The sequence below is a fragment of the Dipteris shenzhenensis genome, chromosome 16 (assembly GCF_047967505.1).
Source record: "Dipteris shenzhenensis isolate YYH24624 ecotype China chromosome 16, Dip_SZ_1.0, whole genome shotgun sequence".
Lineage (NCBI taxonomy): Eukaryota > Viridiplantae > Streptophyta > Polypodiopsida > Gleicheniales > Dipteridaceae > Dipteris > Dipteris shenzhenensis.
In genome coordinates this window covers 26910220-26982308 of record NC_141611.1, presented here as the reverse complement: position 1 = coordinate 26982308, position 72089 = coordinate 26910220, and the positions used below count along the sequence as shown (strand labels likewise).

Here is a 72089-nt window from a genome sequence, read left to right as displayed (position 1 = left end):
GATCTATGTTAAGGGTATTCTCTACTCCCCTGGGCGACCTCAATTTGCCATGTATCTGGGAAGCTACTTCTCTGTGCTGAAGGAGATCGTTGCCCTTTCCATAACTATAGTTGGGTATGGATAGTTTTGATAGTCTTTCGTAAAATGGTCATAACTTTCTACTTCGAGCTCCGTTTTGAATGAAACTTATATCAAAATCTTTGTCTTTTCAAGATCTATCTACTGATGTATTCAGATATTTGTTCCATTTAGTAGAATAAAAGTTATTGTTGTCTGAGTGGTTGGGTCTATTGTTTGGAGCAGTTTTGAGAACCTTTCATAAAACCATCATAACTTTCTATTCCAAGCTTCATTTTGAATGAAACTGATATCAGAGTCTTTGTCTTTTTGAGATCTATGCTTTATCCCAACCATCCCATTCAGCCAAATCAGCCCTATCAATTCACGCCTTTCACATCAGTTCACATTGTGTTGAGTCAAAAGATGTTCTTCCAACAACGGCTCGCCCTTACTTTTGGGGCTGACCGATTAGCTCAAATCAACGCTTGCCTTTCTTATTTTCAATGCTAGAGTACAACCTCACCTTTGATGTCTATATCTTTGTTTTGATCTGAGAAGATAGAGAGTGAGTGTCTCCTTAAGCTTCATCTAATGCCCAAATCTCTTCTCTCTTCTTCAATTTGTGGGTTGAGACGTGACCAAAACCAAACCCCCAGTTTTGTGTCACATCTTTTGGTGGAGACGCCGGGTAGGTTTTGCCTAGGATTTTCCTATCATAACCTCACGATCTCATCTTATTTACAAGCAAAAATTTTCTTCTTTGTGCTCATTTTTTGTGCAAGATGTACAACATTCCAGTGTTTCGTGGATCAGAAGGAGAAGACCCGAGGAGTTACCTTCGGGAATTCAATCAAGCATGTCGCTTGATTGGTTGGTCTATGAAGGAATGTGCTGAGATACTTCCAGATTTCTTGGAAGGTGTGGCCTTAACTTGGTACGAGGCCTTGCCAAAAGATACCAAGGATGATTAGGAAAGCTTAATCGAGGCAATGAAGGAGAGATTTGGGACATTGGAATCACTAGATTCCTTGTTATTACAGCTAGAGAAGATTTCCCAAAAGGAAGGAGAGTCAGTTTCAACCTTCGCTATGAGGTATGAGGATTTATTCATCAAGTACCAACAAGCTGCTTTGCATATGGTTGAGTCTTCTTCATCTTCTATGGGAGATTCTAAAGGTTTATGGGCAATGCAACATCTCAAGATGAGAAAATCTGTTTATGGTTTGGATTCTACCTTGCGTGGAAAGGTTCTAAGCAAAAATCCCAGTAATTTCAAAGAAGCTCTTTGCATTGCTTTGAAGAAGGAGGCAGCCCATGAAATTGAGTCCGCATTTTAGCCATCTACAAGTGTCATGACTCCGGCACATCAGGTAGAGGTAGCCTCAAAATCCCAGGTATTCGCTCCCACATTGGATCATAATATTGCACAATTGATGGCAGAATTTGCTTATTTGAAGTTGCCCTTAGTGAATGCCAAGCCACCTAGGGCTCCATGAACTGAGGATAAGCCTAGGGATAAAAGCAATGTTACCTGTTATGAATGTCAAGGGAAGGGACACTATCGTCACGAATGTCCAAAATTGAAAAAAAGAGAAGACAAGAGTGTAATACTCTTAGAAAGAACATGTTCAGAGGAGGAAGATAAGGAAGAAACTTTGATGCCATTGATGACAAGAAGTCGTAAAACTAGGAGTGACGAGGAAGAGGAGGAGGAGAAAGAACGTAAACATAAGAAGAAAAAATCATCCCGAAGAAAGATTGGACAATCTAATTTTCCTCTTGGACAAGGGACTCTTAGTTATGATCTATTGACAAACCTTAGAGAGAAGACTGCACAAATCATATTTGGGTAGCTTTTGGCACTCTCTTCAAAACCTAGGAAGGAATGGAGTAAATTGCCCAGCATTAGGGAGTCTAAGAAAAAGAAGAAAAAGGATAATGGGACACCTATGGCACAAAAGATAGACATAGATGTGGGAGATGATGTACTTATTGTTGATGTCATCATAGATGGCCAAACTATTTCTAATGCATGCATTGATGGGGGTGCATCGATAAATGTCATGAGTGAAAAGACAATGAAAGATGCTGATTTGAAGTTATCTTCTCTTAACTCTCCTTATCGCATTAAGTTGGCTGATAATACTTGAGTGAAAACTATAGGAGTTGTGAAGAATTTGGTAGTGGATGGGTGTGGAATTTCTATACCTAGAACATTTTAGGTTATTCCTACAAAACCAATGCTAGGGCTTACCCATTGATCTTGGGAAGGCCTTGGCTCTGCCGTCAAGTGAAGGCAGTACAAAAGTGGGAGACAAGTGATCTTATTCTCCAAGGAGGGAATAGGAAGGTCCGTTACAACATCAAGAGTCGCCACAAGAAGGTGGTAAAGGAAGGAACTTCAACTTTCGAGAGCTCGAGCTCAAAGTCCGAGTCATCCGATCATGAGACAAGTGGCACCTCCGAGGAGTCCATCTCAGAAAGAGAGGTGGAAGGAGTGGTGTTTGGTCTTTGCCTTGGTGTTGATTGGGGGGACAATCAAGGAAATGGAGCTTCAGAAGGAGAATTATCTTCAACCATGTATGAGGAGTTGTGGATCACACTAGTCTTCGCGAACGAAATGAGATTCTTCTTGATGAGACTATAGCAGGTACTAAAAGAGATGAATACCTAGAAATGCTTGATGGGTTTCCTAATCTGTTTGCAAATAGTTACTCACAGGTGCCCCAAGTTACCTTAGTGGAGCACAAAATTGACTTGAAGCCTCAAAGCAAGCTAGTGGTGCAACGGCTTAGATGGTTGGGAGTGGTACAAGCAAAAGTGCTTAAGAAGGAGGTAACTAACTTGCTCCAAGCTGGGTTTATTTTTCTAGTTGAGAATTGAGAGTGGGTTTCTCTAGTGGTGGTTACTCCCAAGAAAGGAAAGAAATGGTGTGTTTGTGTGGACTTTCGCCCTCTTAATGCATGTACAAAGAGGGATTATTTTCCTCTACCATTTTAGGATGAGATATTGGATCAAGTTGTAGGCCATGAAATATATTCATCAGTATGTGATGGGTACTCCGGATACTTCCAAATTCAGATTTGTGAGGAATATCAAAGGAAGACTCCATTTGTTACACCATGGGGGGTGTATGCATATAGGGTGATGCCATTTGGTTTAACTAATGGACCAGCAACTTTCCAATGTTTCATGAGCTAGGTATTTGTACCTTACTTGGGAAAGTTCATAAGAGTGTTTTTGGATGATTTTTGCATTTATTCAAGCCGTGTGGATCACTTGGAAAAGTTGAGGATTGCATTGAAAAGTATTGATGACATTAAAGGTTGCCTTAATCCTACAAAATGCCATTTGTCCAGGAAGAAGCTGGCTCTGTTAGGACATGTTATCACAGAGGAAGGTATAGAAATGGATCCTGAGAAGGTACAAGCAATCATGGCTCTTCCACCACCTAGTAATGTCAAAGAGGTGAGGGGCATTTTGGGTAAAACAAAGTATTACCAATGCTTTGTGATATGTTTTCTGAAAAGATGTATCCTATAAATTTATTGACAAAGAAAAATGTATCTTTCCAATGGGGACTAGAGCAAGATGAGGCATTTTGTTTGCTTAAGGAATGCATGAGCCAAAGGCCAATTATGCAGCCTCCTAGGTGAGAGGATGATTTCTATGTGAATCCAAGTGTGTCAACTCATTCAATGGGAGTTATACTACTTTAGAAGGGTGAGAAAGGATGCATGCAACCAGTGTATTATGCAAGTCGGCAACTCACGGAGGCTGAGGAGAGGTACAATGAAATGGAGAAAGAAGGTTTATCTTTGGTCTTCACAGCAATGAAGAAGTTTAGGTCATACTTGCTGCCTCGCCCTTTTTTCTTCCTTATGTCTCAACCTGCTTTACAATTTTTAGTTCGCAAACCCAATCCTGCTGGAAAGTTTGCTAAGTGGATTTGTGAGCTTTAAGAGTTCTCTTTCACTTTTATTATAGAAAGCACCACTAGAGCTTCTTTGGGAGATTTGCTTATAGCAGTAAGGAGGAAGAAGAAGTAACAAAGGCAAAGGAAGACTTAGATGAAGAGTTGGAGTCCCCACCAATAGGTTTCAAGCTGCATTTTGCTGGAGCCTTTAGCCCTTCTAGGAAATGTGGGGTTGGGGGGATAATTCTACTTGATCCAGAAGGGAAGGAGGTATGGATAGGCAATTTCCTGAAGCAATATCAAATAATGTGGCTGAGTACAATGCATTGATCTGTGGATTAGAAGATTGCCTAAAGGAAGGAGTGAAAGAGGTAGAGGTTAAAGGAGACTCTCAACTGGTCATTAGGCAAATGAAAGGTCTTTATAAGGCATGGAGTCCTAATCTACAAGATCTTTATAAAAGAGCGATGGAGTTAAAGGAAGCTTTTGCGTTTTGCAAGTTTGTGCATATTCAAAGAAAAGATAATCATCAAGTTGATGAGATGGCTACTAAATCTCTCGGGGGGGTCACTCATCATATGTAACCCTATCACGTGAGTTCAACAGAAGGATTTTTTTTATTTCTAAAATTTACATAAATAAATATACATAAGGGACTATTTAAAATAGTTTTGGAAAAAATTTACAGATTTGTATAGAAAAGGGGTACATTGTATTAATGAAATTTTTTACAGATAAGGGACTTTAAATATAGGCCTTGAATGTACGTGATATAGAGGGTTTATACATAGTGACCCCCCCAAGCTAAATCTATGGCTTCTTTCACTGAAGCTACTCTTGCATTGATAGATACAGGTTGGCCAGAGCTCCAAGATGTTCAATATTACTTGGATGAAGGACATTTTCCTCATGGATTGACCCCTCAACAAAAGCAGAGGCTCACAAGGAAGGCTTGTCCTTATACAATCCATAGGGATGTTCTATACAAGCAAGGTAAAGATAAGGTTCTTAGGAGGGTAGTGAGCTTGGAAGAATCTAAAAGGATTATGGAGTTGTGTCATGAATGTTGAGGTATGCCAAGCATATGGATGCAAGCAATTGGTTCCTAGGCCCTTGAATCCCATTCTAGCATATGGTCCATTTGAGAGGTGGGGTTTGGATTTTGTTGGCCCCCTTCCTCATTCTTCACAAGGGAAGTGTTATATATTAGTTGCAACTGATTAGGCAACTAGATGGATAGAAGCAAAAGCTACTATCAACAACAAAGCAACAACGGTGGCATCATTTCTCAAGGAGTTTATATGTGCCTGTTTTGGTTGCCCTTTGGAAATCCTTACAGATGGAGGGAGATCTTTTAGGAATGACTTGATTGAATCTTTGGTGCACAAATTGAAAATAAATCATGTCATATCAATTCCATATTATCCCCAATGCAATGGTCTTGTGGAAAAAACTAATGGTTTGCTTTGTGGGTCCTTGTCTAAGCTAGTAGACACCATGAAAAGGAAGTGGGATGTGCATATACTAGACGTATTGTCCAATAAAATTGGAAATCTCAAGCCTTCGCACATCTTTTTCTCGATTGTGCAATGAAGAAGAAACACATGCCCAACGTCTAGTACAACTGGAGACCTTGGATGAAAAGCAGCTTCAAGCACTTCAACATTTGGAGATAGCACAACAACGTCGCAAAGCAAGGTATGATGCTCTTACCAAGAAGAAGAAGAAGCCAGAACTCAAAGAAGGAAGCTTGGTCATGAAGTTTGATGGTCGTGTGGAGAAGCGGCTAGACAAGAAACTCCTTCGGTGCTTATCTTTTGGAAGATGAAAATGGTCAAGAGGTCCCTAGATGTGCCAATGAGTACCAGTTAAAAGTGTTTTATCCACTAATACCATGGCCAACAGGCCCCCATGCCAAACACGGGGATTTGCTAGGTGGGGGGGGGAAGATGTGACAACAAAAAATGATATTTTGTTTTGAAACCTATGGGACGATTTGTGGGGCCCGCAAGGTGACAAAAGCTAGCCATGGAGGCAAAGAACCAAGAAGCATGACAGAACATGGCTCTTTGTGGCTACTCTCGTTGTGGCTTGTAAATCTTTTGATGTCGACTACTTTATTTCATGTAATCATTAATGTGGATTTGACACTAATTAGAATAATTAGTGAAAGTGATTGCAAATGTGATTATGAGTGGAGTGCATCATTGTAAATACCACGGGTATGAATTATCAATACCTTGGTATAGGAATAGAATGGTTTGAGGGATATATTATTTGCTTTGTAATTGGGAAAATAGAAATGAGTCATGTATTTTGAGTGGGCCAGATGACTGCATGGCCTCCATAATGTACTAAAATAATATGGAGAGCACATGCTAAGCACATGGAGGGCATGTGGAGGAGTGTGGAAGAGTGTAAAGTAAAGAGGAATCCTTTTATAATTCCAAGGTGGTATACGGAGGATGTTGACATATGAAAAAGAGAGGGTCCCTATGGGCTCCAAGGGGAAAGTCTCTTGACTTTCTCAAATTTTAAAGATTCATGAGGAACTTGTGATAGGATACTTGTCAAAATGTGCCCAAAAGGACATTTGATGGTGACCCATGTCCTTATGTCACCAGGGGGTGAAGGAATCTACTGGCTGAAAATGTAACAAGGTGAAGAAGGGTGAGAATTGCTCTATAAAAGAGACCTCTCTCCTCCCTCTCCACCATCTGGTTCTTCCCTTTGTAGTTATGTCATCACTTGTATCTAGCTTTGCCTATCTTTTCCCTTCTCCCTAGAGCATTAGGCTCTCACTTGTACCCCTCTTCTTGCTTTTGATGTTTTGAATAAAGTTCATGCTTCCTTTTTCTCATCCTTCTTCCATCTCCTCTTTCCTTGCTCTATAGCTTAGTGTACCCACATGAGTGAGTCATTTCTAGATCTGTGTTAAGGGTATTCTCTACTCCCCTAGCAACCTCAATTTGCCATGTATCTGGGGAGCTACTTCTCTATGCTGAAGGAGATCATTGCCCTTTCTATAACTGTAGTCGGATATGGACAGTTTTGACAGTCTTTCGTAAAATGGTCATAACTTTCTATTCCAAGCTCTGTTTTGAATGAAACTTATATCAGAATCTTCATCTTTTCAAAATCTATCTACTGATTATTTAGATATTTGTTACATTTAGTAGAATAAAAGTTATTGTTGTCTGAGTGGTCGGGTCTATTGTTTGGAGCAGTTTTGAGAACCTTTCGTAAAACCGTCATAGCTTTCTGTTCCAAGCTCCGCTTTGAATGAAACTGATATCAAAATCTTTGCCTTTTTGAGATCTATGTTTCGTTCCAACCATCACATTCAACCAAATCAGCCCTATCAATTCATGCCTTTCACATCAGTTCACATTGTGTTGAGTCAAAAGATGTTCTTCCAACAACGGCTCGCCCTTACTTTTGGGGCTGACCGATTAGCTCAAATCAATGCTTCCCCTTAGCCTTTCTTATTTCCAATGCTAGAGTACAACCTCACCTTTGACGTCTATATCTTTGTTTTGATATGAGAAGATAGAGAGTGAGTGTCTCTTTAAGCTTCATTTAATGCCCAAATCTCTTCTCTCTTCTTCAATTGTGGGTTGAGACGTGATTAAAACCAAACCCCTAGTTTTGTGTCACAGTAGTGATGACTTCCCCACTTAGGTTGTCTCTCCTTTTCTTGAGTTCTATTGAAGCCCATAGACTTCTCACATCAGAATGATCATGTGTTGCTTCTGCTCTACATTCAACCGTCGACTGGAGCCATGTTGGTCCTTCTTATTGACAACATCTCCAACATTGTATGCCCAAGCCGTTTCTCTTTTGTTTCAGGGGACTCCAACATAGGTAATGTCACCCTCTTTGCAACTACTTGATCTAAGCTATGCACCCCTTTCACTTTTTGTAGGCCATTTCTCAGGTTAGAGAGCATCGCCTCTTGGGCATGCATCTCCTGAGGTGTTGGTAGGGTTGTTACTCTACGAACTTTAGGGTGCAAGCTAAAGCTTATAAAGACTCGAGACTAGCAATCACCTGAATGGCTTGATGTTGTTGTCTCAAATGCTCACACCAATCGTGACACCATAGCTCCTGTTTTTTGCTCCAATGGCAATGATTGAATGCGTGCATCTACAACTGCTTCTTGCTACTGCTTTGCAAGGAGTCTTCTTTCTTCTTGTTGTTTCTCCCTTCGCAGATGTTGCAAAAGTGTCTTTTGTTGCCGATTTGATACCGTGCCAGCACTTTTCTCTCGACCCGCACTCTGTTCCTTGTGCCTTGACTTGGCTTTTCAGCTTTCATGTCTCACAGCCTCGGTCTGCTTCTCTTGCAAGCCATAGCGAGTTGCATGTTGCCATTGATGCCATGGCCACGATGAGTCCTGAATAGACCCAGAGAACCCAACTGGTGAGGTAAGCAAAGAATAGAAGACAACTTACCCAAAAGAAGACAATGGCAAACCAAAGTCTATGCAAGGTCACATCGCGGCATGTGCGGGTTGCAAGGCATTTGCATGGTGGGGAAAGGTTGTAGGTACTTAATCTTCCAAGATTTGATGGGCAGGACGCGTGAAAATTCAAAATTCGTTGCCTCTCCGTTATCTCCTATTGAAGTCAAAGAAGAACTAGTCTAACTCAAGATGTTTGCGTAGACTATTGAGTGGAGTTTCCATTTAAAAAAGAAGTCCAAACAAAGAGAGAAGATACAAAATATCGAATACTGTGTTTCCAAGAGTTGTCAGCTTCTTAAAGCTCCCTTGTATGCTTTGAAATAAAAAACTAAATATTAATTAAATAAAAAAAGAAAAAAGAAAATTGTTACTTGACTCTCTTTTAATATTAATTAAAAATTCTTGCTAGTTGTTAGTTTTCTTTCCCAACAAGGGTGAGGACTACCCCCCTTGGAATTTTTTCACATAAAGAGCTAGATTCTCTTGTTATGATTTTCACTAATGGGTATGGTCAATTTAAGACATTTTTTGGTTTTCACCTTGGTCAGCTTTAAACCATTTAATTATTTGGCCCTTAATTACCACTCAGCGTCAAGGATTACCTCCCTTAGGACTTTTTTCACTATCTCATTTTTCTTTAGATTGTAAAGCCTTGCCATTTTCTTACAAAGCTCCTTCCTTTCTTAGAATTCCGAAAGGTGTGTTCTTGTTCTTTGGTAAAGCAATAACAAGCTAGGGGATACACATAGTACCTCTCTACCCAAATTCAACTTCATCGTTCTAACAATTGGTTGGTTTGGATGGTGGTAGGTAAGTAGACCCTAACCTTGGAACTTGGACTACCTGATGGATTTGATGCCCTTTTCCAATCTTGTGTTCCTATTTCAAACTGTTATAAATTCTCAATTTTGTTAGAATTTTTGCAAACTTTTAAAATTTTGCATGTCCCAACTTAGATCTCCTAATTATTTTTGTACTTGTCTCATATATAACTTTTTATCCAAATGGTGGAATTAATTGTATGGTCATTTATTGATGGGACTATTTAATCTAAACACACACACACACACACACATACACACATTTTCACTTACCTCACCTCCTCTCCCCAACCCAACCTCCCCCCCCCCCTTTCCTTTTTCCTCACCCCAACCCAACCTCCCCTCCTTCCCCCCCCTCCCCTTCCCCCTTTCCCCCTTAAAACATTTTATTACATTTTTTGTTTCAAAAACTTTTAAATATAATGTTTTCACTTTTAATTATAACGTTTCCACTTCTCAAGAAGAAAAATTTTAAAAACATTGTCCTCATAAATTTAATTGGTAAGTTAATAATTTTACATTTTAATTTTCCCTTTAGTAAATTGATCATGGATGGCCTTTGATTATAAATATGTAGCTCATTTTCTTGGTAATTGATTACTCAACCCTATTTGAATAGGAGATTTCCCTTGTCCTCAACCCTTTCTAAAAATATTTTAAAGCTAATGCCTTACCTTAATTATATTTTTCTAAGTAAAGCTATTAACCCCCAAACCCCCTTTTTTAAATTATAATTTTAGTAATCTTAATCTCTCACTCCAATGGTTTTGTTCCCCCTTCCCTTGGGTTTTTTAAAAAAAATTAAGGGGATTTTTTCTTATACCCTTGTGTCCCCTTCCTTTATTTTTTAATGTCTTATTTTGTCTAATTTGTTGATGCTAAAAATGTCTCCCCTTAATCATTACCCTTTGGAAAGCTTTGTATACCTAGGACTTACCCCCAACTAATTCCTCTTGCCCACCTATGTAATTCCCCTCAACCCACTCTTTTATTTCCTCACCCTCCACACCCCGACCCAACTGCAAGTCAACCTAACCTAGTTGGGCTTAGCCCACACATGTGAATAACTGCCCTTACAAAGCTTCCCTTTCTTGATTCTTATTTTAAATTACTTTTTTTTAATTTAGAATCCAAACTAGCGGGACTACTGCATGTTGGCCTTAAAACAATGATAGTTGTTGGTATTGGTATCCGGATTCACCCTAAAATGGAAGAAGTTGAAAAAGTGCAATTTGTGCATGTGAAAAGATATTTTAATAAATCCAATACTATTTACAATTTTGAATTGTTTATTTTTTCGTGCACTTGCGTGCTATATGGCTCATAAGCATGCCAAAGGTCATTATATTTAATAATACACAGCATCAAACCCGATAGCGTGCCCTTTGGCCTATTTGTGTTTTGAAGCATTTTAGGCCACATTGCACTTGTTTGGGATATCCAATTCTACTGACGTGTATCATCGACAGCGGAGGGGGAAAAAATGACGGATGAAATTTTGCTACTCCTAGAAACTGGCGGAGAGTAGTAGAAGCTAATGGAGAGGCAATAGGGTTATGCATTCTTTCCATGAATTATGGCAAACCTTATAAGAGACGTTGGATGGGTCCGCACCTAAAATTGGCCTCTTGAAGGGACGGGCAAGGGGAGAAGTGGCCAGGTGTGAGTTGGTTCATGCCCTCCATTATATTTATTTACTGCTTCAAATTAGTCTTCCTCTATAAAACAAAGACCATGTGGCTATGTAGAGACCTAGCAAAGGAATTTCTTGATAATCTTCTATACCCAATGTGGGATGTTAGGGAAGGTTTGTAGAAGGGAGACCATTTTCAATGTGTAGTTAGTAGGGAGTTAGTAAACAAAGTTTAGTAATAAGATATCAAGTTGTGCATAGATGTTGGGAAAATAATCATGACACATGGACCATTGGATTGTGATGTAGTGGACACTACAGAGGTAGAGATACATATGCCAAATGGGGAAATCCAATATCTTGAGGTCACATATAGTTGGAGCTTGAAGCACATTCAAGAAGACATTGCTATCACCTTTGATGATAGTGATTTTTTCTTTACATAGAATGGGAAGATAGTAAGAAGGCATCTTGAAGCAAGATCACTGCTTGACAAATGGATGCCTCCTTGTATCTTGGCCATTCATACTGGTAGTCAATAAATTTAATAGTTTTGAAGTTTGATGTCATTGTATTGGCAAGGACTCTTACACTTAGTAAAATTAATAGTTTCAAAGTTCACAATTTTTTAATTCCATGCTTTTGTTTTTAGAATTTTTGCTAAACGTCATGTTAAATTATTGTTGGCTAATGTGTTATTACCTATATTATATTAGATGTCACCTTTGACTTTTAAGTGTATTTTAAAGAATCTGGAGTCAACCATAGGGTCAACGTTTGCTTGGGTGTAGCCATCACGGAACTATTTTCGGGAACATTTTGGGGCCATGATGCGATGCGCTTCTGGGTGAATATTTGAATTTTGCATGGACCCACACTCTCGTCGAAAATTTTCATGATGTCATGAAGGCACAATAGCATAATAATGAGATGCAATCTATTTGTTCTGAACACCACATAGCTCGACACATGACATCTCTGCACTGCTTCGCATAGCAAAGCCTCTGGCCTAAGCCGCCTGACTACTTATTATTGCGTAGCTTTTTGCTATAGATTTTCCACCTGTCATTGGGCATTGCACCCATTCAAATAATTAAAAGTGAAGGTTGTCTTGGAGAGACCACCGCACTACTTCTTGGCGTAATAACCTTAGGCACCAACTCAATATGTATTATGTTACTACCCTTGTCCAAAATCTAGGGTATGGGGGGATAAGGTCCATATAGAATATGCATAGATTTCCTTTAAATTTTTCAAATATGCAAGGCAAAAATATGAAAATATCATGTCCCCCTCCTCCACAAAATATGCAAGCATATACCTTGAAAAATATGTAAGATTTTAAGATTGGTATATATTTGTCATAATATGTGAGGCCCAAGGGAGGCGGTCTTTTGGATGAGGGGGGGGAAAACAAAAAATATGCTAAAATATGAAAACCCATCTCCTTTCAAATTAATGTAACTTTTTCATGTGTTACCTAAATTTTAAGACGTAAAGACATATTTAAAGCAATTTAATGTATAACACAACCATGTTAATTTGAGTAATTTCTACTCATGGCATATTTTTAAATTCATCTCATACTCAAGATTTTGATAGGTTTTTGTTATTAAAGGGAGTTGGCACCTCAGGTGTAATAATTAGACGCAATCTATCATTATGAACACCACTGCAACACAGGGCCTGACCACCTATCATCGTGTAGCCTTTTGCCGCATCTTTGCCTGCAACCCATGTAAATCATAGGTTGTCTTTGAGAGACCACCGTGCTAGTTTCTGGTATAATAATGAGACCCAATCTATCATTATGAGCATCTGCCTCAGCACAGTCTTTGGCCTGCAGTCTTTGACCTGACGACTTGTCATCGCCCAGAATTCCAGGTTGTCCTGGAGAGACCATTGAGTTGGTTCTTGGAGTTATAGCTCTATTACCTATTTTTACGTATTATAGGAGGAGGTCTATGATGGCCAGCATGCTAGCAAACAGAAGGAGATCTATGACAGCCACCATGCTGGTTCTTGGGGTTATATATTTGTGTACCAAGGAAAATGTATTCTATTGTGCAACCAAGCAAAATGCAATTGACGATATGGCCCTTGAGGGGTCCCCTCTAGGGGCAAGGGCCATATCGACATGCCATTTCTATCTAGTGGCATCTAGGATGCCACTAGATAGAAATGGCATGTCGATATGGCCCTTGCCCCTAGAGGGGACCCCTCAAGGGCCATATCGTCAATTGCATTTTCTAAAAGTTTAATTGTCTTTTTCTAAATGTATCTCCATGCAACCACAACGGTGGCTCGTTAGAGATATTTTAGTGCTATTTTGGTCATAAACCAAGGAAATTGTAGTCCTTCTTTCCTGGTATTTTAGTACGAAAATGGAATACATATATGTAAGAGATAGAACGTTGAAGAACACTGTATTCCAGAGCAATAGCTCACACAACATCTGTGTACACAATGTTCTCGGAATGCTAGCAATAACATGCATACAGAACCGCCTGACGCGGTTAGAGAAGCAGCCGTTGAAGACTACAACTGCTTGGAGATCTAAACCGTCAACCCTTGCGGTGGCTAACCTACCCTTGCACACCCCTCTAGGTCACTGCTACTACTAACCCGCATGGTTATGCAATAACATATATTTACTACTGTTATGTGTATCATTTGTCTATTGTTTCTCGTAGCATCTATGCATATTTATGACACTACGCATTGGCGATCACGATGCGCATTCTTACCATCACGCAAGGAATTAGCAATTGGGCAATTGAGCGCTCATGTCATTCGCTCCTTGCTATCTTTGCAGAGGCACTTCACATGGAGGTTTGCACACAATTGCACACACTCTAGAGGAGATTCGGGAGGAGATTGTTGCAGTGAGGAGACACATCCATGGATTTCAAGATGAACTCCATCGGATGCGATTTGACCCCTAGCATCCTGCTTATGGTCGAGCGAGTGAAAAAATTCCAGTGAAGAACCTCATCCGATGGTTGTGGCAACACTCAGTACCATGGCATCGACTTTGAGGAGACTTTTGTTCCCACTTCCAGGATCACTACCATTCACATTGTTATTACCTTTGCTGCCCACTTTCATTGGCAGATGCATCAGCTTGATATTAAGACAGCTTTCCTTCATGGTCATTTGCAAGAAGAGGTCTATGTTTCCCAACCTCCTGGCTTTGAGGTTGAAGGTTTTGAAGGCAAGGTACGCCGCTTGAAAAAGGCCCTCTATGGTTGGCAGAGTACGCAGTGAACCATTTCACCACATATGATGCGGTCAGATGTCAGATGACAGTGAGGAAGATTCGGATGCGACCAGTTTGGATGGAAGGTCTGAAGGTACCAATTCAGAGGATTTTGACTCAAAAGTAGAGACAAAGACCCGGAGAGCCTCCCAAGAACAATCACAAGATACTAGATTGGTCAGCTCAGGAACACGTGCGAGTCTGTGAGTTGGTGATGAAGGAGCCACCATTGATGTCTCTGCCAAAGTCTGCAACGACTCCCAGTGAGGTACGCAAGGTGTAGTTTGCAGAACCAATTGTTCAAATAGAGGCGAAGACTCAAGCCAAGTTCAAATTTTACTTACCAAGAAATGGTCCGAAGCAACTCCGTTGTTGGTCACTAACCAAGCCAAGAGGAGGGAAAATTCTCCTCAAAGGGAGCCAGGGTTGAAGTGCATTTTGGAGGCTCCTATCCAAATTTCATTGGGTTGATTGCTTAATCTGGTTTCGGGATTCCATCGGCAATTTTTGCATTCCCTGCACACGGAGTCTGAACCAGAAGAGGTGGAGCTATGTCAAGCTGATTCGTGCCCAGTTCTGGCAGTTCCTTTGACCGAGATGATAATTCCGGTGATTTCTGAAAAGGCACAAGCTGGTTGGACTTTTGCTCAAGTGCTAGTAGATGGCGGACAATACTATCACTTTGAAGACTTGCCAAGACTTTGGGCTGGATGTCTTGGGAGCCGATGCCATCCTTAGTCCACATGGTTGATCAACGCAAGGTTTGACCACTTAGAATCTTGCGACCCATTGTTCTAGAGGTGCCGAGCATATCATTTGTGGTGTCCTTTGTGGTGCTCAAGACAGAAGCCACAACACCAGAGTATAGCATCCTTTTGGGTGGGCCTTGGTTGCGGCAAGTGAAAGTCAAGCAAAATTGGGAGCAAAACGTCATGTCAGTGCGGAGAGGAAAGAAGAAAGTGCGGGTACACACAATGGGAGTGGTGGCACCATTGGTGGATGCAATCCGACTTGTGTTGGCCGAGACGGTGAACATGGCAGACGGATTGGAGGATGATGAGGAGGAAGCCTTTCTCAAGGCAAATCTGGAGTTGGTTCCTATCTTCACCATTGATGTGGAAGGCATTACAGACAGCTACATGCATCAAAGTTGTCTAGCGAACCCAGTCAGCCCTATTCCGGGAGGAGGAGTCTGAGCCCCAGCAAGTAGCAGCAGAATTGGATATACGGGATCTCCTGCAGTAGGAGAGGGAATTCGAAGAATGAATGAGCAGAGTCACGTGCATTTAGGAGGATGCTCTGGATACAGTTTATCTCGGAGCAGATGGCACATCTAAACTAGTCAAAGTCAGCACTTTATTGTCAACTGAATTTCACGCAAATTGATTGCCCTATTGCGGAAATTTTTCGATGCAAAAGTATTCAAAAAATTAAAAAGATACAAGAAGGTAGATGGGAAAATGCAACAGAAAGTAGGACATTCATGAGGAAATCATTAAGAGCTCTAAGCTAATGCAAAATAAGAAGTATCTTCTCGCTGTATCCTACCATCTTCGCCAAATAATTGCATTAACGTTTCGGTCTTTCAAAGTGGTTTCTTGTTCCTGTTCTTCGTTTATTATCTTGTAGACATGTCCTACTATCTTCGCCATTCAATTTTCCCAAGAGTTTTCACCTTCTCCTTCTCCTCGCCATATTGCTTTACTTTTTCCTTTTTCCCTCAACTAGATTACTCCAGCTTTCAAACAGCTATTTTCGAGCAAAAATGAGGTGCGACAATCAAAGTTACATGGCCATTGCTAAAAATCTAGTGTTTCATGCACGCACAAAACATATAGAGATTCAGTATCACTATGTGCATGATTTGAGGACGGGATAGTGGAATCGGTCTACTCTCCAATAGAGCAAAATGGAGTAGATATCTTCACCAAGGCACTCGAGAAGGATCAGCTTCAAGGTCATCTTCAGAGACTCGGCATTGGGCTAAGAAGGTAGTTCACCTATGGGTGAACATTGAGGGGGGGTGTTAGATATGCTCAATGCCCCACCCTCCTCGTAACCACGAGTGGTCCAAGGTGCTCAAGTTGTAAGGCCTCCATATGAGGAGAAGCCATGTGTGAGCCCGGGACACTAGATGGATCCTGACTTGCATGTCAGATGAGGTCTATCAATGAGACCATCGATGGTAGAAAGGTGATTGTGTGGGAGCTCCTTATTCTTATTGGGGCCTGGGGGCCAGCCCAACTGGGGGGGGTTCACGGGCAAGAGCCTCGAGGCGACGGTATAGGAAATATTCCTTGAATATTTCGTGGATGACTAGTCGGTTCCACCAACTAGGTTGACTGGTCGGCTCCACCGACTAGGTCGATTGGTCGACTCCACCGACTACGTTGATCCAACTACTGCCCTCATAGCTATAAAGAGGCAACCTCCCCAGTCCATTGTAGCATATCAGTTCAGATCAAATCAGATCTTCCAACTAGTAGCTCTTCACCTAGTATCTATCTAGATCACCATCTAAGCTCTATTGTGGGAGCACATGGGTGGATGGAGCCATCATTTGTACTACATCAGTATTGAAGGAAAAGTTTATTCCTCTCCAGTTTGCTATGTACTCTCTATTCTTTATTCAGTTTCTGTTCCGCCACGCCGTGTAATTTAACATCACCATCCTTAAAACCATGGGTGGTCCATAAAGACTCTACAAAGCCATAGGATTTTGGTTACGTAGCTATAATTACAACAAGAAATATTGAGGAAGGATCTAAAGTGCTTACAGAGTATCCATTTGATACTTGCATCTTCCATAAGGCGAAAGAATTTAGATGCATCATCCTTCCTTTCATTTGTATTGGTTTCATGCTCATGTTCATCTTCATGATCACCTGAAATATTTGTGATCCTCCTCAAATTCTAATGAAATCCTATTTGCTATCTCAACAGCATCATGAATCATGTCTACAAGCTTTCCATCCATCCTCATTGAAATCTACATATATAAATTACGCTAAGTTGCTATCTTATAAGTCCCCTCATTCACATAAATGGTTATCCCTCAATGCACTAAAGTGCTATGACATATGTTTATGAGTGAACCCCCCCCCCTCACCTCAGGTAATTTTGCTAAACCCAAATGGGGTCATGTTAAAATAGTCCTTAACTTTGGACTACTCAATTTCAAGAAATGTGACACAAAACCCCCCTTTTGAATACTTTCTACTTCAAGCAATCATTTTAAGGGACACCTAGATTCTTTCTTTGATTGCTTGGTTGTCCTACCACTTCAACAAATTCTCGCTTGCTTTTTTGGGCCTGCTTGGATTTTCCACTTCCTCTATCAACTACACACACACACACACACAGAGTTATGGATAAAATTTGACCAAGGTAAAAGGCATAAATATATGTGTGTGCTTGTATGTGTGGCAATAGTATAATAAAATATGGTGTGCATAGGGCCCAGGGTTAAGGTGGCAGGACATGACCATGTGCCACCCTTCCACGTAAGAGGACCCATAAGGTGTGTTGTACATAATCCATGGTAGTTATATTATAAAATGGTAAGGTGGCATGGTTCCTCCATGTGCCACCCCTCCACCTAGGTGGTCCCATGCCTGCATTTAGTGAGACATGGCCCAAGGACCATGGGAGAAGTAATATAAAATAGGTGGAGATGGATATTATATTGGATTATTCCCTCCATGTAGGATAGGCCCATGTGGGGGGGGTGTAGATAGTCAAAGAATGCAAGTTAAATAACTGGGAAAGTAGGATGAGGTGGCAAGACTTCTTGTGCCAACCCTCCACTTGTCCTCCTAGATGTTTGAACAAATTATAAAATTGGGAGGAAACCAAGGGAGTATCTTAGACTTGGGATATGGGGTTTGATTTATGTGGAAAAATGAGCAAATGGTTGTCGCACACAATTGAGAGTGCATACCCACCTAGCCCACATGGGAGACTCTTCCACACACACCATGCATGTGGGAGGACGCATTTATTGGGAGAAACCCCCTCTCTTGGCTATAAAAGGAGGGGGCTACTCCTTGATGGGACACGCTCATTCTTGTAAAGCCACCTAGCTAGTACTTTGATTTCCCCCCCATCCTTCCTTTCAAATAAAGCATGACTCTCTTCCCTTGATGTCTCCATCTCTACATTCCACCTCCCATCATATACATGCTCCTCTTCCCCCTCTTCCTTCCCCCTTGTGCCATAGTCCCCCTCTTCATTCCCACCCCTCTTAATCCCTTTTCCCCACCTATGTTAACGCTTCTCCCCTCACGTTCCCTTTTCCTCCATGGCCCTCGAGTGTCGCCATGCCTAGCATCTAGCCTCATGCCTTGATTTCTTTTCTAGTTAATGACATGCACACACACACATGCATGCATGCATGCACGTACACGCACACATGCACACACACTAGAAATCTGGCCTTCTTTTTAATACATACTCTCTCTATGTTTTGGAAACATAATTGCAATACAGAGCTCAAGTGATGTAACTTATTGTAAGGAGTCAACTATTCAAAGTAATGGCAATATGGAATTTTCTTATTCCTACATATTTGGTTTTGGTCCCTATCTTTGCAAACTTTGGACACAAGTTAGTGATTGAATATTGTGCCTACATGAGGTAAGGATATAATAATTGGGATCTTGTTTTTAAATGATTCTTGAATACTCTTCCTTTGCTGAAGGTGTCTCGATAGTTCAGTGTATGGCATGTATTAGGCTCCCTAGGAGCTCATACTGAACAAAGACCTTAGTGGGAAGGATTGCTTTACCTGCAAATACTTTAGCTCTCACCATCCTCTTGAAATGAGGTAGTGATTAACTAAGTAGTAAGGTGATCCTCCTACCAAAATAATAATAAAATTTTGATATGAACTCATGTACTAATATGTAAATTTATAGATTTATAGCATATAACTATAAAAATTTAAAAAAACTTTAACATTAAAAGGAAAATTTTGAAAGACCCCTATCGAGAGCTACATTATAATATTATGTGTGCTTGTGAAAATGACCAAATTCTTTATCGTAGTGAATATGAGCACTTAGAAGCATGTCGTACATGCAATGAGGGTCGTTGGAAGGCAATAATCAAATCTAAGGTTGCATGTAAAGTGATAGGACATTGTCCTATCATACCTTGTCTTTTGCATTTTTACAGATATTCCACTATATTTCATAACCCAGTATTGTCTTTCATTTAATTACATCGTTTTGTTGGTGATATAAGCTTGCACGAAGGAAAGGCTCTTCATTAATTTTACATTGAGCATACACATTTGTTAAATTAGTAATAATTTTTTGAATCATATTTATAGATGTCATATCATTTCAAGCTACATGAAGTGGCATGTTGATGGAAAGGGCAAAGATGGGTTATGGAGGCATCCAGTGGATTGCCTAGCTTTACAACATGTTGACTCACAATGGCCTTCATTTGCCTCAAAGCCACAAAATTTACAATTGGGATTGGCTATATTGATAGTATTAATCAATTTGGAAACCTTGCTAGTCATTGGAGCACATGGGCATTTATGACAATAATTTACAATTTGTCATCTTGGCTTGTTACAAAGAAATTTTTCATGATGTTGATCTTGCTTATTCCAAGACCAAAACAAGTGAGTCTCATAGGGAGCATCTATTGAAGTTATATTAAAGGGTGAAATTTTGGATAAAGTCTTGAAATGGGTCTCTCCCGTTTGGAGAGTTGCTCGACACCAACACACATTTGTTGAAATCCTACTTATTCAAAATGAAGGTCGAATGCTAGTTTTAGAACATTGAAATGTTTAGCTTCCTTACTGGATTCATTTCTCCTATAACATGTTGAGGAATCATAACGAGTCCTTATGCAAATGTAATAACAAGATTTGAAAGAAGGACTACTTTGTACATTCCCTACCTATGCAACAAATATTTTTTGGTTTTCCTTGAAACTTTTCATTGCATCGGTCCTTCTCACAAGTATTCCAATATTTTATAATAATTCTTTGAGTACACTTTAACCAATTCAAACTACACTTCAATCATATTTCAAACATAAATGGAGCATATAATAAGTACTAATACTGACATAGACATGGACTTCTTAACAAAATTTTTGAATAATAGGTGCGGCTTGTTTTGCATATCGTACTTTCTCAACTTTCAAATATGTGATCAATCGTTCTTAAATGTATATGTGTGACAAAGTGAAGGAGTTCATAAGGTCAAAAGATATTGACTTCAAGTATTGGAAGAATTACTTTTACATTGCCATAAGGTTTGAAAATATATACCCAAACATTGCAAACTTCAAAGCATACCTTTTCCATTTGCCAGATATGGACTTCATTCTACCCCCTTTTGACTCTTTTGCCTTATGCACATTGGTTGAAACATATGCATTCCAAATAGATCTCTTTTATGAAACTAGTAAAAAGAGATATAAAAGAGTACAAAAACTTGAATTCAATCTAAGGAAATTTGGATATGCAAGTCATACTTTGAAGTCCAAACATGCATGTTTATCCATGCACATTGTAAGAGCACTCATATAAAATGAAAAGATGGTATAGACATGTAAGAATACCTAAAGAATTTCACATCACAAAACAATAAAACAAAGACAAAGGAAATCATGGTTGCTAGGCAACTACAATACCCATCACACAACATAACACTATCCTTGATTAAACTCAAGGTGCTAAAAATAAAGAAATGTGCCTATGATGCAAATTACACAAATACATCATTGCAACAAAGCAAAATTGGGACCCAAGTGGATTCTGGAACCCCAAATTTTAGCAAGGGCAAAAACATTTCCTTCAATGGACTAAGATATTTGTCGACAAATTGAAATTTTTGTAGGAATTTTAAATTAATCTTCCCTAAAGTCTGCATCATGTGATTATATGTTTACAAATACAAATGTATTGCAAAATGTACACATAATACCTAGATCCAATCTAACATGGATGGCCTGTTGAGATATCAAGCTCTATCCCCGACATATCTCCTGGATGACTATCATTTATGTCACCGCCTATGTTAGTTGTACTCGTGGTGTAGTTAGACTACCACGTATGTTTTTGGTTTGGGTTCACATATGAACCACGTATTCTAGGTTTTGACATATAGGGTATTTCCCTCTTCTATTGTATTGTTGTTGTGTGCAAAAGTGAAGAAAGGCTTCACCCTCCAACCTTGTGTCCTCTCTCGCTTGTGTGTTGTGAAGAAAGGTGAACTTGAGTCTCCTATCTCTCTCCCTTATTCTTTACATGGTATCAGAGCCTTGTTCGTGGTAAGGAGCTCAAGAAAGAAAGCCAAGTTTGTGGTGTCCTGGTAAGAGGACCAGTGTTGCTTTCCTACTTCGAGTTTGGGAGCAAATCTTTGCAGGTAGCACAGCCAGAAGTGCAGGAGTGCACTGCTTCAGATTGAGAGGCCCTTCGCGGTGCGGCGAGAGCGCAGTATATGCTGTGGAAAGGGCGAAGCCCTTGGTGACTTTATTTTTCTGATTTGAGGCCGTTTTGGGGCCCGTTTTGAAGGCAGAAGTTCTTCGCAGGCACTCAGAAAAAGGCCCTGTTTTTGCTGTGCGACCACCGTGCGGCTAGTCGGTGGAGAGGTGCCACAGAAATTGCATCGTGTGCCTATGTGCAGAGATATTGGGAGTTGCAGATTCATGCCTGTTGCCTGTTGATGCAAAATCGTCACGAGGAAGTGACTGTGTGGTGAAATACCACTTTCGTCAGTGTTGCAGATCTGCCCCTGTGAGGCTCTTTGCAGAAGTTTTGCTATTTGCCCTTCTGAGGCATTTGCTGTGTTTACAGGTTGCTGTTGCAATTCGTGATTTGTAAAATGTCTGAGAATCTGTCTACCATTGTCAGTGAGAAGCTTGACAAGAACAACTTCCAAGCATGGAAGTTCAGGATGACAAACTTCTTTATGGGAAAGGGAGTTTGGGATTACATCAGTGGTGAAACTGCAGAACCAGTTTTGGGTGCTGCTCCCACTCCTGCTGAATTGAAGGCCTTTAAAGAATGGCACGAAAAAGCCAGAAAATGCCTGTATTGGCTGTCCGTTAGCATTTCAGATTCTATGATTGTGCATATACAGGATCTAGAGACGCCTAAGGAGGCATGGGATACATTGGTGAAGCTGTATAGCACAAATACCAAAGCACGAAAGATGCAGCTAAAGCAGGAGTTGCACAATGTGCAAAGGAAAAATCTGAATATAAATGAGTATTCCTTGAAGGTGAAAGGCCTTGCAGATTCTCTTGCCTCCATTGGAGCACCTGTTGATGATGAGGACTTAGTGTCCGTGACCTTGAATGGTCTTGGGAAAGATTATGCACAATTTCGGACATCCATTGGAGTCCGTGAAACATTTCCTGATTTTCAGGAACTTATTGCTCTCTTGCTGAGTGAAGAGCAAAGGAATGGTGGTTCAGCCACCTCAACTTCTCAAGAGACTGCTTTCTACTCGAATACAGGTAGAGGCAGGGGTAGAGGAAGAGGCCGTTCTGGTGGCCATGCAGGAAATCAGAACCAACAGCAACAACAGGAAAACCAGTCCTATGGAGGAGGACGTGGTAGTTCTAGAGGCAGGGGGAGCCAAAGAGGCCGTGGTTCATGGCAAAGGAACCAGCAAGTAAATAGCAGCACAGAATGCTATTATTGTGGAAAGCCTGGACACAAGGAGAATACATGCTATAAAAAGCAGAATGACATCAAAAGTGGAAAGTTGCAGCAAAGCAACTATGCATCATCAAGTGGGCATGGTGACGACAGAAATGAGCACCTTTTTGTGATGCAGCATATGGTTAACTCCATGTCAGGAGATGCTGCAGCTTGCAATGATGTTTGGTATGTTGATTCAGGTGCCTCTAACCACATGACCAGTCATGGTGAGTGGTTTCATGATGTCAGAAATTTGGATAAGCCAGGTTATGTTGAAACAGGTGATGATACTGCGCACCCAATTACGCAGGTTGGTAAAGTGCCATTGGCTATGCAGGATGGCAAAACGAAGTACTTGGCAGATGTACTTCATGTTCCAAAAATCACTAAGAACCTGGTTTCAGTTGGCCAGATGGTTGAGCAAGGTCTGCAGGTTAGATTTAATCCTGATGGATGCTTTGTTGAAGACCTGAAAAATAAATGCCGCTTGGTTGCGAAAGGCAACAAAAATGGAAGAATGTTCACCTTGGATGTTGATATGCCTGAGGTGAAAGCTGCTATGTTTGCGCATGGGAGAGGTGTCATTGCAGATATTGAGATATGGCACAAGCGCATTGGGCACGTGAATATACAAAGGCTGAAATCTATGCAAACGAAAAACATTGTTGCAGGTTTGCCTAAATTCAGAGTTGAGGGAATGCAAAAGGTATGTGAAGCATGCCAAATGGGTAAGCAGGCCAGACATGCATTTCCCAAAAATGCTAAGGTGAGCAGAAGACCTTTGGAAGTGATCCATTCAGATGTTTGGACAACCAAAGCTGCTTCTATTGGTGGATGCCATTATTATGTGACGTTTATTGATGACTACACTAGGAAGGTGTGGATTTATTTTATGAAGCACAAAAGTGAAGTGTTCAGCCATTTCAAGGCTTTTAAGGCCATGGTTGAAAAAGAGAAAGGTGTGCATATTAAAGTGCTAAGATCTGATGGAGGGGGAGAGTACTTTTCAGAAGAATTTTGTGAATATCTGAAAGAACAGGGAATTCAAAGGAAGTACTCATGCAGGTCTACCCCTCAGCAGAATGGGGTTGCAGAAAGGAAGAACAGGCATATTGCAGAAGTAGGACGGGCGATCCTAAATGAGAAAAACATGCCTGATTATTTTTGGGCTGAAGCAGTAGCAACTGCTGTTTATATTATGAACAGAACCCCCACTGCAGCTGTCCATGGCATGACGCCTGAAGAAATGTATACAGGCCAAAAACCAGATATTTCTCACTTGAAGGTATTTGGTTGCATAGCTTATGTTCATGTTCCTGATGAGAAGAGAACAAAGCTGGATCCAAAGGCAGAAAAATGCATCTTTATTGGATATGCTCAGCACCAGAAAGGGTATCGCTGTTATAACCCTTCCACCCGCAAAATGCAAGTGAGCAGAGATGTTGTTTTTGATGAAATGAGCAGCTGGTATGCACCAACTATTATGGTAGGAGATGCAGATGCAGGAAATGGGAATGCTGCAATAAATGCAGAGCAGCAATCTCAAGCCTTGAGTGGACCCAGAGAGTCCTCTACTAGTGGATCTAATGCATGGACAGGGAGATTGAGATCTAGTGAATCGTCACATGGCAGTCCTGATAGTGTTGTGCAGGTATCACATAAGGGAAAAGAAAAAGTGGACCATGCTCCAGTGTTTGATGTGTCTGCTGGTAGCTCTCATGTTGATGGAGAGTCAAGTGGCTCTGAAATGAGCCTTGATGAGGAACTTGGGATTCCTTCTGTTGTTACACCTGGTGCAAGGAAAAGCAGGCATGATTTAAAGACTCCTGCAACTGATCCAGTTGTACGGAGTTCCACTCGTATTAAGTATCCAGTTGACAGGCTGAGATATGATGGGTATACAGCACATCACTATGCTTATATGGTCAAGGTTCTAGAGGAGCCAGAGCCCACATGTTTTGAGGATGCAGCAGGGCATAAAAATTGGGAAGCAGCTATGGATGAAGAGATGGCTGCCTTGGATGCAAACCACACTTGGGATTTGATGCCTTTGCCTCATGATAAGAAGGCTATTGGCTGCAAGTGGGTTTACAAAGTAAAGCACAATGCTGATGGGTCTGTTAGCAGGTACAAGGCAAGATTGGTTGCCAAAGGTTTTGCACAGACATATGGAATTGACTATGAGGAAACTTTCAGCCCAGTTGCAAGGATGGCAACCGTGAGAGCAGTAATTGCTATGGCTGCTGCAAAGGGATGGTCTTTGCATCAGATGGATGTGAAAAATGCCTTCTTGCATGGTGACTTGCAGGAAGAGGTTTATATGATGCAGCCAGAAGGTTATGAGGATAATGCACACCCCGATTTTGTATGCAGGTTGCGCAAAGCCTTGTATGGCTTAAAACAGGCGCCGAGGGCATGGTCAGACAAGATAGCGCAATATCTTGTCACTATTGGATTTTAGATTTCCAATTCAGATTTTTCACTTTATGTGAAAAGAACAAACAGAGGGATTGTGCTTATAGTCATCTATGTTGATGACTTGATTATTACAGGTGATAGTGATGCAGACATTAATGAAGTGAAGCTGCTGTTGAAGCAGAAATTTGAGATGAAGGATTTGGGAGAGCTGCGTTACTTCTTGGGCATTGAGGTTATTAGATCCCCGAGTGGGATATGGCTGTTGCAAAGGCAATACGGTTTGGACATGTTGTCCAAATATGGGATGACAGGCTGTAAGCCTATTTCTGTTCCATTGGAGCAGAATGTGAAGCTCAATGCAGAAACAGGTGAGCTTCTTGAAGATATTACTATGTACAGGCGCATAGTAGGTAGCTTGATTTACATGACTATAACCAGACCAGATTTGAGCTATGCTGTGGGGCTGGTGAGTCAGTTTATGCAGGCACCGAGGAAGCCACATTTGGATGCGGCTAGGCGCATACTGCGGTATGTGAAGTCCACATTGCATTATGGACTGTTTTATGAAGCTGGGTGTGCATTACAGGTACATGGATACACAGATGCTGACTGGGCTGGTAGTGTCTCAGACAGGAGATCTACTAGTGGTTTTATGTTTTCCCTTGGGAGTGGTGCCATCAGTTGGAGCAGCAAGAAGCAGCCAACAGTTGCCTTGTCGAGCACAGAGGCTGAGTACAGGGGTGCAGCAATGGCTGCATGTGAGGTAGCTTGGTTACGGAAGCTACTTGCAGATATGGGACAGTCAGTTCATGCAGCAGTTGTCATTCATTGTGACAACATTAGCAGCATCATGCTTGCTAATAACCCAGTTTATCATGCTAGAACGAAGCACATTGAGGTGCATTATCACTTTGTGAGAGAGAAGGTTCTAGCTGGTGAGATTGATCTTGTCTATGTCAGCACTGAGGAGCAGGTGGCTGATATCTTTACGAAGGCATTGGGTACCGAGAAGCTTCGCAGATTTAGGAGCTTGCTTGGTGTACATGAGATGGATTTGAGCTTGAGGGGGAGTGTTGAGATATCAAGCTCTATCCCCGACATATCTCCTGGATGACTATCATTTATGTCACCGCCTATGTTAGTTGTACTCGTGGTGTAGTTAGACTACCACGTATGTTTTTGGTTTGGGTTCACATATGAACCACGTATTCTAGGTTTTGACATATAGGGTATTTCCCTCTTCTATTGTATTGTTGTTGTGTGCAAAAGTGAAGAAAGGCTTCACCCTCCAACCTTGTGTCCTCTCTCGCTTGTGTGTTGTGAAGAAAGGTGAACTTGAGTCTCCTATCTCTCTCCCTTATTCTTTACATGGCCAATGTGTTAACTCCAAAAATGGCTCAGCATGTCCCTCACCTTTGAAGCACATTTCATTCTTGGAATGTGAACGTGAAAGGTACAAAATGCAAGTGAAAAATGAAAGGGATAGAAAATGTGGCTCAAGGAGGAAAATGTTAGGCTAGTGAGGATATTTCGATCTAGCCTAAGATTCACATTGATGTTTATTGAAGTGATGGATGCTCCCCCACCTCTACAATACATACAGTTCCATGTCTCCAAGTCAAGTGGCTTCCCAAATGAAGGTGCATGACTCCAAGAGGTCACTGAAGAATATGTCAATGAAGCACAAGTCACTTAAGATGATGTCAATGAAGTGCAAGTGGAACCTTGAAGGTACATGCATGAATCCCACATATAGATGGTACAAGTTTTCTCTAGCAATGCTAATGATGAGAATAAACAAGAATGGTCAAGGCTGGGAACTAGGAATGATAGGGAAAACACTACTAGATTTACTGATGAAGTGTTTGTGGCCTCCTAGCCACACATACCTCTGTCTCCCCCTACAAGGTCCAAGGAGGGATGAGAGAGAGGGGGGAAATCAGGCCAATATATCCAAGGCCATTAGGGCCACATTAATGTTTATGGGATTAAATCCAACCAATGCCATGTGTCCTACATCGTGACACCCGCCACCAATAAACCATGCTCCCCTTACCTCAATCGAGGGGTGAAGGCCACAACATCCAATAATGCCTACTTGCATCATTAATCAACGTCATACATATAAACCACTCCAATCTCTTAAGAAAAAATGTTATCTTTCTCCATATGCTTATTTTAATCTTTTATATATATCCTTAGTTAGAGACCTGGACCTACTTCACAAGACAAATATTCAAGAGATTTCTTGCACTCTTGTCTTGCAATGGTGGGTGGGGGTGTGGGTGTGTGTGTGTGTGTGTGTGTGTGTGTGTGTGCGTGCGCGCGCACGTAAGACTTGACACCTTTGCATAGTGACATGACAAAAGAGTAATGCTAGACAATGGATTAGAAAGAGAAACTTATTGCATTAAAGGAAAAGTTTGTACTAGTCGATGAACCACTCTTAATAAAAGTTAACCAACAGTGGGCAATTTCGTAAAAATGATTTTGTGTAAAAATGCATAAAAGTTGAGCTTGGGTAAGTCCTACCAAGCATCAATTTTATTGAAGAGGGGAGTTTGCATACCTACCACCATCCAACAAGAAAAACGTGGTGAGAACTCGCTTAAACCTTAGTTGGGAAGATAGGTGTCATAAGAGGATAAATTAGATTTTATAGGAATAAATTATCTTTAGTAACACAGGTAAAGGTATGGTAGATAGAAACATAATGAGGAAATTAAATACGTGGGAAGAGAGTAAACTAAAAGGAGAATTAATTTTCCCTAATTTAAAAGGGTTTTTGTAAAGGGGTCATACCATATAAAGTAAACTTATCAATAAAAAAATAAACATATTAAAATTGAGCTTTATGAGTAGACTTAAGCTTGTAGGAATAACATTAGGCCTTACGACGAATAAAACTCATAAAGGAAGGGTTGGTGAAATAACTCCGAAAGGAGGGTTGGCATGGGTGGAGAGGGGCTTGTGGGTAAGGGAGAGGACGGGGGGGAGGGGGGGGGGGGGGGGTGGGGTGAACGAAGAGGTACAAATAAAGGCACAAGTGAATGTAAATGAGGGAGAGAGAAATTGACTAATGATGAGAATCATCATTTAAAAGCTCCTCGGAGTCCAAGTCGCTGATTGCGAGGCATGGACCAGTGGACGAAGGAGAGTTTTCATAAGAGGCAATGCAACATCAAGTGCAAAGAAATTAAAGAAAAGTAGAGAAGAAACCTAGAGATTTGTGGCTGGTCATCGAGGGCGAAGGCAAGAACTAGTATGGGGCTGTCAAGCTGCAACAAGGAGTCAGGGGATGCAGTAGGCAGAGGCAAGTGGCGACACAGACAGGTAATAGTCATAGCCAATGAATTGAATAGGAAGTCAACAACATCTAACATATTTAGGGAGGCGAGCTCGCACAAGGTTGTAGAGGAGGCGAGTTAGTTGGAGATAAGAGGGAGTTAGTTAGGGTAATTGTGCAGTAGGCAGTGGGACAGTGGGGTGTGACGGTACTATGCTGAGTAAGCCGGGTGTGCCAGTGTAGGAAGAGTAGGCTGCGAGTAGTTGGGGGGGAGTGCAGGGGTTGTTGAGACAAGAATTGTATATATATATAGATAGATAGATAGATAGATAGAGAGAGAGAGAGAGAGAGAGAGAGAGAGAGATTATTTATAGTAAGCAAGGCAGTCGGGTTTAATAAAAGGGAGTAGACTGATTAAAAATGAGATATGGGGAAGCGAGCTATCGGGGGAGAAATTAGGGAAAGGCATGGAAATCGAAGGTTTGGGGTGCCAAAGAGGAAAGTGTGGAAATAAGTGAGTGAATTAGGGCCGGGGGGAAGATTAATGGGGGATTAGTTTGGGAGAGATCTTAATGAGGAATTAAGGGTTAAGTTTGAGAAAAATTAGGGGAAATTAAGACAAATTTTGGGGGGATTAGAGAAAGAAAAAGGGAGAAAATTAGAGGAAGAAAATGGGAAAATAAGAAACAATAGAGAAAGAATAGGAGAGAGTTAAGGGAAAAAAGGGAAATTAGGGGAAACATGTAGAGAAATGGGGAGGAAAGAAATTAGAGAAAAATTAGGGGGAAATTAGAGAAAAACTAGGGAAAGTTTTAGGAAGAAATAGGGAAGATGGGGGACACGCTTAAACTTATAAGGCGCACTCTAAACCTTAGACTTTGGAACCATTCTTGATTAAGCGTAATATGAAATCTTCATGGTAATGGAATTCTTCATCGTTACATCTTCGTCTTGCAATTCCAAGTTCATAGTTACAACTTCAAATATAAACAAGTTTAATAAAGTTTTGACCATACTTCAAGTAATGGGTGTACCTTGTGTTGCTATGCAAACCCTCCTATGCAAGGTATTGCATTTAGGTCAAGTTTTTCTTTGGTCGACCTAACCTCCTAAGTTTGCCCAACCGATAGCAATACTAGATTTTAGAGTCACATCGCATGGGACCCTTATTCATAATATTCTTCAATAAGAGCAGTAGTGGCAGCTCAAGTGATTTTGGGCATTTGCCCACTTGAGCGACTACCCACGTCCAATTTTCGTTGGGGATTGCATTTCCAAGTTCATGGTTACAACTTTAGATATAGACAAGTGATTGAGCCTTGCACTTGTAGGTTTCATGAAATTTTGACCATATTTCATGTAATGGGTGTACCTTGCATTGCTATCCAAGGCATTGCATTTAGGTCAAGTTTTTCTTTGGTCAACCTAACCTGCTAACTTTGGCCAACTAACCACGGTACTTAATTTTAGAGTCACATCACGTGGGACCATTATTCATAACATTTAACGATAAGGAGAGAAGTGGCCGCTCAAGTGGTTGGGGTGCTCGCCCACTTGAGTGGCTGCCCACGTTTGATTTCCCCTGAGGATTGCATTTCCAAGTTCACAATTACAACTTCAGATACAAACAAGTGATTGAGCGTCTTGCACTTGTAGGTTTTAATGACCACATGACTTCACGTAATTGGTGTACCTTCCGTTGCTATGCAAACCTCCTATGCAAGATATTGCATTTGCGTCAAGTTTTTCTTTGGTCAACCTAAGTTGGGCCAGCTCAAGGCAGTACTAAATTTTAGAGTCACATCACGTGGGATCCTTATTCACAATATTTGACAATAAGCAGAGCAATGGCAACTCAAGTGGTTTGAGCGCTTGGCCACTTGAGTGGTTTCCCACATTTGATTTCCCTCGCAGATTGCATTTCCAAGTTCATAGTTACAGTTTCAGATGCAGACAAGTGATTGTCTTGCACTTGTATGTTTTATAAAAGTTTGACCATACTTCAGATAATGGGTGTACCTTGCATTGCTATGCAAATCCCTCCTATGCAAGGTATTGCCTTTAGGTTGAGTTTCTCTTTGGTCGACCTGGCCTCCTAAGTTTGGCGAGTTGAGAATAGTACTAAATTTTAGAGTCACATCACGTGGGATTCTTATTCATAATATTTGACGATAAGAGAAGCGGGCGATTTAGGAACTCGCCCACTTGAGGAGTTGCTCGTATTTGATTTCCCTCAGTAAGGATACTTGTAGCCTATCAATGTGGGCCATGGGCAACGTGCCTCTCGTAGATGGTTGTGTGCATAGAAGGGCCGGGTTCACACCATCCACAGCAGCAGCCATCCTCCAAAAGGTGATGTGAAGGGCTACTGTTCTAGTTGCCCAATAGGACGGGACGGGCCCAGACACTGACACAAAAGATTTGTGTCCGGTCGATGAAGGCCGCCCACCTCCTTCAAGTGGCCCATTCCATCTCCTCCAACCGCTAAACCAATCAGACACGGGTGACATAAATTAGTAGCTGGTGACCGTTGATTGTGTGAGCCACCCCACCCAACCGGTAGCCATTCTCCAATTCTACTTCCTCCTCCTTAAGGTGTAGAGCCGCCATACCCACATCTTGGGCTGTGGGCAATCTTGCCTGTCCATGATCCGTTAGATACAAAATGAACAGACGAAGTTTGGCATTTCATGTGCACAGGCTATCAGACAGAAACTCTCCCATGGCTTCCCCTGAGACCCCAGGAACCCAGGGAGGCAGTCAAACGGTTTCGGAGGATTCTTCTGCTGCTTTTACTCGAACTAGTTCTCATTTGTTTACTGCAGGACATCGACAACCGTCTTGCATTGTGGCAATGCAGCTCAATCAACGAGTGCTTATGGCAGAAGTCCTTCACGAAACCCCTCCTAGTGGTAAGTGAACCTGGACAAATTAATTTGAACAGGTAAAACTGTAGATTGGCTAGGCTGACAAATCTGTTGTGCCTTTGACAGAAAAACGCAAGGAATCCAGATTTCAAGCCAAAAATTACGAAGTAGTCACTGTAATTAGACGGCTGGTACAATCCAATTTTTGGGTTAAAGAAATGTATGATAAAAAGGAGTCCGGAAGCAATGGAATCCACAAGGGCAAAGCATGCAGTGGTCAGGTCCGGTCAAAGTGTGAAGATCGTGGCTTGCTGCAGGAATGTGAAAGCAATTACAAGGCTGGCTTGAGCTCGGGAGTACCGTAAGAACTGTGAGAGAACAGTGACTGGGAGATGTTGCGTTTACAGGACACACTCACTTCATTGGACCGGATGCCACAGCTGCTTTCGGTTGATAACTTCATCTGCATTTTGCAGGACTGCAGGAAAAAGAAAATTCTAGCGTTTGGCAAGCGAGTGCATGCTTACATGTGCAAAAATGGGCTGGAAGCTCACAGATCTCTTGGGAACTACCTCGTTCCAATGTTGGTGGAATGTGGAAGCATGTGCGATGCTTGGCTGGTTTTTAACAGGCTAGTTGATCGGAATGTGTATGCTTGGAATTCTCTTATCACTGGTTATACTGAATGTGGAGAATCACATCATGCCCTCAACATGTACCAGAAGATGCAGGATGATTGTGTACATCCTAGCGAGTGTACGTTTCTTGCCCTACTGAAGGCTTGTGCTAAGCTGAAAGACCTGGAAAGAGGCCAAGAAATACATGCTGAGATTGCCAGAAAGGGCTTGGAAGAAAATCTTTTTGTTGGCAGCACCTTGGTGGGTATGTATGCCAAAGGCGGCTTGCTTGCAAATGCACGAGTAGTGTTTGACAGGCTTGCAGTTCGAGATGTGGTTTCATGGAATGCATTAATCACAGGATATGCTGAACATGGTATTGGTGAGGAAGCGCTGAACTGCTACAAACAGATGCAGGTGGACGGTGTCTCTCCAGATGCTGTCACTTTTGTTTGCAGCTTGAGAGCATGTGGCAGCATAGGAGCCATAGATAAGGCCCGCAAAATACATGCTGAGATTGCCCGAAGGGGGCTGGAAACAGATCTTTTTGTTGGCACCACTCTGGTAGATATGTATGCCAAATGCGGCTTGCTGGCAACAGCACGTGAAACATTTGACAAGCTTCCGGTTCGAAATGTGGTCACATGGAATGGGCTAATCGCAGGATATGCTGAACGTGGGCTTGGTGAGGAAGCGCTTAAATGCTTGGAACAGATGCAATTGGAGGGTGTCTCTCCGGATGCTGTCACGTTTGTTTGCAGCTTGAAAGCATGTGGTGCTATAGATGCCCTAACGAAGGGCCAAGAAATACATGCAGAGATTGCAAGGAAGGGGTTGGATAGAGATCTTTCTGTTGGCAACACTTTGGTCGACATGTATGCTAAATGTGGCTTGGTTGTAAATGCACAGGAAGTGTTTGATGAGCTTTCAATTCGAAATGTAGTCTCATGGAATGCGCTAATCGCAGGATATACCAAACAGGAACTGGGTGAAGAAGCACTAAACTGTTTTGAAGAGATGCAACTGGACTGTATCTCTCCAGTTGCTGTCACCTTTGTTTGCAGCTTGAAAGCGTGTGCCAGCATAGGAGCAGTAGATAAGGGCCAAGAAATACACACGGAGATCGCGAGAAGGGGATTGGAAAGAGATGTTCGGGTTGGAAGCATCCTGGTGGATATGTATGCGAAGTGTGGCTCTCTTGCAAAAGCACAGCAAGCATTTGACAAGCTTTCAGTTCGGGATGTGGTCTCATGGACTGCTCTGATTGCTGGATATGCTGAACATGGCCTTGGTACAGAAGCACTGGACTGTTTCAAACAGATGCAACTCGAGGGTGTCTCTGCGGATCTTGTAACGCTTGTTTGCAGCTTGAAAGCCTGTGGCAGTATAGGCGCCATAGACAAAGGCCAAGAAATACATGCAGAGATTATTAGAAGGGGGTTGGAGGCAGATCTTTGTGTTGGCAGCACCTTGGTAGATTTGTATGCTAAGTGTGGCTTGCTTGCAAAAGCACATGAAGTGTTTGACAGGCTTCCATTTCAAAATGCAGTGTCATGGAATGCCCTAATCACAGGATATGCTGAACACGGGCTTGTTGAGGAAGCCCTGAACTGTGTCAAACAGATGCAGTTGCAGGGTGTTGCCCCAAATGTTGTCACGTTTATCTGCAGCTTGAAAGCGTGTGGCAGCATAAGAGCCATAGACAAGGGCCAAGAAATACACGCTGAGATTGCCAGAAGGGGTTTGGAAAGAGACCTTTGTGTCGGTAGCACTGTGGTCAACATGTATGCCAACTGTGGTTGGCTAGCAAGTGCAAGGGACGTGTTTGACAAGCTTGCATTCAGAAATGTGATCTCATGGAATGCACTAATAGCTGGGTATGCTGACCATGGGCTTGGTGAGGAAGCACTAAACTGTTACAAACAGATGCAACTGGAGGGTGTCTCCCCGGATGCTGTCACGTTTGTTTGCAACTTGAATGCATGTGGTGGCATAGGGACCATATTCACAGGCCAAAAAATTCATGCTGAAATTGCTAAAGAGGGGTTGGAAAGAGATCTGTTTGTTGGCAATGCTTTGATTGATATGTATGCCAAATGTGGCTGGCTTGTAAAAGCAAGGGAAGTGTTTGATAGGCTTCCAGTGCGAGATGTGGTCTCATGGAATGCACTAATCACAGGATATGCCCAGCATGGAGAGAGTGAAGTTCTTTTCCATTTGCTTGAGCAAATGACAAGAGAAGGCATAAAGCCATGCGGGGTCACATTCCTTGGTGTTCTTACTGCTTGCAGTCACTCTGGTCTGGTGGAGAAAGGGAAGGAGTGCTTTGACACCATGACCAAAGACTCTGGCATCAGTCCAACTTTTGAGCACCACATATGTCTGGTTGATCTCCTCGGCCGTGCAGGCCAATTAGACGAGGCGGTAGCAATGGCAGAGAATATGCCTTTCCATCCTAACCTTGTTGTGTGGCATACTATGTTGGGTGCTTGTCTAAAGTGGGGTAATTTGGAGCTTGGAAAGCAGGCCTTTGAACGTGCAATGCGATTGGATGAAAAGGATGCTACAGCTTATGTCTTGATGTCTAACATATGCTCATATACAGGGGGATGAGAAGGTCAAGGAATGAAATTGAAAGAACAAGCATGGGAGAATCCAGGACTGTGTTGGACTTGCCTTGGCGGAGCTGTGCTTAGAGTTTTTGTGGGCAATACAAGGCATTCTCAAGGATTGAGATTGAAAGAACAACCATGGGAGAATCCAGGACTGAGTTGGACGTGCTTAAGAGTTTTGGTGGGCAATGCAAGACATTCTTAAGGCAAAAAGCTAGAGATCTTTTCCTCAGAATAAGAGGAAGGGTATTTTCCACATTTGCGGGATGTATAAGATGATGCAAAGAAATTTGGTTTGTGGACATGGTTCGAGGCTAGTTCTCTGGGATGGCAATGATCAGCATCTTGCACTACCTATGCACTCAAGGGGACAGATACGTGTTGTTAAAAACTACACACATTCAGGTGGCTGTCGTGCAGCCACTGGAAGTATACCAAAAATATAGCAGCAAAGTATTTGGCAGGTTCCTCGCCTTCCCAAACCCTTGATTATGTGGAATGCCTTGAAGAATGCCAACTGGGAGTGTGCCTAGAGGAATGCCTTCTCGATTTTTTGAAATCTGTTCCCTTGTAGGGAGAATGCATGCTAAATTGTCCAAAATACTATGTCCTGTTTATGTGCTATTAAAGCACAAAAGCACATAGTTTGTGTGTGTATTTAGAATTAAGAACACATTCAAATACCACCTGATTTCAAAGTTAAGCTCAACACTACATGGGGGGTCCGCGGACGTTAGTTTCTACAATTTATATGCAGTAAGGCACATCCACTGCAGGGGTGCATGTTCTTTCTTTGTTGTGTTCTCTTTCTCTTTTGAGCTTGCTCAACACGATCTCTCTCTCTCCTCACTTTTCTACCAACTTCTTTGGCCGGCACGTGCCGTCTTTCTTCAAGTACAAGCTCAGTTATTCTTGCATACTCTCTTGTTCCTCTCTCAATAGTCTGCCTCCCAACTTCCTTGCAACCACAATCTGGCCTCACAATGATATCCATAGCAATTTCACTGCTACAATGAGGGCCAATTGAAGGCAATGTGTTTTGTATACTGTAAAGGTTCACATGCTTTCTTTGTTGCACTCTCTTTCTGTTTCTCTTCTGAGCTTTTTCATCACAATTTGTGTCTTTTCTATTACTCTTCTCCATGATACGGCAGCACGGCAGCATTGGATGAAGATGATATTTCCATTCCTAGAGCCTCAGGAGTGTTCAACATACATCCTAGGAATCTTTACTCAATAGGTTTTTAGCAATGGAGATGGAAGCAAATTATATTTCGATCTTTGCAAATGAAAACCCCGTAATGATATGTTGAGCTTTGAATTGAAGGAACTTGTCATCGCATATTGGACAAAGTAAACAAGAGTGTCACCCAACAATAATGACATTTATTGTCTGCAAATTGCTAGGAAGGAATATACGAAGCACCCAATGTATATCCTTGACAAGTCCAAGGTAATTGATCTCACATGTGGGTTGCTCATATCAAATTGAGAACATATACTATTTAGTCGTGGATTGTTTGTTTTGTGTGTTGTGTAATAACGACTAGCACAAGTCTCTACTCTATATTGCAATAAACTACTATGCACCACATACTTATGTTTCATATCACACATGCTGTGTTGTATGGATAGCAATTGCTACATAGCAATATGCTATATAGTACTAAGACCTTTTATAAAACATACTATGTTTTATATGATGTGCTTCAAAAAATGTGCTACAGCACAGTGTACCACATAGCATACACTGTGTTATATACATATACAGTGTGCTGTATGGCATATTTAGTGTGCTATATAGAACATACATTGTTCTAAATAGCATGCAATTTTATTGGTAACACCTACAGTCTGCTATATAGCCCATAGAGCTTTCTAAATAGCAGACATCTTTATTTATTTGAATGTGAGAGCATATTTTTATATGATGGTCTACACCCACTGTTGGGCGTTGATGAAGTCAGTGGAGATGTCATGGTAGCTATTCCCTGCTATGTGTGATGGAGTTTATGGTTTTCAATCTTATGAGTGACTATCACGAGATTGAAACTGCACTATGTTGTGTTTTTAGAGGATGAGTTTGGCAATGTTCCTGGATTCATCTAGGCATATATTTATTTATAGCACATTTAGTGTGCTATACATCACACACATTTTGATTTATAGCACACGTATAATTCTCTAAATAGCATATACTTTGATTCATATTACATACAATGTGCTATCCAGCGCACACAGTTAGTATTCTTTTTTATTTATAGCACCTACAATGTGATACAATGTTATAAATAGCACACACTTTGATTTATGTAGTGTTCTAAATATCTTACACTTTGATTTATACTATCTACATGTGTACTACAGATACAATTTCTAAATACAATTCACTTTTGTTTTTGTGGCAATTACAATGTGCTATATAATGTGGCCATCAAAAAGAGACTATGCCTTTAGACTACTGCATTGATTTGAATTCATAACCTTTTTGTTATACGCTGTGGCTCTTACGAGTAAAGTATAGTCATGAACTTTAGGTTATAAGTGTGTCCTTTCAACTTAGCTTGATCATCTAGTTAGGATTCAAATGCTTACTTCTTTCTGTAAGACCTCATATTAAAGTGATCTAAAAAAGAAAAATGACCAAAATTTCATGCTCTTTCTATCTATGCATTCAGTTTGTGCTTTTGGAAAATGTATAAGGATCATTTATGAATTCCAAGGGTTATAAGTATGCATGGGTAGAAAAGAATTTATGCATGGGGTCATGTGATAGTCTTGAGGGTGCACAGAGGACAATGCATAATTTGGATAGCATGAATATAGATTTACAATGTGGTGTATTGCACATACCATTTGCTATCCACTCAATTAATCCATGTCAAATGTATACACATAACTGCTTGGAATGTGATCATGTGTTATGTGTGCTATATAGTTGTTTCATATTCTAGTATTCTCATGTTTGGTTGTTCATGCATACATATTTATTTATGATATTCAAAGTTGCGTATCTAGATGCCTACATTGGACAATGAATCTTCGAGAAACTGAAATAGTAACGCATGTTGTTGCATATGTTACATACAAATGATATTCTTGACAGATGCTCTTAACCATATTCACACGAACACATTTGCTTTACATGGAGTATCATGTTCTTGTCTTTGCAAAATATGCTTTGCATCAACAAGAATGGGCAAATGTGCAGCTTACAAGCATGCCTTTGGCAGGGTCAGAAAATTGTGGGAATCATGTCTTTGTGCCAAGCATATAGACTTAACATTCCATGACTGCAATTGCCGTATGGGAGATTTTGAATGCTAATGCTATAAAAACCATGCAATTTGCCCATGTGAAGAAGCAATGATGCTAAAAAATGTCGTTGTGCACGAGCATATCGATGTTAGGCTAATCAAGAAGCGGAAAAAGAACGTGGAAAGTTTTATCGATCAAAGAGATGCCAGTCAGTGGCCTATTATCAATGTTAAAGGAATACACAAGCAGACAAAACTTCATATACAAATTCAATGTTAAAGGAACAAGCAGACACAACTTCATATACAGATGGTAGGTAGACCAATTTAGGGAGTAAACTTCCTTTCTGGTGTCATTGTGTCTATAGTGGATTTTTTGAGAAGTACTCTTTCAAAGAGCAAATTGAAATTCTTTCCATGCATTGGCATACCAATCAATGCACCATCCTGGTTCAGATTACTTATCATCACAACAACATGGATGATAAAATGATCAACGAGATGGCCTTTTACATATCTAATGATAAAACATATGACATTCTTTGTACATTGTTTTTTGCTTCATTGCACATTGCAGGATTCTATGCACAAACTAGTTTGGATTAGGCCATGGCAAAGGGGAACAAAATGGTGGACATGCAATTATTAAAATCACACTTACACATGAGAAACTCAAGACCAACGGCATGGTTTTGAAGCAAGCAACTGATGCATTTGCACTTTTTATCAAATACAAGAAATAGTACTGCTTCTACCAATTAAAAGAGTAAGGAAACACCTACTAAAAGAGTGTTTTGAGAGATAAATATTAGGGATGCGGATAGGAGCAAGACATATGGTTATGTGGAAGGGTGGAGGGGCCTTGATAATTGCATAGCATTCATGGGTTTTAGAAGCGAGATGTGACACAAATCAAGAAAAGGGGATTCTCTTGCTGTTGCCATGCACGCATGCAAAAGGCCTGGAGATCTTGTGAGAACAAGTCCTATGTTCAAGGTTGGGCACAAGGCCTTCTTTGGCCGACTAATGAGGTGTTGTCTGATGAAAATATAGGTGAAGAACCTATTTATGAGGATTAGGAGGAGTTATTGAGTAATTTACTTATTAATGGAGACTTCTTCATTGTCAATGCAAAAGAGGAAAATTATGAAGGCATGGACTTATTCATTTCCGATGTAGCCATGCAAAGCAAATAGCCGACAAAGTGCTCAAAGATTCATAGTGCACTATTTGACTACACGTTAATGGATGGTACCACAAAAAAGGTAGTGACCATTACCATGAAAATAAGTATGTTTACTTTTTCTTCTCTCATCTTCTTACAGCCCTGAAGTTTGACATGGAGTTCATGGATACAAATGTAACATATACTACATATACTTTAACGTGCATAAAGCTATATACAATGCGTTGCTATATGATGCTGCATTGTGAGGCACATATTTGCTTCAAACTCTAAAACCTTCATAGGGTTGTACAAAACATTTTCATCTTCTCAATTGTTTTGTTCTATTAATTTAGTTATATTAAAAGACTTCAATTTCTTTAGTCTATCGACAAAGAGTTAATAAAATTTGGGATCATCAATGCTAAAATACGGAGGTTTGACCAACACATCATTGTGCCATGATTTGAACCACCAAAACTACAACTTATGCCTTATTACATTTAGACTATAGTAGAGATCCGATTGATTGTTAGTACATATTTTGTGGCCTACTACATTGAGCACTCAAATTGTGCTATATAGCACTATATAGTAGAGATCTGTGGCACATAGATTGTGCTATATAGCAAATATTAAGGTGCTAGATCTTAATGATTGCAAGTGCATAAAACATGGTTTATCAAAGATAAATATAATGTCAATGCTATATAGCACACAGCTGTGCTCTATAGCATATGTTTAAGTGGTATATATGACATTTGAGTGCTATGTAGCACATGCAAAAATAAATCCACATGATAGATTGTGCTACATAGCACAAGGACAAAGGATATAACACATCTTGTGCTGATTGCAACTCTGCTACTTGGTGTGTATCGAGATTAATACAATTTCAATGCTATATAATAAGAATAGTTAAAATTGTACATTGTGGTATTATCATACTCAAACAACGAAATGTACAATGTGCTATACCATATACCAATATGTAGCAAAGACATGATTATAAACTCTTGATTATTCATATATGACAAAAAAATTCGAAAGTATACATTGTAGTATTATCATACTCAAACAACGAAATGTACAATGTGCTATATATACCAATATGTAGCAAAGACATGATTATAAACTCTTGATCATTCAAAAAAAATCACAAGTACATAGCAGCTACATTAGAAGCACAATCGCTCCCATCCAAATGAGAAAATACATTTTACATGCACCAAAACGTGGCGATTGCATAATACATTTATTAGAAGACTACAAACCACCAAGCCTATCCCGTATTACTGTGTGATTGCATCTTCAATGTGTGGTGGTCTTAGCAAAGAAGACACATCTTTTTGATCGATCTTATTCATTCTTCATATTGTGTGCAATGAGATGCAATGTTCCATTGAATGAGCCAATATATCAAAACCTTTGTGAGGGATAAGGATCTTTTTGGTTCATTCAAGAGGCACTTGTATGCCACGTCATTGATGAGGAGCATGTTGTCATGGTCTACTTCTATGTAGTACCTCTACATGTCATATAGTTTCTCAAAGATAATTGATTTGTTCCAATAACCTTCAAGCACCCCAAGCACATCTCGAAATCAAAATGGTGCCTCTTTGCATTCATCCTAACACAATTTAAGAAGACAAATTTTTCTATAGAGATTGGGATGTGCCTATTGCATTGTGTCAGTCATGTTATGGTGATTGCGGTTGGTCTATAGAATGAATCTAAACAAATTTGAACATGCCAAAAGGAAGCCTTCTACGTGCTTTCAAACCATAATAACTTCATTTGGTTTTCCCTGAATAATGTTGAACCACTCACGATGCTCATATTCGGGTGACCTCGATCTCTGTAATTCATTATCTTGTTGAAAAAACTCCATTCATGTCAAGAGAAAATAATTTGCTTTTTGCGCCCCCTTGTACAAATACTCAAAGTGGCAGAACACAGGCTAATAAATGCTGACCAGGTCTCCACATCAAGTCTTGTTCAAATTGAACATCAGCCTCTGCATCATTGCCCTGCCTATGCATCATTAAATTTGGCATCAATATCAGCCTGCCCTGCTTGTGCATCATCAGCCTCTGCATCATCATCATGAGACTGGGCATCATTGGCTTGTCCTTCTTGCACATTATTAGCCTACCCTGCCTATGCATCATCGCCCTCTGCATGCTTGTGCCATCATTAGACTTAGCATCATCAATTTGGCCTTCATGTGTTATGCCTCACATGATCATAGCCTATGCAACATCATCAATTTGTGCAATACCATGAGCCTCTGGATAATGGTCTTGCCTTTCCTAAGCATCATCCACCTGCAAATTACAAGCCTGCCCTGTCTGTGCATCATCAGCCTATGCAGCATCACGCTACTCTGCATGTGCGTTATGAGCCTATGCATTATCAAGCCTGCCTACATGTGCATCATCAACCTATAACTACCATAAATTATTTATGAAACTTAAGTTTCATTAATTATTTATGAAACTTCACAACAATAGGCATGGAAACATTTCAACGATAGTAAACATGCAAGAGGACCAGACACAGTAAGCAAGGAAACGATTTAAGGCATGGCACATCACCATTATGAATCCAAGGACACATTTCCATTATATTGGAAAATCTTCTCAAAGGCTACATGGCAAGATGTGGAGCTATCTGGCAAACAGCATGTCGAACTACAGTCTACAAACTGCTTTCTTATAATGTCATTGAAAGCAATAGCCTTCATTGACATACCGGTCTTGCGGGCATGAAGTGAGATAGGATAATGTCATCAACCTTTGGAGAACCTGATGCTTCATTGGTTGTCTCCTCCATAGTCGCGTCCAACATTCATTGGCTCCCTAGTTGAGCCAACCAATTCTTGTCCATCCTCATCAACTCTTAAGAAGGCCTTATCCTTCATTCTTCTAGTCAATGGCCCTCCTTGCCTTCCAGTTTCCAATCCATCATCATTGTATTGCAAGGCTCTCTTTACAACCTGCTTTCTTTTTTTCTTTTCTGTGAGCCTGCATGTCCGTTTTATCCAGGAGTTTAGGCGTTGAACATGTGTAAGATGAAAATACCAAATTAAGAGAGTTTAAGCTTCATAGATGCAGTCATTACTGAATTGGCCTCCCTCTGATCATGGTTGGACTCCATATACGCTAAGTGACCGCGATTAGAATCCACAAATGTGGAGTCTAGATCAATATTCCTTCTTGTCTTTGGTGCCGAAAACAATTCCCCCCCCAGATCCTCCTCCACCTGCATGAGAAAATTAGTTTTGAAAGAACAATGAAAAAACAAAAAAATATATCTTTGTAAGACTAGAACATATCTAATCGTGAAAGAACAATGAAAAAACCAAACAATGGTTTAGAATTACAATGTAATACACATTGGTAAAATGAGTCATGTCTTGCTCATCATTGTCCTAAGTACAGTCCAAACTAGGACCCCCATCTGCATGTGAACATAATGAAACTTATGTTATTTCACAATAGACTTTATATGTAGGGAGAACATTTCTAAGGTAAAGAGCGAAGAAGATTGATGCTGGTCTGGAACAGATTCGTTTTTGACACCATAAATAGCCTGATTTTGCTGTGAAGATCCTGTAAGGCTAATCGTTTGGACTTAGATTGAAGACGCCCTGGTTTTTCCCTAGAACAGGGGTGGGAAAGCACAAAAAGCAAGCTCTTTTGTGTGCTGAGTAAAAAGTGGCTCTATTTATTTTAGGCATGTTTTCTATTGCTTTTTCTTGGAATTCGAAAATCTTCTAGAGAAGGCGCTTAAGGGCCATCTTTTCATGCTTTATGCCTGGCTTTTGCTGTATTTGGCTTACCAAACGCAGGCGCCTAGCTTTGGAGCAAAGTGCCCAGCTTTTGGGGATTCTTGCCACTTCTATTTATCATGATGAAGCACCCCACTCTCTTACATCAGAGTTATTTCAGCCTTCCTATAGCCTTGTATCCTCCCATAAGTTGCCTAGACTGGAGTAGGTTTTTGCGCCAACCCCGCGCACAGGGGCTAGAGATCAGACTTCCAAAAGCCCATGCCTATAGCTCTGATGTCCCATACCAACAGAACCCATTTCCAAGGAGCCACCAGCACATCATCTCGTGATCCCCCACTTGAGAGGGCAGGAGTCTAGGCTCAAGATCCAGACCAGACTATCTCGTTCGCACTAAATAGTAACACGATAATTTGACAGACTCGTGGTCTGTCAATACAGCAAACTTTCCTCCATACTGATAATGTCTCCAAGTTTTCAATGCCTGAATAACTACATATAATTTATTTTCCTGAGTAGGCCACCGGACCTCAGTGTCATCTACCTTTCCCTCTCAAAAGCTACAAGTCAGTCCTCTTGGAATGAGGTCCCACCTACCACGAAATCACTAGCATTAGCCTCAACCACGAATTGGACATCTAGGATCCAGTAAAGCCAATATAGGTGCTTCTTTCATCTTTAACTTGAGAGTTTGAAAATCCTCATTAAGATTGTTTATTGTCTGAGAATATACCTTTTGGATCCTCTCATGATCAATGCTAGTGCCCTCTTGTGATATCTTATGTCCAAGACACTAGGCTTCTTTGCGAAAGAATTCCCTTTGAAAGTCCTTCACGTACAGCTTCTCATGCCTTAGTGTCGCTAACACTATGTGGAGATGCTTGATGCTCATTGAGAGAATGGCTACACATCATGATATCATCTAAGAACAGGACCCCAAATTTATGAAAGACATCGTTCATCATCTGTTGAAGGTCGCAAGAGCATTTGTCAGTCCAAAAGAAGTACAAAGAACTCATAATGGTCATACCTAATTTGGTCCTATAGACGTCTTCCTCAGCTATCCGTATCTGGTGACCATTACGAAGGTCGATCTTTGTAAAATAGACGGCTCCCTGCAGCCTATCAATCAAGTCATTCACTCTAGGAAGGGGGTATTGGTTCTTCATTGTAACTTTGTTCAACTTTTTATTTTTCACACACATTCTCCAACTTGCGTCCTTCTTGTGCTTGAATAGCACTCGAGAGCATCCCAGGAAGATTTACTTTTCCTAATCTGCCGTATGCATAGGTATCCCTGACAACTGGCTCATCGTATAAGGTGCCAAGCTTACAGGCTAAACTCCTGGAATTAACTCTATCTGACGATCTAACATCCTAAACCAAGAGCTCAGATAGAAATATATCAACAAATCCTGTTTTTATTTCTACAAGTGCTCATGTTTCCCATGCATCTAGCTTGGAAGATTCATTAACATTATTAACTTCAGATGCAAAATTACACAACACACACTACTACAGTTCATACTCATAATTTGACATCATATTAATAGCTTCCAAAGAGTTTACAAACGGTGCAGAGTGGGACATTGAAATCACCTTGTAATACATAGGATACTCCCTCTTTGACAAAAGTTAACGTAATCAGTTTGGGCGTTCAACTTGTGCGGCCATTATTTCCCCAAAATTACATCCACTCAATCTAAATTCATCAACATGAAATCTAGATGATTTTTGGAGTAATTCTGTATGGTGAGGGGAACTTCGCATTATACCATCCATCTGGCGATCCCGCAATTCATAAAGAAAGCATTATCGTATCTTGCTTTTATTTCCTCATGAGGGTCCACTTTCTTAACTTTGTTATCCAATTCTCCTGTCATCCTTTCTTCCATTGACTTCATGTGAGTGTTGGTCATGACCTAAACTGTGTAAACGAGCTGTGGTGCAGGAAAAGATGTATTACCTCTTCAACAACTGCTTGCTTGCCCACCATGCTTTCCATTTTTTGTATTTTCCTCTCCATAGTCACTAGTCAAAACTTGAGTTCTCAGATCTCCTATTGTAGATTGAAAATCTGCTCCTGTGGTCCCAAAATACTCATGTGTTGTCTCTGATAAGTCTTCTTCAATGACAGGGGTAAGAGTTGTTATAGATGAGTAGGACTGTCGGCTTGTGAAACCGCTTGATTTTTTCTTCCAAGAAGGCAAGTGTCCCTTGCTTGATCACACTTCGTTTTCTACGCCCTTCCAACCCTCTGAAAGAGAACTTTGGGATCACAACAGCAAAGGTTTTTGGCTGGAATGTTCCATTTCGATGCCTTTGTTTTTTGCATTGACCCTCCAGCTGGGCGTTAACCCTTGAGTTGCGCAAGAGGGTTCAACCCAGCTCAGAGTGGGGAGGCAAACCTGACATTGACGAACTAACTACTAACTAAACTAAACTAACAACTAACCAGTGAGCTGACGAATTAAAGACCCGAATGGCTGATGACAGACCTCGTGAAGGAAGCATAACGAGGTTGCAGGTAAGGTGGGAGATGTCAATACCAAAATGTGAGTACAGTAGTGAGGAAGTGAGACTTATATGGTCCTCTCGATTTCCTCCTTTGTAGCTCTCTCGAACTCCTCTTTTTGCCCCTAGGCCTACCCCTAACTTGGCCTCTTTTTCCCCTTTATTATAGGTCCCCATACGTCACATGCACCAAGGTCAAGCCCAGGTAGCAGTAACAAAACTGGCTACCTTGTCAGCCAATCACAGCTCCTACGCAGCAAATTTGGCATGATTTGAGGCCTCAAAAGAGCACCGAAATGAATAGAAAGTGGACTGGGGGAGGTGCCTTTTATAGGCAGCCTCAACCCCCTCCCGGTCCAAAGAAAATGTGTCCTACTTCTTGCTTGGCCATACTACACAACTTTGATTAAGCAAGAATGTTAAACCAATTGTAAACTATCACTAGTTTCCAATGATGCTCCCATGGATTTCCATGAGCTGACTGACCAAACCTAGTAAGTAATAGATATCGGGTCTAGATCGGGTCTAGATCATATCATTAAATAAATCAATTTGCCAACTGCTTGATGCTGATATAATGTAGCATCTTGAAACTGTTTAGTCTCAGGTATTGTGACCTATTTCAACCGAGTGTCAACAAGTTTGCAATCTTTCATATCAAGCATCTCATCAATGTATTTTCTCTAATTGACAACAATACCATCTTTTGTCTTGATGATCTCAATGCCAAAAACAGAGTGTGATTCTCTTATATCTCTCATTTTAAACTGCCTACTAAATCATCTACATAAACTGCAATGACTGTCAAATTTTATCTTTCTTCTAAATGGAAAACCCACGATCATCTTCACTTCTTATAAACTCTTTTTATTTGAGGTATACATCAATTTTACTGTCCCAAGCTCTTGGAGCTTGCTTCAAACCATAAAACGCTTTCTTCCCCTTGCATTACCATATGTTCTTTTCCCTCTACTTCAAAGCATGGTAGTTGTTTTCTTTCTGAAGATCTCCATTGAGAAAAGTTGACATCCATTTGATCAATGTAATTGTCTTCATTCTAATAACTAGTGTAAAAGTTTCCTAAAATCTATTCCTCCCTAAGCACTTTGGCATCTACATTCAGTTTGACTTTATAATGCAAGCAGCTATGTTTTTGCTTGGAGGTAATTTCATAAGTTCCCATACATGCCTTCATATTCTTCCTCCATGGCTTGAATCCAATGTTCTGACTTGGTTACTTCTTCGAAGGATTCTAGCACTTAACATTTGTCAATAAGCAACATAGACTTTGATGTCTTGACAATATCCTGTGCTTCTTCTACCAGTTTATTCACCCATTCGGGCTGAGGTTTTGAAGTTGATGCAAGCTGATCAACATTTGTCTGTCGAGGAGAGTTTGATGACTCCAACTCCAGTGTCTCAGGTTGTTGTCTGATCAGATTACATCATTACCGAATTGTGGACACCCCATACTAGTTGGATTTCCTACCATTTCAACTCCCTAAAAGCAACTAATTCATGACCAGGACATAACCTTTCCTTGAACTTGATCTTGCCTTGGAAAGTAGACTTGGTGAGCTGTCAATGGTCTCCTCTTTAGCACCTCTAGATCTCTGAGCCTGCGTGCTCCACTGAGCGTATGTAGACTCTCTGTCCAAAGGATGCCTCCGCCTTGCTGTCCGGAACCTCAGCCTAGGTGGGCACCTCCTTCAAGCTTAGTCTGCAGCTCTCCAGCCCTCTTCTCTCCTCCTGAATGAGGCCCAGAAGATGTTGGTCTGTTGCTCCTTGGAAGGCTGCTCCAGGTTATAGTTTTGCGAGGCCAATAGCCTCTCCTTATATAGGCCCCAGGCCTGCCCAAAATAACCGACCAGGAGAGGGAGAAATGGCTGACCCAACCCTGGCTGACTTTGCTGCTGACAAAAGCCGCCCCAATGGGCTCTCGAAACCGGGCCTTAGGCCCTCTTTTCCATGCAGGGGCCCAGCCCCTATGCTGGTCTGTTGGACCAACTTGGTTGGCTGGTCCAACCGACCTGGAGCCCCTATAAGAGGGCAAGGGGCCAGCCCCCCTTGCTCCTTTCTCTGCTCCTTCTGTCCTGCACCTTTTCAGCCCTGTTCCAGCCCTCAGAACCTGCTCCAACAGCTCCGTACAAGCTGATGCCCTTGCCCGTACACTTGCTGATGTCATCGCTAGGTCAGCACCTCTGTTCCATACTGTTTTTCCTCTAGATATGCTGCCTATATGACAGCCTTGCGGCTGTCCATGTGGCAGCCCCTCAATCATCTTTTTCTTTGTCTGATCCCTGCCCCCATGGTAGCCCTGATGCTGCCCATGTGGCCATCTCTCAGAACCCAGGTTCACCCTCCCAATGCTCTCCTCATATGGGGTCTTACAAACAGGGAGATGAGCTATCCATTTCCAACAACCCCTCTCACCGACCCCCGTCCTGGCCCAACACCAACATGTCAATGACGATACTCTAGTGCCCTCTGGAACAGTCCGGTGTCGTCATAGCCCCTCTCTAGCATTTCAACCAGTGGCTCATGCTCCACCATGTCCGGTTCCGCTTTCGCACACCAGTCTGGTACACAGGTCCTATTTGGCAGCACCGGATGGCACCACCACCTTCAGTAACAAACCCACCTTTAAACTCGAGCTCTCCAGATACCAGCATCCTCCAACTGTCTCCCTCGTGATGGGTGAACAACCTGAAGTCCGCCAAGCACCAAGCTCTTGAGGGTCTGTTTCAACCCGTCCTCGGTCTGCAACCAAACACAATACCCGAGACATCATATCCCAAACACAAATCTAATTTACCTAGACTGTCAAGCTCCAACTGTGGTTCTATGAAGTTGTCCCTCTCTAAGTCACTGTCACCGTCTAACTCTAAGTCTTTAGGTCCTATCGAAGAATCCCTCTCTACTTCAGCAACCCTATCCAAGCACCAAGATGATTCTAGGCACTCGTCACTATCCATCACCTTCACAAAGGATCCTGACTCCTCTTCTGACCATTCCTCAAGGTCTGGCATCCTAACAAGAATACCAAGGTCCATGTATCTAATCTCAATAGCACACGGAATGGCCACCAAGAAAAGTTCCCCTATCGCCACCTGCGCTGACTCCTCTGACTCTGAGCTGTCACCCTTCTTCTTTTTGCATTCTTTCACAAAATGTCCTGGCTCATCGCAGTAGACACATTCTTCTCTTTCTTTCTCTTATTCTTGTTGTCTTCTTCTGAAGAGTCCGCTCCGTCGCATCAGTTTTGGGCTTACCTTTGCCAGGCTTACCCTTGCCCTGGCCTTTGCTCTTGTCATAAGCTATCAGGACCTTATCATCCTTGTTCGTACCATCGGACTTCTTTTCCCGAGCTTCTTGCGGCACCAGTGGAACCAGCTCCTCGAAAGTCACCGGCGAAGCTATGGGCCCTGCAGTCATCGTAGTCACAAAACTACTGTAGCTCCGAGGAGCATTCCTAGCAAGAGCCTTGCCATCCTAGTTGAGCTCGTCCTTTGACCAACTACCTCCAATTGATCCCGCACCACCTTCATCTTGGTGAAGTATTCCTATACCGATTCCCCTTCATCCATACTCATGTTGTACAGCTCTGTCTCCAGGTCCAAGATTCCCGCCTCATTCTCGAGCTCGTACATATCCCTCAAAGTCATCCAGGCCTCGAAAGAAGTGTCTTCCATCTAAGTATGCGGCAACACCACATCCACCGTCGTAACCACAATGATAACCAAGGCTTATGCATCCCGAATATGCCATGCTCTCACTAAAAGATAGGGTCTGCAGGCACTGTCACCGCCACCAAGGTTCTTATGGCTGGAGTAGTCACGGTGGCCTGAGGTATCAATTCCATCCCCGTTGCAATCCCCCACGACTCCCTCAACACCAAGTGGATCCGGACCTTCATTTTCCACAACGGGTAGTAGGTCCCGTTGAGCTTGCCTATCTCACCAAAGTTTGGGATCTTGTATCTATTGGCCATGATAATGAAAGGAAATAGGAAAAGGGTTTAGAGTGGCATACACCAACTTGAACCAGAGCCTCCCACCTGAGTACAATCCTTCAGATACCAAAACTAATTCCTCTGAGCAAGGAATCAAGGTCATCCTTCAACAAGGTCCTTGCCTTCAAGTTCCACTGCCTGAGAACTTCCATCAGGGCTTTGATCATGGTTGTTAAGACACTCGTTGTCATGTGCATGGATTGGTATCTAACGTGTACTGGGTACACAAGACTAGCTCAGGTAGCCTGGGGAGGCTTAGAGCTAGGCAGGCTTGATTCTCGGGTTGAGTGGCAAGGGTACGAACCATTTATAGGTCTTCGCTATTTTTGGCGCTGGGGGCCCAAGTCTATAAAAGGGGCCCAGGGGGTTCAGTTCTCAGGGAGCCAATGGGAGCAAGTTTCGTTCCCAGGTGCTAGGTCTGATCCTGGATTGAGTTGCGGACACGCACCTGCATCTTAGCGTAGCCCAAGGCCCAGTGGCAGATCCCAGGCTTCACAGCGCCACCTGGTGGTATGGGACACTAGGCTAGTTTGGATCTAATTGGGAGTTCGTGCCAGTAGCTCAGCTCGTGGCTCGAAGGGGACATCTTCTGATTCGGGATCACATCCCGTAGATGTCATGGTTGGGTGGTGAGCAGCCTGCTCAGTTCTCACGTTGTGCGTGTTTGTTTTGCAGATCAGGGGTTTCAGGAGTGCTGGGACGTGTCAATTGGTATCAAAGCCAGCTCCTGAGGTAGGAATTTCTGATGCGAATACTTTGGACGATTTCTTCCTCCAGGTATGCCCTAAAATTCGAAATTTGCTGCTGCAAATTCTGGTTGGTTCATGGGTTATCAGGGGTGGTCAGGATGTAGGGAAAAGGTAGGAGAAAGAGAGAGAGTGATTCGAATTTGCTGAAGGGTTAGGTGAGAGAGGGATGAGCGTAGCTGGGAGAGAGCGGAGGTGCAAGTAGGAGAGGCGATAGAGGAGCTGAGTGGCAGGCGTGCAGATCGTGCTAGTTAGGGCTGCATGGGGGTAGAGAACGCAGAGGCGTGAGGCTGTGTGATACGCCAAGGCTGGAAGGAGTTTCGGCCAGGGCAGGGTGATGCGCAAGGGGCGGGAACAGGGTGCGGCCACTTTGTGGGAGGTGATGCTTTTTTCGAAAAAGCACCACCCTCCAAAGTTGGGAGGGTGAGCTTTTCTGGGAAGCAGGGCTTCCTAGATTAGCTGCCCTATTCCCTATATAGCTTGGCAAGGTTCCAAGCTCAGCCACAAGCCTTGCGTGAGGAGCCCTCTTTGCCCCAACGACTAGATTGCGCCATCGGGATTCGGGACAGCCTGCGACAGGCTGCCGTACAACCCGCGTCAGCAGCCGTACACCTGCGTCAGCTACTGCACACCCACGTCAGCAACTGTACGGATTGCGTCAGCATCTGTACAGATTACGTCAGCAACCGTACGGATTGTGTCAGCATCCGTACAGATCGCGTCAACATCCGTACAGTCCACGTCAGCATCCATACTGTTTGCGTCAACAGTACGGCCAGCAGGAGGATTCTGTACTGAACGGATTGTTGCAGATCTCCGTACTCTGCAGCCTGCAGCGAATTCAGCAAGAGGAAGACTTCGGGTTTATTGCGCCCGCGGTTCGCCAGTTTTCAGCATCCTCTTCCGTCAGCATCTCTTGGGACGGTTCTTCTCTGCTCCACTCTCCTTTCAGCTTCGATTCCCTCAGTTATTTCTCTCAGTTATATTCATTTAAATCAGATTTCAGATATCTCTGATTCTGCAAATCCCGAGTTCACCATGGGAGATCAGGATTTGGATTACACTCCTCTGGGAGAGGAAGACCAGGGTCTTTATGACGATCTGATTACGAAGAAGGCCTTCAGTGAATTCACCACTGCTCTGGATGGAAAATTCGAGCAGGTTAATGCGAATCAAACGGGGTTGACACAGCAACTCCAAGGGATTCAAGCGACTCTCACTCTTCTGGCTAGCACTGTGCAGGCACTCACGCATGTGGATGCCATGGCTTCAGTGCTAGGTCCGAACATAACTCCACACCCTTTTCTGGGAGATCAAAAGTCTCGAACTAAGGAGGTGGTTGACACTTGGTTACACAAGTGGCAGGTACACTTCCAGTTCCACCCGTACCCAGATGAGAAGAAAATCCAGCTTGCAGCCGGTTTCATGTCAGGTAAAGCGTTGCTATGGTGGAAGGAACTCCAACCTAAGCCGGATACATGGATAGATTTTGAAGGGGTCTTCAGGAAGAAGTTCCTAAAGAAGGAGGACGATTATGATATCGTTGGCAAGCTTAAAGCCCTCGATATGTCAAAGCTGAACTTGTCATTTGAAGTTTATCTTCAAAGGTTTCGAGATCTGCAGACCAGGGCCACAAAGATGAATCCAGTGACCTTGTTAGGTTTCTTTGTGGATGGTTTGCCAGATTCGTACAAGTTGCAAATCAAGAACAACAAATGTACAACGTTGCAAGAGGCCATGAATTACGCGCATATTTATGATGATACCATGGCCGGTGCAAAAGCAACTACAGTTTCCGACACGAGTGGAAAGAACAAACGCAAGTTCTTTCAGCCTACGACTGGTACCGGGGAGACGAAGTCTACGGACAATGCCTCCAAGAAAAACTTGACTCAGGCAAAGAATGGTCGAGCCCGTTTCCTTCGCACATTGAAGCTTAAGAAAGAAGGACATTGCTTCTATTGCGAGGAGCGGGGCCACACCAAGAATGAATGTCCAAAGCGAAAGAATCAAAAGTTAGTGCTTGGACCGAAGCTCCAGGCGGGTCCGGGTACCAAAGCCAAGGGAGCGAACCAAGTTTCGATGACAGGTATTTTTGTAAATGTCATTACCTGCCCGCTTTCTTGTAATTGCACTTTCAATACTTTGTTGTTTGGTTCCCATGATCTTTTCCGAGTTTATGGAGAAGTTATGGACCAACAGGTTCACATTCTCTTTTATCCGGGCAGCTCTCACAACTTTGTTAATTACAAATTTGTGCAGAAGATGGGGCCGTCCACAGTACCTAGCGATCACACCTATGAGGTGCAGCTTCCAGCTAGGAAGCAGTTTTGGGATCGCAAGGTTGAAGAGCTTCCTATCCGGATTCAAGCTTACACAGGGGCTCTCACGTGTTATGTTATGCACCTGGAGCATGTAGACTTATTAATCAGCATAGAGTGGTTTAAAACCCACAATATTCAGATTGGATAGACGGAGCATACACTTTCTTTTGTAGATCAGGACACCCAATTTTGTATTCAGTGTGATAAAATTCCCTCTTCTCAGGGACCTATTGTATCTGCGATGCAGCTTCAGAATATATTAAACACTTCTCATTATGATGTCTATCAGTGTGTTTTAATTCCGCTTTCTTCATTTGTTGTTTCGGTAATTAACAAGAATGATTTAAGTGTGTTTGAACACCATGAATTGAGAATGTTGTTAGATAGTTTTCAGGATGTATTCCCTACTCAACTGCCGGAAGGTTTACCTCCACAACGGGCAGTAGATCATCGCATAGACTTAGTCCCAGGGGCTCAACCTATTAGTGTACCACCTTATAGGATGAGCCAGCTAGAGGAGGATGAGTTAGCTACCCAGCTACTGGATTACCTGAATATGGGCTATATTCGCCCAAGTAAATCACCTTGGGGAGCACCTGTCCTCTTAAGAAAGAAGAAAGATTCTACATGGAGAATGTGTATAGATTATAAACGATTAAATAAAGTGACAATTAAGAATCGATACCCTCTACCTCATTCCGATGATTCGATAGACCGTTTGGCCGGAGCGAAGTATTTCACTAAGATTGATTTGCATACGAGTTATCACCAAATCCGTATCTATGCTAAACACATAGATAGAACCGCATTCCGAACTAGGTATGGTCATTACGAGTTCCTTGTATTACCTTTTGGTTTGACCAATGCTCCTGCCACCTTTCAGCAGATGATGAACAATTTGTTTCGGGATTATCTGGGCAAATTTGTTGTAGTGTTCTTAGATGACATCTTGGTATATAGTCGAACGCTTGAGGATCACATAGGACACCTCCGGATTGTCTTAGTTATTCTAAGACAGCATAAGCTCTATGCCAAGATGAGTAAATGTAACTTCTTTATGAAGGAGATCATTTACTTAGGACACAAGATTTCTTCTGAAGGTATTAGCATTGATCTGGATCGTATCCAGAAGGTTAAATGGCCTATCCCTCAAACTGTAAAACAATTTCGTTCTTTCCTAGGATTTACGGTATTTCTACGGAAGTCTGTGCGTGATTATTCACATATCACGGCACCCCTAACAAACATATTGAAAGGTCGTGGACGCAGGTCTACCCAGCCGATCTCTTGGAATGATCCATTGAACAAGGCTTTTGAAACCTTGAAGTTCTCTATCAAGGAAGCACCCGTTCTTGCATTACCCGATCCTACCCGGCCTTATGTTTTAGAGGCCGATGCGAGTGATTATGCGATTGGGGCAGCACTATTCCAAGAGGGCAGACCTGTAGCTTTCGAGAGTAAGAAGCTAGACAACACTCAATATCGTTGGCCCACACTCGAGAAGGAACTTTATGCTGTAGTGTATGCTCTTAAGATTTGGAGACACTACTTGTATGGTTCAAAGTTCCTTGTATTGACTGATCATCAGTCAATTAAGTATGTGTGTGATGGATCGGAATTGAGGGGACAAAAAGCTAGATGGGCAGAATTAATGCAGGATTTTGATTTTGAAATACGTTATCGTAAGGGTTCATTGAATAGTGTGACGGATGCCTTAAGTTGAGTTAAGTTTGTAAATGCTCTGTCATTTACGGAAATATCCTCAGACCTATTTCAATCCTTGAGAGGGCTATACGCAATTGATAGTCATTTCAGTTCTTATTGGCAGAGAGTCCAGGATGGGAGCTCCATGGTTGACCAGGACTCAGGGATTGTGCCACCTATGGTACAGGCGGCGGGAGGTCAGTGGATGATTAGGAACGGCTTGCTGTTCCGGAATAAAAAGATTTGTGTGCTCTGGATGTTCGGGACCTTAAATCCAAGATTCTATGGGAGTGTCATGATTCTCCTAGTGCTGGACATCCGGGTATACATAGGACTCTGTCTCTTGTGAAGCATACCTTTTATTGGCCTAAGATGCGTGCATTTATTGAGAACTATGTAGTAGGTTGGCGGGTTTGTCAGGTTACTAAGGCAGAACGCCTTAGAAGCGCGGGTTTATTACAGCCATTACAGATTCCAAGTAATAAATGGGAAAGTATTTCCATGGATTTTATTACTGGTTTGCCTCGAACGCGCAAGGGTCATGACTCCATTTGGGTCATAGTTGACCGTTTGACAAAAATGGCTAGATTCTTACCTACTAGAACAACTATTTCAGCTGTTCAGCTGGCTCATGAGTTTGTGGACCATTTGTTTAAGCTGTATGGTTTGCCATCTGACATAGTCAGTGACAGGGACTCAAAGTTTACAAGTAACTTTTGGACACTTGTTTTTGAGAAGTTAGAAACTACTCTAAGTATGAGTTCCTCAGATCATGCACAATCCGACCGATGGCAGTACAGAGAAGGTTAACCAGTTGGTTAAAGACATGCTTCCGGCATATGTATCTAAGAGACAGTCTTCATGGGAAGATTATCTACCTATGATAGAATTTGCTTACAACAGTGCAAAGCATTCTAGTACTGGTTACAGTCCTTTTATGCTTATGTACGGGTTTCAACCTAAGTCACCAGTTATGGTTGGATTAAAAGGAATTCAAAACGATGCTGCTAAGAACTTCTTGCTAGACATGCAGGAAATGTTGCAGTTTGCCAAGGAGTCTATTAGAAGTGCCCAAGATTGGGACAGATTTTATGCTAATAGACATCGTTCACCTAGAGAGTTCTCTGAAGGAACGATGGTATATTTGCGAATTCCTAAGGAATCCAAGAGCCTAAGTACTGGTTTGGTTCCGAAATTATCCCCCAGATACCGTGGCCCATTCAAGGTCATTAAAAGAATTGGACCAGTTGCATATCGACTAGAATTGCCTCCTGATGTTAAAGTCCATCCAGTCTTTCATGTCAGTAGAATGAAAGAAGTCTTGGGTGCGGATGATCAACTTGTTTCTCCTCACGAGATAATAGAAGTTACAGATTTGACTTTTATTCCACACGAACCTGAGTGTATTCTTGAATTTCGTGACAGACAGATTCGTAATCGATCTATCACGGAATACAAGATCAAGTGGAAGGATCGTGTTGAGGAGGATGCAACATGGGAGACATTACAAAACCTCCAAAGAACATTTCCGGATTTTTTAGCGAACTCAGGAGTGAGTTCTTAGAGGAGGGGGAGTATGTCATGTGCATGGATTGGTATCTGACGTGTACTGGGTACACAAGACTAGCTCAGGTAGCCTGGGGAGGCTTAAAGCTAGGCAGGCTTGATTCTCGGGTTGAGTGGCAAGGGTACGAACCATTTATAGGTCTTCGCTATTTTTGGTGCTGGGGGCCCAAGTCTATAAAAGGGGCCCAAGGGGTTCAGTTCTCAGGGAGCCGATGGGAGCAAGTTTCGTTCCCAGGTGCTAGGTCTGATCCTGGATTGAGTCGCGGACGCGCACCTGCATCTTAGCGTAACCCAAGGCCCAGTGGCAGATCCCAGGCTTCACAGCGCCACCTGGTGGTATGGGACACCAGGCTGGTTTGGATCTGATTGGGAGTTCGTGCCAGTAGCTTAGCTCGTGGCTCGGAGGGGACATCTTCTGATTCGGGATCACATCCCGTAGATGTCATGGTTGGGTGGTGAGCAGCCTACTCAGTTCTCACGTTGTGCGTGTTTGTTTTGCAGATCAGGGGTTTCAGGAGTGCTGGGACGTGTCACTCGTGTCTTATCATAAGACACTTAAGACACTTAAGGCACGTGTCTTACCTTAAGACACCTTTAGACACTTGTTTTCTTTTTTTTTTTTTGGGTGGGTGGGGGGTAACAACAACATTGAGTTTGACTTAGCCATGCTATCATCGATGGTGACTTTGGATCTAGCAGTGGCAGTGACCTCGTAGATTCGGATTAGGATGAATCTTTAGAGATTTGAGTCTTGAGAGTCGAAAGTTTCCTTTCAATTATATGTATCGAGAATCGAGATGCAGATTTCATTCATGTCACATGTGACAAGATTCAATTGTCCGTTTAAACCTTTAAGTACTCAAAACTTGTGAGCTCTTGAGCTGCGAGTCTTAACTTTAAGTTTAAGGCTTGAGTGACGAGTCTTGACTCTTAACTACATTGTACAAGTGCCTTGTTACTTCTTGCATTGTTTAAGTGTAGCTTGTTGTACTTCTAGAATCTAGCAGCGAGCTATGCTAGCAAGTTGTACATTTATATACTTATACATATATTAATTAAATATTTATTATTATAATCACAATGGCGTGTCTTACGTGTCTTATCTTTAAGACACTTTAGACACTAGTGTCTGAAGCGTGTCTAACGTGTCGTGTCTTAGTAAACTTGTGACACCCACAGCAGTGAAAGACTGATAGTTAGCCCAGGAATTACACACGGCAGTGTTTCACTATGGAATCAATACTTCATTAAGTATGTGTACTTCACAACATTCATGTGTATGTGCAGACTGTGCTCAAAGACAAAGAGAGAAGCAACACTTATATTTCCATCTATCCACAAACAAGACAAGATACAATACCAAAAGATTCTCGTACTAAATGCCTAGCACTTCTAGATCTCTGAGCCTGCGCGCTCCACTAAGCGTATGTAGACTCTCTGTCCAAAGGATGCCTCCACCTTGCTGTCCCGAACCTCAGCCTAGGTGGGCACCTCCTTCAAGCTTAGTCTGCAGCTCTCCAGCCCTCTTCTCTCCTCCTGGACAAGACCCAGAAGATGCTGGTCTGCTGCTCCTTGGAAGGCTACTTCAGATGATAGGTTTGTGAGGTCAATAGCCTCTCCTTATATAGGCCCCAGGCCTGCCCAAAATAACCAACCAGGAGAGGGGGAAATGGCCAACCCAATCACCCACTCCCTGACTTTGCTGCTGACAAAAGCCGCCCCGATGGGCTTTCAAAACAGGGCCTTAGGCCCTCTTTTCCATGCAGGGGCCCAGCCCCTATGCTGCTCTGTTGGGCCGACTTGGTTGGCTGGCCCAACCAACCTGGTTGGCTCAGCCAACCAGCCCCTATAAGAGGGCAAGGGGCCAGCCCCCCTTGCTCCTTTCTCTGCCCCTTCTGTCCTGCACCTTTTCATGCCTGTTCCGGCCCTCAGAACCTGCTCCAACAGCACCATACAAGCTGATGTCCTTGCCCGTACACTTGCTGATGTCATCGCCAGGTCAGCACCTCTGTTCCCGACTGTTTTCCCTCTAGATGTGCTGCCCACATGACAGCCTTGCTGCTGTCCATGTGGCAGCTCCTCAATCATCTTTTTCTTTGTCTGGTCCCTGCCCCCACGGTAGCCCTGATTCTGCCCGTGTGGGCATCTCTCAGAACCCAGGTTCACCCCCGCAATGCTCTCCTCATATGGGAGCTTACAAACTGGGAGGCGACCTATCCATTTCCAACACTCAGATCATGTAGCTTTTTTGACACACAACCTCTATAGGCTCTCTTGAAGCATTCACAGAGATGGGCAAATACATTCCAGTATATACTCTGAAGTTATGCCCACAAATGAGGTTCAAAAGGGCCACAAAGAACGGAGTCAAGCCTGCCTGTGATTCTCAGTTCGTTAAATTGAATATATCCTAGGTTTACATATGCCAAAATTGGCATCCTCAACATTACTGTCAGTGCCACTGTTTAGCTTGATATAGATTGTCATACCTCAAGACGTGATGAGAAGTTCAAAAGGTTTGACTAGTTTCTTGCAGTGTCCATGAGATGTGTCCCCTTTCTTCTGATCCAGTGCAACACCAATGTCCTGGTACATACCCTATTACACCGCAGTGAGTTCTGGTACATAGCCTTTCTCCTTCATTAACCTTTTTGATCTATTCGATTTGGCATTGATTATTTCACCCTGTAGGATGCTTTTGTCTCCAACAGTAAACTCATGCACCTTGTTTTTTAGCTCAATCCATGCCCTCCCAGGCTTTTTCCAGGCATTGGCACCTTGTTTCAGCTCTTGTAGCGTGCATACATTTTCCCACATTTGAGCACCAGCAAAGATATTAGACATGAGCTCATAACCAGCAGAGATGTTAGGATCCCACAAGACAACTTGATCAAAGCAATGCCTTCCGATGTCTATGTTGTGGTATGTTCTGCAGGCAGTAAGCAACGCCATCCACCCAAAAATGTCAGGATGAAGAGGCATAGTCTGGAGTAACTCTTTAGCCACACCCAAACATCCTGCACGGCCAAGAATGTCAACCAAGCAGCTGAAGTGTTCAATGCTTGGTACGATGCCAGGATTTTCAATCATAGAACTAAAGTAACGACAGCCATCTTCTAATTGGCCTGTGTGACAGCAGCTTGCAAGAATACTAGCATAAGTTCTTCTATCAGGCTTCAAACCATGTTCTTGCATATCCAGAAAATACTGTCTAGCTAGTTCGCAATCACCATGTTGGGCATATCCTGCAATCAGTGCACTCCAAGACACTGAATCTCGATGCTGCAGTTTCTCGAATAATTTGCTTGCCTCCTCCACGCACCCACATCTAGCATACATGTCAATAAGCGTGTTAGCAATAATTGTATTGGGTTCAAGTCCAGTTCTGATTAATTGGTCATGTATCAGCCTCCCCTCTCCTATGGCTCCTATGCCACCACATGCTTTCAATATGCACAAAAAGATCACTTTGTCTGGTCTGATATCCTCTCGTTGCATTTTCTCAATTAGTTCAAGTGCTGGAAGATAGCACTCAAGCTGGGCATATCCAGCAATTAGTGCAGCCCAGGACACTTCATTTCGATCTGGTAATTGGTCAAATACTTTGTGTGCCTCCCGCAGGCTCCCCGATTTGGCATACATGTCAACAAGGGTGGTGCCAATGACTGTATCGAATTCACATTCCCTTCTAATAATCTGGCCATGTATTAGCCTGCCCTGCTCTATGGCACCAATGCTGCCACATGCTTTTAAAGAAGATGAGAATGTGACAGAGCTTGGCTCCAGTCCAACCTGTTGCATCTTCTCCAAAAGTTTGAGGGCAGGAAGAGCATGTCCATGGTGTGCATAACCTGAAATCATTGTGTTCCAGGACACCACATCGTGATTTAGAGATTCATCAAACAGTTTGTGTGCCTCTTCCAAGCTCCCACATTTTGCATACATGTCAACAAGACTGTTTCCGATCACCACATCTTCTTCGAGACTAGTTCTGATGATCTCATCATGTATTAACCTTCCCTGCCCCATGTCTCCTATGCTAGCACATGCCTTCAATGTGCATAAATATATAAATTTGCTTGGATTTATGCCCATGCCTCGCATCAAGATATACAATTCAAGAGCCCTCACGCTTTCTCCAAGCATGACATGTGCTGAAATGATTGCATGCCAGGAATAAACACTAGGTCTTGCAACCTTGCAAAACACTATGCTTGCTTCCAGCAAGCTCCCACAGCAGGCAAACAGGCGGATAAGGTGGTCCCCTAAAACACCTACTGAGGAGAGTCCACTATTGACCATGAGAGAATGCAATCGCCTGCCAGCTGCCACGTCTTTCTCTTTGATGCATCCAATAAGCGAATGATAAATGACGTCCCTAGATAATGGCATCCCTCGCTGGTTAAAAAGGTCCACTGCACGATCTGTATCATCCAAGGACCCAAGGTGCAGGGTTTTCTTAGATCTCAAACAGATTACAAAGTGCCACCGTAAACAGCCACCCTAGTGAAATCAAAGATCCAAGGAAGGAACAGGGTTAAAAAGATGTACGCGTCATATAAATCATAGATTGTGTGAGCATTCAAGCCTCCTCTAAAATACCTCTTAAGAGTCCAAATCAGACGTTCTTGTTTGATACCAGGACGTGGGTTGTACATTGCCTTTCTAGCGAAACCACAGAGTGCCCAAGTTTGCTTTCACCATAAGGAAATCGGCAATACCATGGACCACCTTGAATTTTCTGTACTCCCGGATGGTAATGCTCTATACACTTTGATCTATACGCCTTCGAATGGTATGTGTTTCCTGAATAACGAAAAGCTCAGTGCCAAATGAGATTATATTATAATGGCCCTACCATATTATAATGGCCCTACCCTCTAATGGGTTCGCAATACATCTTAACGTTTCCCAATGAACCTCGAACGACAGAAAATTTTCTGCCACCCGACCATTTGTGCCAGATGGGTTAGGTTCAGACAGGGAAGGGACTTTATGGAATAAAGTTGAATAGGTAAACCAAAAATAAAAAAGTGTGCCAACCGACCATTTGTGCCACATGGGTTAGGTTCAGACAAGGGAGGGACTTTATAGAATAAAAGGTTGAATAGGTAAACCAAAAATAAAAAAGTGTGGGCAAATTAAGGAGGGAAAGGATAATTAAGGGGTAAGTAGAGAGAGGGGAGGTTGAGAATTAATGCAAGTAAAGTTTTAACAAAAAATGCTAATAAGTGCAAGGCAATGAGCCGATTAAGAAAACGAAAAAAGAATGGGTGGCGCCATAATGGGGTGTCCATGTTGAGTGTTTGAGGAGGGGACAACATTATTACGTGTATGGGGGGGGCTTGTGTAGAGTGAAAGGGTGTGAATAAAGAGCACCAATTAAAGGGCTGAGAGGGGGGGTACACATATGAGTAAATAGAGGATGAAGAATTAATGGTAAATAATACCATTAATACTCAAAGTGTTAGGGGGATTTAATAAAGTCCAAATTACAAGATTAACATATTAGTATTTCTTAGTGTTAAGGGGATTTAATAAAGTTCATAAATTACAAGATTAACATATTATTTATTAATAAATTAAAAGGAGACAGTGTGCTCACTAAACATAAGAGGATCATAACGTTAAGAAATACAGGAATATACTGACCATACACATGAAAAAATCATGCCGATAGTGTCCGTAAACAAAGATTGATGTTGATAATGACCATGGGAAAATGGGGGAAGCTAGGGAAAGAGGAATTGTGTGTGTGTGTGTGTGTACACGCGCGTGCGCTTGTGTGTGTTTTGCAAAGGTAATTTGACACACTTTCTTTTACTAGCACAGACATGATAAAAAATGTAAAGTATCCAAGACATGACATTTTAGATGGCAAAATGCATTTCACACACAAGAAGCTAAGGATCAACATATTTGAAAAGATTGTACTATAGTGCATGAGTAACTGAAGGAGCTCCACTCACCTGCATCCATCCACAAAACATATATGTTAGAACAAGAACCTTTTATTGTGGGACTACAGGCCTAAATGCAGAGCTCCACTTGTTATCGATGTCAAATTATCAAATGTAATTTCAAATCAAATGAAATCAATATATCCTTTGAGAGTGCTCTCAACGGAAGCAAGAACGGAAGAAGGAGAGAGAGAGACAGAGAGCCACACAAGTTTTGGTGGGTGCAGAACCACCCTAATCTTTTTTTTTCATTCATTTATATATGTGTTTGAGTATTGTACATAACTGGGGTTAAGGCACAGTGACCTTTAACCCCCACAACCTCCCACTTAAAGGACAATGTGCCTTTAAGGGAGAACAACCAGTGAGCATACTATCCAATGCCCATCAATACACGACAATACTCAAACCGCTGACTAGGTAGACTCTTCGTTAGCATATCTGCAGGGTTATCATCTGTATGAACCTTGACAAGCTCTATGCGCTTGTCCTCAAGTACCTCCCTGATGAAATGGTACCTGACCTCAATGTGTTTGGTCTTTGCATGAAAGACCGGATTCCGTGCTAGCTGAATAGCACTCATGGAATCACTATGCAATGTCGGTACACCTGTATGAATCCCCAAATCTTCCACTAGTCGATCAAGCCATATAGCCTCCTTGCAACCCTCTGTGGCTGCAACATACTCAGCCTCTGTGGTAGACAAAGCCACGCACTTCTGTGCACGAGACATCCACGACACTGCACCACCTGCAAAGGTGAACACATAACCAGAAGTGGATCTCCTACTATCCACATGCCCTGCATAGTCTGAATCTGTGTACCCAAGTACACGCATGTCTCCTTTACCAAAGCAAATGCACATCTCCTTGGTACCCTTCATGTACCTCATGATGCACTTAACTGCCTCCCAATGCTTCTTTCCTGGATTAGCCATATACCGGCTAACAACTCCCACTGCAAATGCAATGTCTGGTCTAGTAGCTATCATAGCATACATAAGACTCCCAACTGCTGATGCATAAGGAACCTTGGCCATCATGGCCCTCTCCTCATCTAATTTGGGACTATCTGTATGACTCAGTTTCACATATGGAGGCAATGGAGTACTCACTGCCTTCCCCCCCTCCATATTGAAACGCTGTAATACTTTTGTAACATACTCTTTTTGTGAAAGCCAAAGGAGTTTCCTACTCCGATCACGCGTGATGCGCATACCAAGAATATGACCTGCAAGTCCCAAATCCTTCATATCAAAGGCCTCATGCAACTTGGCCTTTAATGCATCTAGCTCATAAGTATTCTTGCTAGCCAATAGCATATCATCCACATATAGTGCCAAGATTATCAGGCTATTATCCTTAGCCCTTTTAGTGTAGAGGCAGTGATCAATTTCACTCCTTCTGAAACCCTGGGACCGAATGAAAGCATCAAACTTCTGATACCATTCTCTAGGCGCTTGCTTAAGACCATAGAGACTCTTTTTCAGCTTGCAAACTAAATGCTCTTTGCCCTTTTCTTCAAAGCCTTCCGGCTGCACCATGTAAATTTCCTCATGCAAATCCCCATGCAAGAAAGCTGTCTTGACATCCATTTGCATAAGCTCCATATCCTCTACTGCCACTAGTCCAAGGATGCATCTAAGTGTGGTCATCTTCACAACCGGAGAGAATATCTCATCAAAGTCCACACCCTTCTCTTGCTTGAACCCTTTAGCAACCAAACGGGCCTTGTACCTAGGCACATCATCACCTGTGACCTTCATTTTGTAGACCCATTTACATGGCAATGCTTTCTTTCCATGTGGCAAAGAAACCAAGTCCCAAGTCTTATTCTTCATAAGTGAACTCATCTCTGATTGCATAGCATACTCCCACTTGCGTTGATCCTCACGCATCATAGCCTCTCTGTAGCAAGAAGGCTCCCCGCAATCAGTAAGCATCACATAGTCTACCCCTGGAACAAACCTATCAGGTGGTCTAAACACTCTAGATGATCTTCTCAAGGGCATTTCAGCTTGCTGTCCCACCTGCATATCAGCCACATTTGGCTCATCATTTCCACCAATAGATGATCCATCATCTACCCTTGATTGTATACCTGTGGGAGTAATTGGTGGCACCATTTCTTGCACATTTGGTGCATGGACAGCTTGCTGTCTATCAACATATGTAGGTGGATTCACATCCTGGAAAGTGATTCTCCTCATTTCCACATCCCTCATGGGTGCCTTATGCATCTTCTTCTCATTGAAGACCACATCATGGCTGCGTATGATCTTCTTTGCTTCTGGATCCCAGAGACGATAGCCCATCTCTCCACTTTCACCATAACCTAGAAAGATGCATTTCCTAGACTTAGGATCTAGCTTCTTTCGAAGCTCTTTTGGCACATGTGCATATGCCTCACACCCAAATATACGCAAATGAGAGTAAGAGGGCTTCTTTCCACTCCATGCCTCTTCAGGAATACCACCATCCAAACTCTTACTAGGTGATCTATTGATCACATGCACTGCAGTCTTCATTGCCTCAGCCCAAAAACCACCAGAAAGACTTGCATTGGAAAGCATGCATTGCAACCTTTCTTGAATGGTACGGTTCATCTTTTCTGCAACTGGATTTTGCTCTGGAGTACGAGGGGATGTAAGCTCCCTCTTAATCCCATGAGTATCACAGAAATGTTGAAAGTCATGAGAGAGATACTCTCCACCATTGTCAGTCCGTAGGCATTTAAGCGTTCTACCTGACTGATTCTCAACCAAGGCCAGCCATTTCTGAAATACCTGGAACACATCACTCTTCCGAGCTATAGCATAAGCCCACACTTTCCTAGTTGCATGATCAATGAATGTCACATAGTATTCAGCCCCGCCTAATGACCGTGTAGGCATGGGACCACATACGTCTGAATGCACCAAATCAAGCATTTCAAACTCTTTCTTTCCCCTTCTTTTATGGGCTGATTTAGTCTGCTTCCCATAGAGACAGTGCTCACAAAATTCAAAATCAGAGAAACTCAAATGCGGTACATAACCCAAATGGCATAAGAGTTTCATTCCATTCTGGCTCATGTGCCCCAACCTGCAATGCCACAAAGAAGTGCTTGGCTGCTTGGTTATTGCAACAACATGATCAAATACCCTTGATACATGTAAGGGATACAAAGTCCCACACTTGGCACCCCTGGCCAAAAGCATAGAGCCCTTTTGAATTTTCCAACTTTGAAAGCCAAAAGTGGTGTGAAAACCAGCATCATCTAGCTAACCCACTGAAATAAGACTCTTGGTCAGCTTAGGCACATGTCTCACATGTTTCAAAACAAATGCAGACCCATTTGCAAAAGAAAACTTTATGTCACCTGCTCCCACTATGTCACATGCATAGTCATTTCCAAGATGCACACAACCTATCTTTCCACTGTCATAAGTGGAGAACCATTCCCTATGGGGAGTAACATGGAATGAAGCACCAGAATCCAAAATCCAATCCTGGGAATATACATCATCTGAAGTGGTAAGCAACTCTGCAGATAAACTAGACATGAAGAGAACATCATTGTCACTATCACGTGTGACTGCATTGATCTCCTCGATCTTCACTTTTCCTTTGTCCTCCCTTGGACTCTCTTCCTTTTGATTTGCACCCCAATTTGCATTCTTTTTCTTATCCTTTTGCTCTCTTTTCAGCTTGTAGCAATCCTTTTTCATATGGCCCTTCTTGCCACAATGGTAACACTCAATGTTCCGTGCCCTGGATTTGCTACGAGACTTCCCTCTTTCTTGGGACTTCCCCCTGAACTGTGATCTGCCCCTTTGCACATTTAAGGCTGCATCCTGCTTGTTGCCATCCATAGACTTCCGTCTAATCTCCTCGGCCAACAAGCTACCCACAACATCATCAAATTTCAGTACTCCACCAGGTGCAGAGTTACTGACAGCTGTACGGAAGGTATCCCATGAGGATGGCAATGAACATAAGAGAAATATTGCCTTAGTCTCCACATCAAAATTCATTTTCTGAGCCTGAAGCTGGCTGAAAATAATATTAAATTCATTCAAATGAGAAGCAATGGAGACCCCTTCCTTCAACTGCAGCTCAAACAACCTCTTCATGAGGTAAACTTTATTAGAGGCAGTTTCCTTCTCATAAGTGGCACACAGTTTCTTCCACAAATCTTCTGTAGTCTGCTCATTTACTACTGTGAAATAAACTGACTCTACAAGATGAAGTCTAATAGTAGACTTTGCTAATGCATCCAACTCATTCCAATCATCCTCAGACATATTTGCAGGCTTAGCTTCAATCCCTGCCAAGGGTTTAATCTGCTTCTTTTGAATAAGCACATCCCTTATTTGTTCTTTCCACAAAGAAAAGTTTGTCCCATCAAACTTTTTAATGCTGAAAAACTCCTTTTCAGACATGGAAGAGGATGCCATGATGCAAATAAAGCAAAATCCCAAATGCTAGTGCCTGCAAGAGAGAATCACACCAAATACCAGGTGCACCCAAATGTGTATGTCACAATAGAGTGAAATATCACCAAAACTCAAAGCTCAAAGCATCAAAAGATGTATCTGACTCATGTGCATATACTATGCATCCATATGAGCAAATGTGGCCCAAAAGAAAATGCCAATAAGTGCCAAATGACTCAAGCATAAACACCGTCCACTGGCATATGCATCAATAATATCTCATCCAAGAGAGCATAGCACTATCAGTGCATCACCAACAATGTGTCAAAGCTGTCCCTCAGCATAAAATAGCATCCATGTGCAAAGCGTCCATAAAAAATAGCATCCCACAAGGCAATTTGGGCCTATCAGCGCATCCAACAAGGACCGCAATGCATCCAAATGGCCTATAAATCATCCATTGCAACCCAATGCATACCACGAATGAGCGCACACTGCTCAAACTCTGCAACCAGAGTGATCTGCATAAGGTATGCTCAAGAAATCATAGTCCCACGGTAATGAGCGCTACTGAAAATAGAACCTGAGATGCCTCAAAACATGGGTGCCATTGCATAATCGGACTCAGCAAGAAAATCTGCAAATATCTCTCTTCTGCCAGAACTCCAAAATCCCAACCGATGAGTGAGAAATGGGAGTCAACACTTATCCACTGCCATGTGGCATAAATCTAAGGTTTCAAAACCTTAGTATGAAAAATGCATAACAGAGAGACGAAATCGAATACACAGAGATTTATAACTCTGAAAATCCTCCACCAAATCGCGCAAGAACTGATAGGTAGGGGTTTTTGGGCGTCCGGAACGCAATGGGACAGACGGTTTTGGAAACCGTGGTCTCAATCACTGGGTCCAACACACGGACTGAAAAACGTTTTTGGAAACAGAGCTATCTGTAAACTCCACCGGAGTGCGAATGATGAGCAACATAGAAGTTTTAGGACCTCCTGAGTCCACCGGAACTGACAGATCTGCAAATGGTTGCTCCAAACTTGAGTTCCAACACCCGGGCAAAAAACGCAGGAACTGATACAGTGAGTCAGAAATCCAATGGAATGATCCCAGATTCAAGAATGAAGGTGTTTCCAAGCTCCTGAAGTGAAGTGGACACCAAAAGCAAGCAATAGTTGCCTCTACAAGTCAATACGGAAAAGCTCAAAAAATGACTTTTTCTTTCAAACCACTTAACAGGCTCTCAAAACCACTTCGTAAAGCCAAAGTGACTTTTCCAAAGGTTCCTCCAAGGTCTCTGCACACTCGGATGTAAGTAAAGTCACCCACAAAGCTTCCCACAAAGCTTCTCCTTCCTCCCATAGAGCTGCTGAGCTTCCAAGCATTCACGCACGCTCAGCTAGATCACCCGGGCTCTGATACCAGTTGAGAGTGCTCTCAACGGAAGCAAGAACGGAAGAAGGAGAGAGAGAGACAGAGAGCCACACAAGTTTTGGTGGGTGCAGAACCACCCTAATCTTTTTTTTTCATTCATTTATATATGTGTTTGAGTATTGTACATAACTGGGGTTAAGGCACAGTGACCTTTAACCCCCACATCCTTAGCAAGAGGTACACTATGGCAAAACTCACTGTTTGAGTCATCATCTTCAAGATGTTCCAAAAGAAGTCAGCACACCATGAAGTCATCCATGTATTTGGAGATACATCATTCCCATGTGACTAGGGAGGTACATCATTCCCATGAAATCTCCATGTATTTGGAGGTACATCATTCCCATGTGTCCAAGGACTAGATCAATGGAGGACTAGCATTCATAAGTAGAGGATATGCAAAGTCATCAATATACGGACAATACATGACCAATGCCAAAGCAGTGTAAAAAGCCAATATCAATCACCATGAGTCAACACATTATTTAAAGAGTTAACATGAGGCCCTTTAGCATTTGAGTTATTAGCGACATGTTCCTCCAAAGTGAGCATAAAAGAGTATTTTGAACCATCCCACATATGCTGAAAGCCGTGTGCCTTCACATTTATTTTAAAGGCTATTGCCATCATAGATCTATGGCCTTACCTTTTCTTATTCTATGTAGGCATTGTTTTGACTAGGCTATCACCAGCACATGGGCAAAGCCAGTGCTCATCATGAGAGTCATAATGGGGCCCCTCAGTGTTTGATTTATTAGCCACATGTTTCACTAAAATGAGCATACCAAACCATTTTTGGAACATCCCCCCATGCATAATGAAGGTTGGGTGCCTTCAGGGTTATTAAAACTTCCATAGGGAGAAGGCCATTGCCTTGAAAGAGAGATCTCATCATTATCAATTTCACCATATATGGTAGCTTGGATTGAGGATAAAAAAGATGTTTTATAACACTTAAAAAAATAGGTACTTCCATTAGTATATAGCAAATACTTATCTAAATGAGGATATGAAGGTTAGTATGGAAACCATTATTATATCATCATCATGGTCACCAACAATATATGTGACAAGGTGGTCACTATGACTAACCAATTCTATGAAAACCTCTTTGCACCAAACAACATGCATTTACAGGAAAGCAAATATATAAAAGTCAAAAAGTTGACTAGTTGAGGTTGCAAAAGTAGGCACAACCCACAAACAAGCATACACTATAGAATGGTAGCAGGTTAATTCTTTAAGGAAACCTTGGTTATGGGTGATAGTAGCTATTGGCATGTGTCAACCTACTTCCTAATGTCATTATATAATTGCAAATATCTGCAATAGCATCTCTATGGTAAATCCATAAATCAAAAATCGAGTAGCCGATATTGTTGAGGCTTAACTTTGCTTGATATGTATGATTGTAAGTAATATGAGCGTATGCCATACATCGTGAATTTTTCAAAGAAATTTTTTGTAAGAAAATACTTGTCTAGCAAGCTGTAGTGTCGCTCATTTCTTTTGACTCTGCCCACATGTCGTTAATGCCCTCATATGGTCTTCCCAGCTCTCCAATACATCTATGCAATTTATTCAACCTCCCAAGCTTTGATCACTGTACTGATCAAATGTGTGCTTCCTTGAGCCTAGTTGTTAATCATATATTTACAATCTGAGCGGCCTTTCATGCTTTCTAAAGCATTTCAAAAACATCATATATGGTCATGATCTTTCCATGCATGGACATGTGCAAAGATCTGCGTAGATTGATCTACATTCCCATGTTGCTATTGGAAGAGCTTGTAAATTCTCATGGTATGTCATTTTTCTGCTAGAGCAACTCGTAATTACTTAGAGTAATTTTGAGGATACTATAGCTGATCAGCACTGTTGACTAGGGGCTAAGGAGAGCAACTGGTAGCAAGAAATTGGCACAATAGCTAAAGTAGATGCAGCCAACGAGATACATAGGCTTAAGTCCTCAAACCACGAAGGGGATATCAAAGAAGGGCATAGAGGCAAGCTTTGTTTATGGAGACGAAAGGTCACAACCTGTGTATGCAAGCCTATTGTTGAGTAGATAGTGATGCCAATTTGATGTGAGGTAGTACATATAAATAGAGTTCAAGCCCAAAGGCCGACTTGGTTGGCTCTTGGATCAATATGGCATCCATTCAGTTGCCTCATATTGTGAAAATTCATCACATCCATAAAGTTGGTGTTACGTGTTTGATTGGTGAGTTTTGATGGCTTTATAAACTAGCGTCAATTCATCTAAGGGTGTTTACAGACTTGTGCACCATGGGCACCACCCATGGATCATGGATGGGCAAGACTACTTGCCCACATCCAGTCCACGGCCTAGATGCATTCAATGCACATTGGGCGGGCATGGGTGGCTCTAGTCTGTAAACTCCCTAATTCGGCTCCTACGTGTAGTCATGCCAAATCATGTCAAAATGTCAGACTAGTTTGTCAACTATTTCTTGGCATGTGTTTGGGCATATATGTACAAGACAAAGTTGGTTCATAGGCCACCTCACTATCTAGCTTCATGTCACTTATTTCCATTTCTATTTTCATGTACACATGTCGATATACCAAAATGTATTTAGGATTACACACATATTTCCATATCCATTTTGACTCAAGCTAGAAACTTCAGGTGAAGGTGGATCTTGCATGATCATCCATTTTGACTCAGCGGGCCAGCAAAATGATCGATTTTTAATTGCTAATCAAAATCTACCTTGCATACTTGGATTGGCTTTTGAAATTTGTCTTACGGCACTGAGACCTTCCATCTCCTTTAAGTTGAACTTCCATCTCCTCCATTCCATTGACCTTTTGTCTCCTCCTTTCCCCTAAAGATGCCTCTTGCCTTTCCACCTCCTCCCCACTCAAAGCATGCCTCTTGTCTTTCCACCCCCTCTCCTCTCCAAGCCTCCATCCAAGAGCTCCTTCTTTGTGACACGTGGCAGGCTCTTCTCCACCAAGCTACCACGTGTCCTTTTTTTTTCTCGTATCTGTGGTTAATAGGTTAAAGATACTTGAAACTCCCTCTATTTATTCGCATGGCATTGTATCAATGCCTTGTTCTTTGCTTGGTTCAAGTGCTTCTTTGAATATTCTCTATTTGTGATCTCCTCCTGCTCCCTAGCTCTTCTTTTGATCTTCACTTCCCCCCTCTCCCTCTCTTTTTTCTTTACCTAATAACCCCCTTTTTTTAATGCGTAAGAGTTATCCTAAACCCCCTAGTACCCATTTATAAATTCATTATTTGACTCTATTTATTATATATATATGTGTATTAACTTTTTTAGTTACTTTTCAAACCCCCTCTTTTTTATTACCTTCTTTTTCTACCCTTTTTCGTCCCCCAATTAATCACCCCTAGCTAATCCCTCATTAAATGTATCCCCCTCTTTAATTTGTTCATTTTATATATTAGGAAAAACCCTCCTTAATTGGGCGACCCCTTTTTTCCCCACCTTCGTCCCAAAACCCTTAATAAATCACCTTTATTTGCACCTTTAACACCCCCTTATTTGTTACTTTTTAAGAATAACCCTCTAAATTATTAAGACCACCCCCTAGTAACTTAAACTTCCCACTATTCTAAACTACTCCTAACCTTTCTTGCCTAACTCCAACTTACCCCTACCCCTAATCCTACTTTACCTACCCCTCTCCCTTACTATACATACGTTCTCCCTATAAGCATGCTTATCCTACATGGCCACTGCCATGCACGTGGCATAGTGAACCGTTTTCTTAGTTTGTCATCTTTATAACTTACCTCCTCTTCTCTCGAGTGCGTCTCTTGACCTCTTAACAGGCTCAAATACTTATGTCGTCCCTTCCTTCATCACCTTGCCGCACCTTCCTTCCTGTTTTACAGTCCTCTCCCTTACGACCTTCGCCCTTTAAGCTTGATTACAAGGTAGCTACATTTTTTATGCATTTTCTCTTTTTTATCTCCTATGTGTTGCATTCTTGTAGTGATTGTGCTTTTGTAACTAGCAGCCATTCAAGATTGACACGAACCTTCAACTTGAAGTTGTTGGTCGCGGCCTTCTCTACTGCCACGCTTTTGCGTTTCTTCTTTGCAAATCTCAGTGTTCAATGTTTTTTTCCTACTCTTTCCTTGGTGCATGGTCCCTTAGCTCATTTTGGTAAACTTCTCCTCTGGTGTTTCACTTTTGGAGCACTGACCGTGCGGGTTCTCTACGAGCGGGTTCTTTTTGGCTTGCGCATAGTCACTCTCTTACGTACCTTTGTCCATGCATTGATGGAGTCCTTGCTTACTTTTAGCTCCAACTCGGTTCACCACCTCCTTCTACTACATAGAAACTATTTGCTTCGTAACCCACCACTATGTTCGCTCTAATAAACCCTCTAGTTATGTTTAAATTTTCTTTTCTAGATTATTGTATTTTTTTTAAATTTTCCTTATTTCTTTCGTTTCTCTTAGTTGTTCTTTCTTCTTAATTAGCTCTTCTCGTATTTCCTTTTTCTTAAAGCCATTTGTTAATAATTTTATTTTTTACTTAAACTTACACAAGCT

General features: G+C 42.0%; 2 protein-coding genes across 3 annotated transcripts; one reads left to right on the top strand and one right to left on the bottom strand.

Moving 5' to 3' along the window:
• The first annotated feature begins 31088 nt into the window (after positions 1-31088).
• Positions 31089-35297, top strand: LOC147892764 (pentatricopeptide repeat-containing protein At2g39620-like). The gene is made up of 2 exons (XM_087387526.1): positions 31089-31447; positions 31529-35297. The coding sequence occupies exon 2, from the start codon at positions 31795-31797 to the stop codon at positions 34630-34632; it is 2838 nt and encodes a 945-aa protein (XP_087243652.1). The 5' UTR covers positions 31089-31447; positions 31529-31794; the 3' UTR covers positions 34633-35297.
• A 6512-nt stretch (positions 35298-41809) lies between these two features.
• Positions 41810-60680, bottom strand: LOC147892763 (putative pentatricopeptide repeat-containing protein At3g15130). Of its 2 annotated transcripts, XR_015542355.1 has the most exons (3): positions 60315-60680; positions 42177-42317; positions 41810-42079 (listed from the first exon to the last, which is right to left on the bottom strand). XR_015542355.1 is itself a non-coding variant. In XM_087387502.1 (2 exons), the coding sequence occupies exon 2, from the start codon at positions 60102-60104 to the stop codon at positions 58314-58316; it is 1791 nt and encodes a 596-aa protein (XP_087243628.1). In that variant the 5' UTR covers positions 60105-60215; positions 60315-60680; the 3' UTR covers positions 57609-58313. The 2 variants fall into 2 exon arrangements, 1 of the variants encoding a protein (XP_087243628.1); XM_087387502.1 differs by lacking the exons at positions 41810-42079; positions 42177-42317 and adding an exon at positions 57609-60215.
• Between the last annotated feature and the right edge of the window lie 11409 nt (positions 60681-72089).

What these genes read in the sequence shown, in the direction of transcription:
- LOC147892763 (XM_087387502.1), bottom strand. Translation starts at nt 60,104, where the DNA reads ATGCCATTATCTAGGGACGTCATTTATCATTCGCTTATTGGATGCATC.
- LOC147892764 (XM_087387526.1), top strand. Translation starts at nt 31,795, where the DNA reads ATGTTGCGTTTACAGGACACACTCACTTCATTGGACCGGATGCCACAG.